This window comes from Octopus sinensis, linkage group LG4, assembly GCF_006345805.1.
Source record: "Octopus sinensis linkage group LG4, ASM634580v1, whole genome shotgun sequence".
Lineage (NCBI taxonomy): Eukaryota > Metazoa > Mollusca > Cephalopoda > Octopoda > Octopodidae > Octopus > Octopus sinensis.
In genome coordinates, this window is record NC_043000.1 from 14,984,901 (window position 1) to 15,053,613 (window position 68,713).

The 68,713-nt window shown below is 38.4% G+C and overlaps 2 protein-coding genes across 5 annotated transcripts; one reads left to right on the forward strand and one right to left on the reverse strand.

The window, feature by feature from the left end:
* The first annotated feature begins 4,126 nt into the window (after window positions 1-4,126).
* On the forward strand, window positions 4,127-37,724 carry LOC115211032 (putative uncharacterized protein DDB_G0277255). Of its 4 annotated transcripts, XM_036501789.1 has the most exons (14): window positions 4,127-4,278; window positions 8,863-9,025; window positions 12,219-12,326; window positions 13,167-13,392; window positions 13,501-14,714; window positions 18,191-18,917; window positions 21,476-21,807; window positions 24,290-24,394; window positions 26,295-26,366; window positions 28,071-28,178; window positions 30,848-30,906; window positions 33,322-33,420; window positions 36,642-36,691; window positions 36,787-37,724. In XM_036501789.1, exons 1-14 carry the CDS (start codon window positions 4,235-4,237, stop codon window positions 36,882-36,884), a joined length of 3,405 nt encoding a protein of 1,134 aa, XP_036357682.1. In that variant the 5' UTR covers window positions 4,127-4,234; the 3' UTR covers window positions 36,885-37,724. The 4 variants fall into 4 exon arrangements, with proteins under 4 accessions (XP_036357682.1, XP_029635748.1, XP_036357681.1 ...); XM_029779888.2 differs by having other exon boundaries at window positions 13,167-14,714; XM_036501788.1 differs by having other exon boundaries at window positions 12,219-12,320; window positions 13,167-14,714.
* A 7,446-nt stretch (window positions 37,725-45,170) lies between these two features.
* LOC115210866 (leucine-rich repeat-containing protein 40) lies at window positions 45,171-54,612 on the reverse strand. Its single transcript, XM_029779627.2, has 5 exons — window positions 54,445-54,612; window positions 51,463-51,606; window positions 49,869-50,036; window positions 47,646-47,845; window positions 45,171-46,175 (listed from the first exon to the last, which is right to left on the reverse strand). Exons 1-4 carry the CDS (start codon window positions 54,521-54,523, stop codon window positions 47,715-47,717), a joined length of 522 nt encoding a protein of 173 aa, XP_029635487.1. The 5' UTR covers window positions 54,524-54,612; the 3' UTR covers window positions 45,171-46,175; window positions 47,646-47,714.
* Between the last annotated feature and the right edge of the window lie 14,101 nt (window positions 54,613-68,713).

The following is a 68,713-nucleotide window of genomic DNA, read 5'->3' on the forward strand; positions in this document are numbered from 1 at the left end:
CTGACAGTGGTTAAAATGCAAACCAATCAAGTTTATGTATAAATGTTCTTTTTATATATTTGTTTCCTTTTACACAATATTAAAACAATGGCTAAGAATTTTCTGAAGCAGTACTCCCACTAATTTTATCTACGAGCTACCAATGCTTATATATGGAGTTAGACCTCCCCAATAATTAATTATAGTGACCTCATTATCAGAGCTAGTTTTTTTTTAATGACATGTTAGGTAACACCATCATTTTAAGGCGGCGAGCTGGCAGAAATGTTAGTGCGCCAGGCGAAATGCTTAGCGGTATTTCGTCTGCCGCTATGTTCTGAGTTCAAATTCCGCTGAGGTCGACTTTGCCTTTCATCCTTTCGGGGTCAATAAATTAAGTACCAGTTACGCACTGGGGTCGATCTAATCGACTTAATACCTATGTCTGTCCTTGTTTGTCCCCTCTATGTTTAGCCCCTTGTAGGTAATAAAGAAATAGGTATTTCGTCTGCCGCTATGTTCTGCGTTCAAATTCTGCTGAGGTCGACTTTGCCTTTCATCCTATTGGGGTCGATAAATTAAGTACCAGTTACGCACTGGGGTCGATGTAATCGACTTAATCCATTTGTCCTTGTTTAGCCCCTTGTGGGTAGTAAAGAAATAGGTAATCCCAGCATGGTTTCTCCTGCAAACATGGAGGCTATGGATATGGTGCAAGGAATGAAAAGAGGATAAAGGTTCTTTGAATTTTGTGATGTAAATGACACAAACATTTGCAACACTAACTTCAGGAAAGCAACTAGTGATCTGACCAGGCAAACATGCAAGCCAAATTGACTCACCAGGATACAGGATAAACAGATAATTGTGAATTAAGATTTTTTTTACTGGTGAAGAATCATCATCATCATCATTTAACGTCCGCTTTCCATGCTAGCATGGGTTAGACGATTTGACTGAGGTCTGGCGAAAAAGACTCCAATCTGATCTGGCAGAGTTTCTACAGCTGGATGCCCTTCCTAACACCAACCACTCCGAGAGTATAGTCAGTCTGAGAGTGTAGGACCACACTCAATTTAGACTATTGAATAAAACAAACAGCTGAACCCAGAGACACAAGACAATTCAGAGAAAGAAAATGTGAAAGTTAAAAAATCCCTTTCAAGTGATAAAACATTTCAAGAGTGAGAAAAGACACAAACCTATAACATAGAGGACAACTAGAAATTTATTATAGACCACTTGCTGTGAGCTGTAAACCAGATTTATGGTTGAAACAAGGTTCTAACCAAATCAAAAGAGATATGGTGTTGGAATGGTAGAGAAAACGGAGCTATTAAAGGCTAAAAGGCTTAGAATGACTGGAAGTGGGACATAGGAAACAATATTAAGTAGCAAGAAGTGAACTACATAAACATTGTAGCATAGAGAGAAGCTGAAAGTGAGAGGCTTGCCAAGATTCTGTTACAAGAGATTCAAAAGCATGAGTTGTTCTGGCGATCTTTCGTTTTAACTCGAAATAATGTAAACATTATTAAATCTCAGAATGAGATTGAAACAGTAATCACTCGATAATGTAAAGTATAGAAGCCATCTTATCATGGCTAACCACATTGGGGAGGGGGTGTTACTGTAGCTTTATAGCCCCAAGAGATCGTCGTCTCTAGCTGGCTTTAGACACAATATCAGTGCCCTTGGAGTATTTGCAAAGGGAGGCCATCCCTTCCTCGCAAGCCTGAGTGATACGCTCGAACTAGTTTCGGGATTTTTGTCCCTTGTCAACGGGCGGTAACCACCAGGTCGCGATGAAAGTGAAGGCTGCTTTGCAAATATATAAGTTTTTCTAGTGGCGTCTGCCACTGATTTCGAAAAACTGACAGTAAGCATAATTAAATCTCAGAATGAGATTGAAACAGTAATCGCTCGATAATGTAAAGTATAGAAGCCATCTTATCATGTAAACATTGAATTCGGTCATTTCCGTGACCACATGTTGTCTTGTCAGTTGGGAAGAGAAAGCTAACGGGTTGTGCATGCTTGTTACTCTGTGTGTGTGTGTGTGTGTGCTTATTTTTGTTTGTGTGCGTGCTTGTTCTTGTTTGTGCATGTGTGTGCCTGTTTGTTCCTGTGTGTTATTTCTACATTCCACAACATATAAATACAAAAAAAAACAGAACAGACACATATATACACAGAAGAACAAGCACGCACACACACACACACATATGCACGCACAAACAAGCACGTACACACGTACACAGGAACAAGCACGCACGCGCAACTGACAATTGACAAGACAACATGTGGTCACGGAAATGACCGATTCATTGTGGCTTTATTGAGAAAATTCTATAGTTTGTAAGATATTTGTTGTTGTTTTTTCTTCAATTTCTGCAATTTCAACCAATCAATGACGTCTATTGAGGTGAAAACATTCTGTGCCGTATGAATATGTCCCTCGTTTAAGAAACAGATTGGGATTATTTACATTTCTGAAGAAAAAAAGATACCCTTCCCCCCACCCCTAACCCTAACTCTAACCCTAACCCTATAATAGATTGAAATGCAATAGATCGATACTAGGGTCATAATTATGAGTGACAATTTCATATGACACCGCTAGAAAAAACTGCCGTTCAAACCGAAAAGATCCTAAAATGTTTGTATGCTAGTAAGAAAGTGAATTTTGTGAAATAATACAAAATGGTAAGAGCATCTTACCAATCTACAGTTATTGCATTCTGTCAACAAGATGGCATGATTTTTTTGTAAGAAAGTTTCACGTTTGTGAGAGTGAGTCATCCAGCTTCCCACCAGCCAAAAAAAATTTTTTTCAAATTTTGGTACAAAGCCAGCAATTTTAGGGAAGGGACAAGTTGATTGCATTGGTCCCAGTACTAGACTGGCAATTTATTTAGCGACCCCAAAAGGGTGAAAGGCAAAGTTGACCTCGGCAGTATTTGAAGTTATCATCATCGTTTAACATCCGCTTTCCATGCTAGCATGGGTTGGACGATTTGACCGAGGACTGGCAAACCAGATGGCTGTGCCAGGCCCCAGTCTGATCTGGCAGAGTATCTACAGCTGGATGCCCTTCCTAACGCCAACCACTCCGAGAGTGTAGTGGGTGCTTCTACATGCCACCGACACAAGGGCCAGTCTGGTGGTACTGGCAATGGTCACGCTCGAAATGGTGTTTTTTTCGTGCCACCTGCACAGGAGTCAGTCCAGCAGCACTGGCAACGACCTCGCTCGAATGTTTTGTTCACGTGCCACCAGCAGGGAAGCCAGACAGCTGCTCTGGCAGTGATCCCGCTCGAATGGAGTTGTTAGCGCTCCACTGGCATGGGTGCCAGTCATCGAATTTGGTTCAATTTCGATTTCACTTGCCCCAACAGGTCTTCGTAAGAAGAGTTTAGTGTCCAATGAAGGGAGGTTGGCATGGGTGCCAGTCGTTGAATTTGGTTCGATTTCGATTGCCTCAACAGGTCTTCGCAAGCAGAGTTTTGTGTCCAAAGAAGGAAAGGTATGCATCTGGATGGGGGGCAGCATTATGTCCGACGTGTTAAGAATTACACCTATTCGCCGCCTTAACCCCCAGATAATAAATACTATTTATTTATTTATGTTTATTCTGCTCGAGTCAGGCTTTATGAAACGTTAAAAGAATGATTTTGGTATTACACAAGTTTAAAAAAGAAAAAAATACGAAACTATAAAAGAAACACGTTTTGAATTTACAGAAAAAAAAAACTACGCTTGAGAAAAGTTAAGAAAGGAGTTTAATTAATTGAGAACCGGGTGAACCGATGAATCATTTGTAATATCTCTATGGCGCAACTTATCGTCTGTTGTTATCGAAGCAGACAAGTTTTTTTATATTTTATATATTTCTTTACTACCCACAAGGGGCTAAACACAGAGGGGACAGACAAAGGGATTAAGTCGACTACATCGACCCCAGTGCGTAACTGGTACTTAATTTATCGACCCCGAAAGGATGAAAGGTAAAGTCGGCCTCGGCGGAATTTGAACTCGGAACGTAACGACAGACGAAATACGGCTACGAAATAAAGAAATTTAGACGAAATACGGCTACGAATTTCGCCCGGCGTGCTAACGTTTCTACCAGCTCCCCGCCTTATATTTTATAACACATGTTTTCATTGGATAACACTGTAAACATTAGCATAGTGATGACCAATTATAGAAAGCATTTCAGCATAAATTCGGTGAATCTCCGGAATGTTTCAAAATGGCGCTTGCTGGACAACCTAACTTGACTGATGCAGAAGAAATGTTCGTTGAACCTTTGTTTAATTATCTTGTTTCCCTTTAAACTTCCTGTGATAACTAACACGAATAATACTCGTCTTAGTATAGTGAGATTTGTGTTAACGATTACTAATCCTCATGTAACTAAGTTGTTTTCGTTCGTTTAATCATATCCAAACATGTTTTTGTGTGTTTTTTTTTAAATAATTTATCCTTTCATTTACATGTTTTGTTTTTCTTTGTTGTAGTTTTGCTAAAGAGAGAAATTCTATTAGTATTTGTACTATATCTATTCCGTGGTTAGTCTGTAGAAACTTTTCTGTAGCTAAAAAGTTAAAATCTAGGACACTTCCCTTCTCGCGTGTATACTAAGGAGGGACCTTAGGAAGCTTCTTAGTATGAGAGTGGTAGTCCTAACTATTCATACCAAGGAAGCTTCTTAGTGTGAGAGTGATAGTTCTAACTATTCAGGCTTAGCAGTTTTTAAATCGCAAATTCCCAGGATGGCTCGAAACTTTACACTAACAGTTGCTGAGTCGACAAAATGTTCTGAATACAAATCGTAAAATTAGTGCAAAATAAAAAGGAAATAGTCAGAAATCGGTTAATATAGGGCGTAACAAATATCAGAAAATCAAAAAAAAATGTGTGTAATAGGTGTAAAACAACTTCCTATGAACGAATATGAAAAAAAAAATTCGCGCACGCGAAAGGGGGGTGGGGGAGAGGCCTCGGAAAATTCACATCGGGAAGTTCCGAAAGCGTCTGAGGGGCTGACCCGGGCACCAAAACAAAAAAAAAATATGTAATATGTGTAAAAACTTGCTCTAAACGAACTTGCTCTAACGAATATGACAAAAAAATGCGCTCTCGAGAAAGAGGGGTGGGGGAGAGGCCTCGGAATATTTATATCGGGAATTTCCGAAAGCGTCTGAACCGGGCACAAAAACAAAACAGCGTAATAGGTGTAAAACAACTTGCTCTAAACGACTATCATGAAAAAAATGCGCGCTCGCGAAAGGGGGGTGGGGGAGAGGCTTCGGAAATTTCACATCTTCAGTCCACGGCCTTTAAACTAAGAAAAAATATGTAATTGGTGTAAAACTACTTGTTCTAAACGAGTATCAAGAACACACACTCACACATGAATCATAAACTCCGTATTTCGCAAAAAAAAAATAAATAAAGAGAAGAAATTCTGGAAAAAGTGAAGAAATGTTGGATCTCCGCCATGTGAATCAAAATACGTGTCAGAAACATCTTGAAATACTACAGAAATTATGTTACGAAAATGATAATGTATACATACCTCTTTGAGTGGTCCATCGATAATGATGATAAAGAAATGAGTTGGATTTGAACTCAGAATATTGACTAACACAACTACATACTACAAGACTCAAAATATTCAGCCAAGTCACCACCCTTTAACTAGCAATAATAATAACATCAATAACATAACAGCCAAAAGATTTATTTGTTCTGAAAATAACAATCATAGTAAATAAATGTTCTTTAATATTCACATTCATGTGCACAGTTAAACACACTTACATACAAACAGTCATGCATGCATAATACAGAACGGACACATAAATGAAGGATGCATTACTAAGTATATATTACATCTAGAGAATTTTGATTAATAAGTCAAATATGCAAATTATAAAGATAATTAATTGCTTTACTAAACTGTTGTAAAGGTGAAAAAATAAATTTGGAAAAAAATACACGCCAAAACTAATTAATAAAGGATAATTAGGGAAGGATTGACACAAAATAATAATTTTTTCTGTCTCTTTTTTTCTGATAAATGCATCTTAATAAGTGAGAAGAATTGCATATATCTGAACTATTTCAAAGAAAAGCATAAATTTAATGTTTAAAATAGCTTTAACCAAGGAATGAGATCCAACATTTCTTCACTTTTTCCAGAATTTCTTCTCTTTATTTATTTTTTTTGCGAAATACGGAGTTTATGATTCATGTGTGAGTGTGTGTTCTTGATACTCGTTTAGAACAAGTAGTTTTACACCAATTACACTATTTTTTCTTAGTTTAAAGGCCGTGGACTGAAGATGTGAAATTTCCGAAGCCTCTCCCCCACCCCCCTTTCGCGAGCGCGCATTTTTTTTCATGATAGTCGTTTAGAGCAAGTTGTTTTACACCTATTACGCTGTTTTTGTTTTTGTGCCCGGTTCAGACGCTTTCGGAAATTCCCGATATAAATATTCCGAGGCCTCCCCCACCCCTCTTTCTCGAGAGCGCATTTTTTTTGTCATATTCGTTTAGAGCAAGTTGTTTTACACATATTACACTATTTTTTTTTTTGTTTTGGTGCCCGGGTCAGCTCCTCAGACGCTTTCGGAACTTCCCGATGTGAATTTTCCGAGGCCTCTCCCCCACCCCCCTTTCGCGTGCGCGAATTTTTTTTTTCATATTCGTTCATAGGAAGTTGTTTTACACCTATTACACACATTTTTTTTTTGATTTTCTGATATTTGTTACGCCCTATATTAACCGAAGAAATTACGTTCATTTAAACAAAAGCAAACAGTAACTGAAATTGTCCCAGTCCAATGTCTGAGAAAAAAAAAATTTTTTTCAGAACGACCAAGATACATTATATAAAACGAATGTTAGACTTTTTGTGTTTCATGGTATTTTTAGCAAAATTCACCTATGAATAACTCTTTCACTTTGCTGCTAATATAAAGAAATAATGATTTTAAACATAGGTATAAGGCCACAAATTTGAGGAGGATGCGCTGAAATTGTTATAGAAGTGGTGTAGTCAATCGAATTGACTTTAATAACTCGTTTTATAAATTTCTACCAATTTTCCATTCTGAATATTACCAGGAGTAGTGTTTTATGTGAAGTTTGGGAAGAGGAAAGATAGTGGAGTCCAAGTAAAGAGAATATGTAACTGCCTAGTTTAGAATGAGCTATTAGCTGTGCCAAAGTAGACAGTGGAAGACCTCTCTGGCTGAAGTTAGCAGCCAGCTTAAGTCTGAAATCTTCAATCCTCACAGAATTGAAATAGTATTTGAAATACATATATTGTATTGAATGCTGGCGGAGGGGGCCGTTAGCATCGCTTTCATATTATCATTTTTTCATTTTCATTTGCTCATAAATTTAATCATATTGTTCTATGTCCCCCATGTTTTGTAATGTCCGCCATTCTTCGTGGCCCCTGGTGGGTAATAAAGAAATAACATATATTGTATTGAAGGCTTAACTTAATGTTTCTCAACCATTTTTTTTTTCACTGTGGACCCCTTTAATTCCTATTTTATTTAAATGGACCCTCCTAGCCATTTTATGTTTAAAACGTCCTATTATATTTTTATGATTAACCCTTTCGTTACTGTATTTATTTTGAGATGCTCTGTTTCTTTCAATTACTTCAAATATAACAAAGAATTTAGTAAAATAACTTAGTTATCATTCAGCTAGTGTTAGGAACATAAATTGTGACTAAGGTTTGGTGGAAGATTTTTGCTGAAGCATGGAATAAACTGCCTGCGTCAGTTGTTGACTGCCATGACACTGCATCCTTTAAGGCCCTCATGCTTCCCGAAATCCGTCGAAACTACACCTGATTATATATACACTTTAGATGAGTTGTAGTGCACCTGAGCACTGTACACAATGTTTATTATTATTATTAATTCAAAACTTATGGAAACAAGACATTTGTACTACAGAGCCAGAGCCGGTTTCAGCCAGGTTGGTAACAAAAGGGTTAAATATTATTGCCAGTACCGGCTGACTGGTCCCATGCCAGTGGCACATAAGAAGCACCATTCTAGCATGGTCAATGCCAGTACCACCTGACTGGCCCTCGTGCTGGTAGCATGTAAAAAAAAGCACCCACTACACTCCCAGAGTGGTTGGCGTTAGGAAGGGCATCCAGCTGTAGAAACTTTGCCTGATCAGATTGGAGCCTGGTGCAGCCTCCTGGCTTTCCAAACCTCAGTCAAACCATCCAACCTATGCCAGCATGGAAAGCAGGCGTTCAACGATGATGATGATGATTATTAGGAATTGTATTTTTTAAAATTAAGATATTTTGTGACTTGTAGAAGTATAACAAATTTATTACACATAGATTTTAACTAAATCTTTTATGACCCCCCCCCACCCCAAGGGCCATATGGTTGAAAACCATTGGCTTAACTAATTCAAATCAGTATGGGACAAAAGACCAAAGTATGGCTACATTGACAATGGTGATGGGGATACAATCATCATCATTTAACGTCCGTTTTCCATGCTGGCATGGGTTGGACGGTTTGACTGAGGACTAGCCTACCAGGAGGCTGCATCAGACTCCAATTTGATCTGGCCAGTGTTTCTACAGCTGGATGCCCTTCCTAACGCCAACCACTCCAAGAGTGTAGTGGGTGCTTTTTACGTGTCACCGGCACGACCCACGCATGAATGGTGCTTATTGTGTGCCACCAGCACTGGTATCAGTCAGAACTACAATTTCAATATAAATTGAAATCTATTTTATCTACTCTTCTAACTTAATAGCACGTTACAAATTGTTCCCTTCTTTTATTTTAATCTCAATTCTCTTGTACTCTTATATTTCAGCCAAAATAGATATTCTGATTTACTCTCTCAAATACCCAAGCTACTGACCCAAATTGGAGAGCATGTTCTTTCTCCCACCAATCCAAGTGAAAATGTCAGTTCCAGTTCTAAGTGTTATGTTTCCTGTATAAAGATTAATGGTGTACCAATCTTACCTCCAATTGTAAGTACAAGAAACTTGAAATTATATTTATATACTAGCTGGCTCTGTGCCATCAAAAGTGACACTAACTGTAGTATTTTATATATAAATAAGGTACATAATCACAGATACAAACATTCACATACTTCCCTTGTACATGCACGCACATATATACTCACACAGATTTGAAACATTGTTTGATTTTTCGTTTCAGCATTGAATGTTTACCATCCCACTTCCATTGCACACGCACATACACATACACACAAACATTCACTTGACACCCTTTTATATACACACGTATATACTGAAGCAGAGTTGAAATTCTGTTTGATTTTTTTTTTTACCATAGAACTTCCATCATCCCACTACCAAGTTTGCCCTCACTCCCTTCCTTCTTTATTCATATATTGTGACAGAGAAATACACAAGAGTTATTATTATAGAAGATATGGATGGTAAATCAAATTAATACACTTGTCAGTGTTCACATACATTCACATACCTCCTTTGCACATGCATACAAATACATATACTCACACAGTTGAAATGCTGTTTGATTTTTTTTTCAGCATTGAACATTCACCATCCCATTTCCCTTGCACACACATTCACACACTTCCTTTTACATACACACACACATACTCACACAGTTGAAACGCTGATTTCTATTTTTTTTCACCCCTTCCTTTCTCATTCATATGTTGTGACAGAAAAACAGAAGATACACAACTTGCTCTTTTCCACTTCCTCTCTCTCATTGCTATTACTTTCTCTCACTCCCTTTCAGTCAGGGCTATTACTCTCACTACTTCTCCTTCACTGAATTACTATTTTCTCTTTCTCTTCATTTATACTACTCTGCATGATTTTGGACAAATATATATATATATATATATATATATTCAAATATATAAAAACACTACGCTCATTATATTAGATTTTCTTATGATGGTGAGGGTTACGCTAAATGCTATATAGCATCTAGTTTAATGCCTCACTTCTCTAAATTCTAGTCCTTCATCAGTTGGTTTTAGCCTTTTACCCTTCCTGGGTAAATGAAGTAGTGTCAGAAATAAATTGGAATCTTGTCAATTAACTATACCACTTTCCTTTATTCAAAAGCCTTGTATCTGTAAAATAAATCTTTAAATGTGTATGTTTGGGGATGTAAGTGTTTGCATTCCTGCTCAGCCGAACGCATTTGGTTTATATCTGCCTAACTCTTTGGTGTTTTCATTCTATTGCAAATATTTGAACCAGACATCCAGTTCTCTCCTTTCCCAAGTTTTTCTTGCTGATGCTCCACAAAAGGTATTCTTTTCTCCAAAGGCGGCGAGCTGGCAGAAACGTTAGCACGCCGGGCGAAATGCTTAGCGGTATTTCGTCTGCTGTTACGTTGTGAGTTCAAATTCCGCCGAGGTCGACTTTGCCTTTCATCCTTTCGGGGTCGATAAATTAAGTACCAGTTACGCACTGGGGTCGATGTAATCGATTTAATACCTATGTCTGTCCTTGTTTGTCCCCTCTGTGTTTAGCCCCTTGTGGGTAATAAAGAAATAGGTATTCTTTTCTCCTCTAGGCACAAGGCCCAAAATTTTTGGTGAGGGGGCCAGTCGGTTAGATCGACCCCAGTATGCAACTGGTACTTAATTTGCTTCACGAAAGGTATTACTTACACCATTCTCACCAGTCTGGAAGGGTCTGCGAGTGCCATTGTCACTTCTCCTCTATCCCTGATTGACTCTTTAATAAAATAAGTAGGGATTTTTGTCCATTCAAAGCTAAGGCTCTACTCAATCACCACTCAAAATCTCCTGTACTGCTAAAGGAACATATACACCTTACACTTACGTATTTTATGCATGTATGTATACACTCGTGTATGTATACAGACACACAATGTATTTACTCACTTACTTGCATACACATTTTCATACACAAAGTTAAATGATGATGATATGACTCACTGATGAAATAGTAGTTCTAGTGGAAGAGACAAAACCTGGAATATATGAAAAGTGATAAGATTAGATGGAGATGCAATGGCCCAGTGGTTAGGGCAGCGGACTCGCGGATCGCAGTTTCGATTCCCAGACTGGGCGTTGTGTGTGTTTATTGAGCGGAAACACCTAAAAATTCCACGAGGCTCCGGCAGGGGTGGTAGCGACCCCTGTTGTACTTTTTCATCACAACTTTCTCTCACTCTCTCTTCCTGTTTCTTGAGTAACGCTGCAATGGACTGGTGTCCCATCCAGCTGGGGGGAACACATACACCACAGAAACCGGGCCCATGAGTCTGGCTAGGCTTGAAGAGGGCGACGATAAGATTAGATCTGAAGATGCTGAACTTGATGGATGAAGTGACACAAGATCAACAAAAGTAGCAATACATCATAATGCATATCAGCCTGACCCATACAAATGAAAATCGTTTTCATATATTCACTTTTTATATATTCCATGTTTCGCCCTTTCTACTAGAACTCCTATTTCATCATTGAGTCATATCATCATCATTCAACATGTTTTTCATGCTGGCATGGGTTGGATGGTTTAACAGGATCTGGTGAGCTGCAGGGCTGCATCAAGCTCAAGTGTCAGCTTTGGCATATTTTCTACAGCTGGATGCCCTCAATGCCAGCCACTTTACAGTGAGTACTGGGTGCTTTAAGTATGCCCTAAAGTCCAACCCCTCCTCAAAGCAGTAGGGTGGTGTGAACGGGCAGTGTCAGGGCTATGCCTTCGGGAACTTCGGTTCCTGGTATGGCCACCCAAGACGGATTGGTCTGGCACTGAGTGGTATTAGGGCTGCAGCCTGGCCAACGGGGTTCTGGTGAAAATTCCAAGAGGCGTCTGATCGGCAACCAGCAGCTTCGAGGTTGTTCTGTCCCTGCGTCTGTGGAGACTCCGCAGCAAACAGGGCGTCCCATCACTTGGGATATGTGTGTGGGGTGTTGGGGACCGCTTGTGAATTCAATATTCCCACGAAACTTCTTCTTCATGATGCCATCAGGACCAGAGAAGAAGCCGGCTCTACCCGCCCTGGGTGAATGCCGTCACAAGTAAGTATGTATATGCTTTTGTATCTGCACATCTTGTTTTCAAATTGAGAGTACAAGTGTTTAAGATCATAACTACTAGAATAGCAAAATGAAGTTGGACTTGACTGTAAAGGTATTAGAATTCTAATTACATGATTTGTCTTTCAAAGCTTACTGAAGCTGAAAGAGAAGAAATGAGACGATACAGAGATGAAGCTGTCAGACGGATGCAGCAACGTAACCAAAGAAAAAGAACATTGACAGATACTTCTGCTTCTGTAAGTAAATTATTTTTAGTACTTATAACAGAATTTTCCTTGTTTTCAAATTTTTAATTCTTTGTTGGGATGGATAAAGCCTAAGATATTGCCTGAATCTCTATATTGTAAGTGTTTGGACTGGACATTATTCTCACCAGTCTATGAGAGTCCAAAAGAGTTGTGCACACTGCATTTCTTCTAGTTAACTTGTAAAAGAAAAATAGCCTGGTAGATTTATGCATATGGCTGGAGCAGCTAAATAACTGTTACCTCAAATTAGCTTCTGTAGTTGTCATCCAGTGAAGGCGCATGGCTCAATGGTTAGAGCATCAGGCTCACAATCATGAGGTAATGAGTTAAATTCCCAAACCAGGCTGTGGGTTGAGTTCTTGAGCAAGACACTTTATTTTCATGTTGCTCTAATTCACTCAGCTGTAGAAATGGGTAGTGATGTCACTGGTGCCAGCCTTTGCCTTTCCCTTGGATAGCATCAGTGGTGTGAAGAGAGGAGGCTTGTATGCACAGGCGACTGCTGGTCTTCCATAAACAACCTTGTCCAGACTTGTGCCTCGGAGGGGAACTTTCTAGGTTAATCCCATGGTTATTCATGACCAAAGGGAGTCTTGACTCTTTTAGTTATCATCCATATTTTCAGCTATTTTTCTCAACTAAGGCAAATAAATATATGTGATATGATTTAAGATGCTAATCATGGATTAACTATATTATTTTTAGATTATCACCATCTTATCCAGCCAGCACTCCAAATTTCTTTTGTTTTGTTATATAATCTATTATAACTCTGTATTATTTCTCATTGTAATTTATGAATTCATAAGCAAAATTATCACATTTCAGATTAACTCTTCTACTGTTGCTGAGAACATTTCAAATCCTCTTCTGGAACATGACAGAACTGCACTATTTCATGACAATATTACAATACCTGGGTGTGTACCTGAAGACAAATCTTCAGACAATCTTCAACAGTCTTCATTTCCAGAAGAACTTGTTCCCCAACTTTCACATGAACTAATCCCTCCAAAAGATGAAATCTCTTTTCAAGAGAATAGAGGACAGACAAATTTAAATTCACCTACAGAGAACAGAGCAGAGACAATTTTAAATTCACCTACAGAGAACAGAGCAGAGACAATTTTAAATTCACCTACAGAGAACAGAGAAGAAACAAATTTAAATTCACCTACAGAGAACAGAGAAGAGGCAAATTCAAGTTCACCTTCATCCAAATTAAGATATTGTGACAATTTACTGATTACCAGCTCTCTGTCTGACTTGGGCTCCTTAGAAGAAGGTTCATTACCCACCGAAATGAATGGTATACCTCTAACTTCCCGATATGAGCAACAAATTACTAAGGATCTTTCAACTCTTATTAAACATTTACCTGACAATTGTAGTTCTGACAATTCTGACTTTAGTGATTTTATTTCTGTTTCCAACTTTGATTTAATCTGTGAATCTTCTGAGCTTGATAAGGAAAATCCTCCTGTCACTAAATCATCTTCAGATGAACCAGTAATTTGTTCGTTTCTTTCCAATATGAAACCAAGTACAAGTGATTCCTCTCTCCATTTACCAAATGATGCATCCCAAAATGTTCTGAGGGCTCCTATATTTCTCACGGATGAAAATGGTTTGGAATTGCATGCATTGCCAGCTGAAAATCAAAGTTCAATGCAAACTAGTATTAATAAAGAGCAAGGATGGATCATGACCTCTCCTTTAATTGCTTATGTCACCAAGAAACGACCTGAAACAGTAGGCATGTCTTCCAATTCATCTCAAAAGCCCATTAAAATCCAACAGGCAGCAAACGCCACCTTTACAATTGACCCCGAAGACGACGGAGAAGAAGGTCAACTTGTCCGGCCTGTAATATCTAGCCATCAAGATTCTTTGGGTGCTGATGTTTGTCAAACAGACTATAGTAATAACTCCGTTTCTCCTAAAGCTAAACTAAACCAGTCATGTAATAATAATAATGTTAATAACAACAACTCTGTCCAGGTTCATTCTTCAAATCAAGAGCAAATCTTTACAAATCATCAGAATACAAATCCTGCTGTTTTGCCAGCAAATTTGAACATTTCTTGTAATTCAAGTAAAAGAGACAAGACTTTCATCGCTGCTAGTTCAAATGAATCTAAGTCAGAGGACGATGAACCCAAAATGCTGTTGTCATTTTTGTCTTCACCACATAATTTATCTCTCGAAGACCATTTCAGCGATGATTCTTTGGATGAACTTTTATTTGGGATTGACAAAATTGGATTTGTTCCACGGAAGGATGGTGATGGCAGTGACTTGAAGGATTTAAGCAATCCAGTCAAAACAGGTGCTATAAATAAAAAATGCAATTCTAAGCAGCCAGCTAAGGCACAAGTAAGTTTTTATATTATTTATTTATATCATCATCATCATCATCATTGTTTAACGTTCGCTTTCCATGCTGGCATGGGTTGGACAATTTGACTGAGGACTAGTGAACCAAATGGCTGCACCAGGCTCCAATCTGATCTGGCAGTTTCTACAGCTGGATGCCCTTCCTAATGCCAACCATTCTAAGAGTGTAGCGGGTGCTTTTACGTGCCACCGGCACGAGGGCCAGTCAGGCAGTACTAGCAACAGCCATGCTCAAATGGTATTTTTTACATGCCACCTGCACAGGAGCTAGTCCAGCGGCACTGGCGACAAGATAGATATATATATATAATGTATATTTTTCTTAAATCTTTTTGCTTGTTTCTGTCATTAGACTACAGCTATACTGGGGCCTCTGCCTTGAAGGGTTTAGTCAATTGAATCAATTCCAGTACTTACACTATTGGTCTCAATTTTGCTGAACCACTAAGTTAAGGAGGACCTAAACAAACCAACACAGGTTATTAAACTGCAGTGAAGGACACACACATGCACACATAATTGATGACGAGCTTTTTTCGCTTCCTGTCTATCAAATTCATTCACAGGTCACTGGCTGGTCTGGGAGCTATAGTAGATGCTTGCCCATAGTGCCACACAGTGTGACTCAACCTGGAACTGTGGTTGGGAAGTAATCTTTTTACCACACAGCCACACCTGCACCTATATATATACACACACACACATATACTTTTACACTTTTATTTGTTTCAGTCATTTGACTGTGGCCATGCTGGAGCACCACCTTTAGTCAAACAAATTGACCTCAGGACTTATTCTTTGTAAGCCTAGTACTTATTCCATCAGTTTCTTTTGCCAAACTGCTAAGTTATGAGGACGTAAACACACCAGCATCAGTTGTCAGACACGCAAACATACGCGCACACACATATATTTATATACAACAGGCTTTCAGTTTCCATCTACCAAATCCACTCACAAGGCTTTGGTCAGCCCAAGGCTATAGTAGAAGACACTTGCCCAAGGTGCCATGCAGTGGCACTGAATCCAGAGCCATGTCATTGGTAAGCAAGCTACTTACCACACAGTCACTTTTTTTAAAGTATAAAATTTAAAGCATTTACTCCTTACAACTACATTTCAAATTCTTTCCTTGAATATTTATTGCCTGAAAACTCACCTTGCTTAGGAACAGGTGAGGGTTAGCAACGGGGAGGGCATCCAGCCATAGAAAATCTGCCTCAGTTAATTTTGTCCCATCCATACAAGTATGGAAAAGTGGACATTAAATTATGACAATGTTAAACACTTGTTAGTGTCATTATTACTGATGCCAGCACTGCCTTGACTGGCTTCTGTGCCAGTGGCATGTAAAAAGCACCAACCGATCGTGGCCACTGCCAGCCTCCTCTGGCACCTGTGCCGGTGGCACGTAAAAAGCACCCACTACACTCACAGAGTGGTTGGCATTAGGAAGGGCATCCAGCTGTAGAAACACTGCCAGATCAGACTGGAACCTGGTGCAGCCTCCTGGCTTCCCAGACCCCGGTTGAACCGTCCAACCCGTGCTAGCACAGAAAACAGATGTTAAACGATGATGATAATGAGGAATTTATTGCTGGCATTACTGGTCATCTTCTTATTCTCTCCTCCACTACCCTCTTATAACTCTATTCCTCCCACCATGCATTTGCTTCTCTCACCGCTCTCTCTTCTGTTCTTCCACTTAGAGAATCTGAGCCTGTTGTTTTGTGAAGGACAAGTCAACATGAAGAGTACTGATACCATGATAAAATGCACTCAGTCCATGGTAAAGTGATTGAAAAATTGAGCCAAAGCAACATAGTCAAGAGGGCTCTTTAGTCTTATCAAGAGCATTACCACATTTTTGGTTCCACAAAATAAAAAAACACCTAGTACACCCAGTACTAGGTTGGTGTTAGAAATGGTATCCAGCTGAAGAAACCATGCCAAAACTTGAGACATGTGAACTAGGCATGAGCCTCTGACTTGTCTAGGAAGGCAGTAATTCCATATAAATTCTGACTTTGACTATGATACCCCATCTAATCCATGCCAGCTTGGCAGACAGGCACAGAGATAATGATTAGGAGGATGATTTGGTAGTATCATTATATTGATACAGGTAAAAAGCACCGACCAATCGTGGCCGTTTGCCAGCCTCATCTGGCACCTGTGCCGGTGACATGTAAAAAGCACCCACTACACTCATGGAGTGGTTGGCGTTAGGAAAGGCATCCAGCTGTAGAAACATTGCTAGATCAGACTAGGCCTGGTGCAGCCTTCTGGCTTCCCAGACCCCAGTTGAACCATCCAACCCATGCTAGCATGGAAAGCAGACGCTAAATGATGATGATGCAATTTTGGCTCAAGACCAGTGATTTTGAAGGGAGTGATCAGTTCATTTCTCCAACCCCAATACTCAACTGATACTTGTTTTGTTACCCAGAAAGGGTGAAAAGCAAAGTTGATCTTGGAGGCATTTGGACTCAGAACATAGAGGGCTTGAAGAACTGCTGCTAAGCATTTTGTCTGGTGTATGAATGATTCTGCCAGCTTGCCATCTGATATAATATTAATATATAAGGCCGCAAGCTGGACAAAAGGCTTGAGGGCATTTTATCTGTCTTCATGTTCTAAGTTCAAATTCCATTGAACGGTCAACTTTTCCTTTCCTTCTTTCACATCATCATCATCATCATCATTTAGCGTCCGCTCTCCATGCTAGCATGGGTTGGACGGTTCAACTGGGGTCTGGGAAGCCAGAAGGCTGCACCAGGCCCAGTCTGATCTGGCAATGTTTCTACGGCTGGATGCCCTTCCTAACGCCAACCACTCCGTGAGTGTAGTGGGTGCTTTGTGCATGCCACCGGCACTGGTATCACAGCTACAATTTCCATTGATGTTGATTGATTTTGATTTTGATCAGTCAATAAAATAAGTACTGGTCTTGTATTCTCTCTCTCTCTTTCCCCGTCTGTCTTGATAGACAATGGGTTTGGTCTTGTATTGGGATTGATAAAATCAATTAGCCCTCTCCCACAAAATTTCAGGCCTTGTGGAAAGGATTATTATATTAATATATCATTTAAGGTGGCAAGCTGGCAGTATTGTTAGCACGCTGGGCAAAATGCTTAGCAGTATTTCGTCTGCCGTTACGTTCTGGGTTCAAATTCTGCTGAGGTCAACTCTGCCTTTCATCCTTTCGGGGTCAATGAAATAAGTACCAGTTATGTACTGGGTCAATGTAATCAACTAACCCCCTCTCCTCAAATTTCAGGCCTTGTGCCTGTAGTAGAAAGGATATTAATATCATTCATTATATTAATATCACATTAATATTCATGTGAAAAATCTATTGTATATTTTTTATTTTAATCACTTTCTAGTAAGAGTTCTCTTTTGTTAAGGTGTAATAATATTCATACATTCATCTCTAAATTATTCTTTTCCAGACCATTCTCCCCACCAAATCAATTCCAACTAACTTCACTACGGTAACAACTCATTCTTCTCACAACTTGCCAGTTTCCACTGCTACTACAGCCATGGCTGATGTCCCTAATCCATCAGAGGTATGCAGTCTTGCAGAGATCTCTTATTTAGATTCCACAGCTAATTATTTAAATCCAGCAGAAAAGGAAATGACCAAAACTAGTCCAAGCCTAATTCCAAAATATTGTAATAATTCAATAATTCGCCAGGGCTCATATACCCTGGGAGAGCCATCAGTTGATTTAAGAAAATACCTTAACAGTTCAATCCACAATTCCCATGAAGATAAGGATGCCGACAATAACAGCAGTTTAGATTCTGACAAAATCCCTTCTTATGACGTTTTTCAATCTCAACTGCTGAAAAAAAATTCTGAAAATGTCAGCCCATCACTTATCAGTTTTGAAATAGACAGCTTTAAATCAGAACAGCAATCTGCAAGCGTAAATGAGGTTGAAATCACAAGTAATTCCAGCAAAAATTCTACCCCTGTTACAAAAGAGAAAATACCCAGAAACTCAATTTTGGAAAATATTCCATTATCAGCAGCTTCATGCCAAAGTGATTACAGCCCATTAAATACTTCAAGAAAAAAATCTCCAATCAAGAAAAAAGAAGATAAATGCAACATGAATACTTCTACATTATATCATACACAAAATGGTTTGGAAACTTCAGCTTTCAACGGTAACATTCACTTTAAGTTTTTAAAGAATTTTTTTTTACAATTGCAGATCTCCTTAATTTCAATGTTTTGCTTCTAAGTTAAGCCTTTGCCTGTGCAAAGCTTTTTCATAAGTTTGTTCTACTCATTTAATGCTTGCTTTCAGACTTTTTTTAGTTAGCTCTTGTTTCATAGATCCTGAGTAATATTAAGCTTTCCTTTCATAAGTCTCAAGTTACTCTGGTGGTCAAAAATATTGGAAGTATATATCATATATGGTGCATGGACATCAGGCAGATACATCCTGCACATCACATGTGATACACAGGACAGGCAGTGTTAAAAACCAGGCAGTTACATCCTTATCTTCTATCTTTTACTGGTTTTAGTCTTAAGCTGTGGCCATGCTTGAAGAATTTTAGCCTGGTACTTATTCTATTAGTCTCTTTTTGCCAAACCACAAAAGTTACAGGGATCTAAACATACCAACACCAGTTGTCAAATGGAGGTAGAGGATGAGCAAAAACACTAAGAAGCACACATCATCATCATCATCGTTTAACGTCCGTTTTCCATGCTAGCATGGGTTGGACGGTTTGACTGGAGTCTGGGAAGCCAGGAGGCTGCACCATGCTCCAGTCTGATCTGGCAGTGTTTCTATGGCTGGATGCCCTTCCTGATGCCAACCACTGTGAGTGTAGTGGGTGCTTTTTACATGCCACCGGCACAGGTGCCAGGGGAGGCTGGCAACAGCCACGATCGGTTGGTGCTTTTTACGTGCCACCGGCACGGAAGCCAGTCAAGGCAGCGCTGGCATCGGCCATGTACAGATGGTGCCTGTCATTTGTAATGCATTTTTCGTATCCTGGCTGAAAGAGTTTTGTTTTTACCTTACAAACTCTATCTGTAATTAAATAAAACCTATAAAATGATTAATAGCTTGTAAGGCATAGATATGTCCTAAAATTCAGTCTTTGGTGATATGGTAGTAGTACTACTACTAATAATAATAATCCTTTACATTATATAATTTTGTTGTATCTTGGTAGGGTCATTACACCAGTATTAAACACATACACTGGTTCTATTTCACTTCTTTATTTGTCAACCATTTAACCAATTAACTAATCAATTGTTTGATTATTTGGTCAGTCAGTCAATCTTATCACATGATTAACTAAATAATCAATTAGTTAACTTGTTAAGTGGTTAACTTGTTGTCTAATAAAAATAAAGAAGTGAAACAGAACCAGTTTGAGTATATTATTGATGTAATGACCCTCCCAAGATACAACAAAATGTTTCATCACATGGGTTCACATCAAGAATTTTACAAATCAAATATAAAAACAGTTTTATAATTTAAATTCTTTTTAAACATTTAGTATTTGCTGTGCTATTGTATAGATCTTTCATGATCTGACTTTAATTTATTCTATCAATTTTCATGCATCAATATTATATGCATGCAGATCAGTCCTGATTAAGAGCTGCCTTGAGATTCAAAGGCATTACAGTTGTGATAATCCTGTTTTATATCTTCATTTTTCAGATGTAGTCAATCTAGGCCTACAAATCCAGTGTGCTTTCCTTTTTTTTTTTTTTTTTTTTTTTTTTTTTTGAGATAGTTGGGTGTAATTTGAGTTAGATTTAGCTGCTATTGCTAGCAGTTCAATCAGCTGCATAGAGGCTCTGTTGTGTTGAGTTTCAAATATTATTTCTATGGAGAGGCACAGTAAACAATCCAACAGCATACCCCACTCTCCCTCACTCTTTTGTGAAGCTATACTCTTTTACTTGTTTCAGTCATGTGACTATGGCTATACTGGCGCACTGCCTTTAGTTGAGCAAATCGACCCCAGGACTTATTCTTTGTAAACCTAGTACTTATTTTATCGGTCTCTTTTGCCAAACTGCTAAGTTACGGGAACATAGACACACTAGCATCGGTTGTCAAGCGATGTTGGGGGGACAAACACACACACATATATATTCATGCCCCAACTGGCTTCTGTGCCGGTGGCACATAAAAAGCACCATCCGAACGTTGCCAGCGCTGCCTTGCCTGGCTTCCGTGCCGCTGGCACGTTAAAAGCTCCAACCGATTGTGGACGATGCCGGACCCCCCATCCTGGCACCTGTGCAAGTGGCATGTAAAAAGCACCCACTACACTCGCGGAGTGGTTGGCGTTAGGAAGGGCATCCAGCCGTAGAAACTCTGCCAGATCAGACTGGAGCCTGGAGCAGCCCCCTGGCTTCCCAGACCCCGGTCGAACCGTCCAACCTGTGCTAGTGCGGAATACGGACGTTAAACGATGATGATGATGATGATATATACGACGGGCTTCTTTCAGTTTTCGTCTACCAAATCCACTCACAAGGCTTTGGTCGGCCCGAGGCTATAGTAGATGACATTTGCCCAAGGTGCCACACAGTGGGATTGAACCCAGAACCATGTGGTTTGTAAGCAAGCTACTGAATTATTTCAGAACGATTTTTTTTTTTTTTATTTCTATAAAATGTGTTTTGAGAAATGTTATATCAAGCAAAAAAAAAAATTATTAAACTTGTATCGTTTCAGCTTCTAACTCGCCAGGCCAGTCTGCTGTTCTTGCAAGCAGTGAGCTGTTTGAAGATGAGTTGAGGTCATTTTTCAGTCATAAAAGACAATCATTTATGAAAATGCAGCAACAGTTTAGAGAATATGAAGAACAATTTGAAGAGGAGTACCAGAGAACTCTTGACAGCATGAAGAAATCTCAACGTTGGCCAAAAGAACTCGCACCTGAAACGAGTATTTTCATTTCTAAAACAGACATGCCTGCCAATCAAACTGGGGAGCAAGCATTGTTGAATCACCAACGCACTCCGGAATCTTCCACTTCACAACGAAAATCATATAAACTTGTTAAGGTATGTCTTTTAATTTTAATCAATCAATAATTTTATGTGTGGAGGCACATGGCCTTGTGGTTAGAACAGCAGACTCATGGCCAAGGAATCACAGGTTCGAATCTCAGGCCTGGTGATGTGTGTGTTTATGAGCGAAACACATAAGCTCCAGGCGGTTCCAGCAGAAGGTAATGGCAAACTTCTGTTGACTCTTTCGCCACAACTTTCTCTCACTCTTTCCTCTTGCATCTCACCTGTGTCGGATCGGCATCCCATCCAGGTGGGGAACCTATATGTCAATGAAACCAGGAAACCGGCCCTTATGGGCCAGGAACAAACAACAACAATAATTCTCGCAGATTTTATTGATTAATTTTTCAGAAATTTGTCCTTACCATTTTGCCTCAAAAATGTCACAAAAAATCAACCCAGGTCCTGTATATGCAAAGTAGGGCTTCCCATAAGCTTTAATGCACCTCTTTTAGGAAGAGATCTTTGTCTTGCAAGCTCACATGTGCTGGTGCCACATAAAAAAGCACCCATTTTGGTCTTACATATAAAGCACCCATGTCATGTGTAAAGCATCCATTCCAGTGTCACATAAAAAGCACCCAGTATATTCTGTAAAGTGGTTGGCATTAGGAAGGGCATCCAGCTATAGAAACTATGCCAAAACAGTCATTTGAAGCTTGGGCAGCTCAATGGCTTGCAGGCTGCTATCAGACTGTCCAACCCATATCAGATGGAAAATGGATGTTAAATTATGATGGTGCACTGCTGAAATTGGAGTGCATTTAATTCCCTGTGCATCTTTCATGCCATCAAATATGGTATTACAAATTGACAGTTAAAATTTTGATGTAAACTTGTGGAACTTGTAGAAATTCCACATTTTACAAATTTTCATGTTTCTGTTTTGATGCGAAGATTTTGATCATATCTTCCAATCCATTCCACAGTTAAGGTTGTTTGTATAGTAACACTCCTGTCAAATTGTCCAACCCATGCCATCATGGTAAACAGATGTTAAATGATGATGATTATCATCACCAGAGTTAATAGGTTATTCTTGACCACATGACATAGAATATTGTTAAATCTGCATACCAAAGATTTTTCGTTATGTCTAGAAAATACTTTAGTCCTGATCAATTTCTTTGGTGCTACAAAGTTCGAGTAAAACCCACAGTGGAATACTGCTCAGATATTTCAGATGGTATGGCAGCTTAGGGCCCAAGCATATCCAAGGGAAGACCATCAAGCAAATTGGTAAAGACTCATAATTAAACTACAATTACAAATGTGTCACATATCACCTCTTATTTATATTTTGATCTTGTTTCATTGTGCTAAGGATTTTGATTATATTTTTCACTTCATTCCATAGTTAAGGTTGTTTATAGAGTAACATGCCTCTTAAGCTGTCCAACCCATGTCAGCATGAAAAACATGTTGAATGGTATCAATGACCATGATTATTATCATCTCTAGAGTAAACGTTGGCAGAGTTCTCACGACCACCTCACATATAGAACATTAAATCTACATACCAAAGATTAAGCTGTTCTTTACATCTAGAAAATACTTTAGCCCCAATCAGTTTCTTTCCCTCTACAAAGTTCAAGTAAAATCCACAATGGAATATTGCCCATATATTTCAGATGGTACTATTGCTTAGGACCCAAACCTTCTTGCCTATATCCAAAAGAAAACCATCAAGCAGATTGGTAAATACTCACAATTAAACTACAATCACAGATGTGTCACATCTCACCTCGTACATGAAGCCTCTTTTTCTACTCCTTCTACTCTTCCTCTGACCCTTCACCAAACATGTCACTCAACTGTTTCACCTAAGAACTGCAACCTTTTGGGATTCCTTTCCAGTTCACATTTTTCTGCAGACACTGACAAACAGATGTTCAACTGAACGTCAATTATATCATCTTACAAGACCCTACAGGTACCAGGGTTTCTGACCAACTTCCTCCAGCTAATTACTAAAATAAACTCATAACTTTATGTTCTGGTTTCGAATCAAAGGGCTAACTTTGGCTTTAACCTTCCTAGGGTTGATGAAGTACCTGTACAGTATTGGGAATCACCCTGATTGTGAGTATACCCTTTTTCCTATGAATTCCAGGGCTTGTGCTAATGTGAGAAATCATCATTATTATTGTGGTGGTGGTAGAATCATTAATACAGTGGACAACATACTTGGCAGCATCTCTTCTGACTCATTCAAATTCTGCCAAGGTTCACTTTGCCTTTCATCCTTTCAGGGCCAGTAAAATAGGTAACAGTTGAGTCTGGGACCAATGTAATCAACTCTCCTCCCCTAACAATTTGCTGTCTATGCGCCAAACTATTACTATTATCAAAAGAATGATGCATTGGTAAAGTATATTTTCGTCGCTCTGGAGTCACTAAAATAAATATGAGTCATGTGCCTATGTAAGAAATTACTATTAATATCATTATTTTTTAACCTTTTTTTATGTAGACTGACCAAGATCCTGCCAGTGTAATCTGTGCTGCTATAAAGGGCTTTCTCACAAGAAAGCTTTTGTCCTGTCCTAAAGTGGAAGCTTTGAGGAAAACTATAGATGTGAGTGAAATTTTGACTTACTTCACCAAAGTATCCCTCCTACATCTAACTACAATATGTTACCCTGTGAGCTGTTAGTCATTGCATTGTGAGATGAACATTTCATGATCACTGGTATCCATCAATGAATGATGGATCAGCAGTATCCGATCATCAATGAATAAAACTTTTGAGACTTGACAAGTGATGGAGACTTTTGGCAATTTGCTGTGCTTGAATAGACATGTCAAGCTCAGTGAAATCGTAGACATGTCCAGTGCCAGTGACATGTGAAAGACACCTGTGCTGGTAATATACACAAGGTAATCATATTGGTGATAGGTATGAGGCACCTGTGCCAGTAACGGGCATGAGGCACCTGTGCCAGTAACGGGCATGAGGCACATGTGCCAGTAACGGGCATGAGGCGCCCGTGCTGGTAACACACGTGGGGCACCCGTGTCAGTGATACATGTGAGGCACCCATGCTGATGACATGTAAAAGATGCTCACTACACCCTATGGAATGGTTGGTGTTAGGAAGGGTATCCAGCCATAGAAACCAAGCTAAAACAGATTGAAGCCTGGTGCAGGTCTCCTGCTTAACAATTCCAGTCAAACCGTCTAACCCATGCCAGCATGTAAAACAGATGCTAAATATAATGATGATGAATCCAGCTTCTGTTTTTGTTGTTGCATCCATGATGCGAGTTGTACTCAACACCACATACTAACAAACCACATATCAACTTTACACTGCTACTTCTGTTCACAGTTCTGTGGTACACACCTTGAGCATTTGCTCTGGGACCCCCATTGCTACCAGCTTTACCCTCTTCCCAGTTATCCCCAATGACACTTATATTATGTTGGATAGCCTTGTATCTCCTCTTTAGCAAGACACTTGTATTTGTCCTTCTATCATACTTTAGTCTCTCAATATCTGGGATAAAACTACGTCCCTCTCTCAAATACTCCTCTCCACCTAGTTGAGTGGGGTGGCTTTTTTTTCTTTTCCTGTCTTGTAAATTACTTGGCAATGGCAACCTCACTAATGCTAGTGGCATGAAAGAGTATATGGTAAAGTTGTTGGCATTAAGGACATCCAACTTGTGAAACCATGCCAAAGCTGACACTGGAGCTCAGCACAGCCCTGCAGCTTGCCAGATCCTGTCAAACCATCCAACCCATGCCAGTATGGAATACAGACATTACATGATGATAGTGGTGGTGGTGGTGAAGGTGGATTGGTCTATTTGAGAATTAGTTGCTTTGGTTACAGGTACAATGTAATGCTGATCTCACCTCTCGGCTGATTATTCAGTGCTTGCAACACCACCAAACCTTGTATAAACACTCAGACATATAAACAGTACAGTAGTATATGTATGTGTGTATGTGAATAAATATATATATATATATATATATTAGCAGTATTGCCCGGCGTTGCTCGGGTTTGTAAGGGAAATAACTATATAAGCATTTTTAGAGTTATAGCCAAAAGATAGCAAAAAAATGCATTAAAAATATTAAAAAAATGATGGTAAATTTTTTTTTTTTTAAATCGTTGACTTATCGTAGACATTTTTAGAGTTACTTCCCTTATATAATAGCGAAAAAATGCATTAAAATGGAAAAAAATTATGGTAATTTTTTTTTTTTAATCGTAGACTCATGAAGGGCTCGATATGAATCACAACTATAAGATACCCGGTTTTGGTTAAACTGCACCGCAAAATGTGGGAGTAGTTAGGAATCTAAATTGTAGGAGACAGACACACAACTTCTCTTTTATATATATAAAGATATATGCACACACACACGCACACACACACGCACACACACACACAAACATTGTGTTGTGTTGAGTGTTTTTAACACAAACAGATGTCGCATCATTATTGATTCTGTGTTTGTTTAGGAATGTTTAAAGCTACTCAGTGAAACCCACGGCTCTTCCAATTTGAACTTGATAACAAGATTAAATAACCAAGTAAGTTCATTCTTTCTTTTTTACTTCTCATCTCTATTTACTACTATTTTTGCTTCTTCTGCTCCTCTTCTTCCTCCTCCTCCTCCCCTTTCACAACTACTGCCTCTAGTTTGTTTTCCCCCTCCTGCCATTGTTTGTTTTCTTTGACTCTGTCCTCTCCCTTCTCCTAAAACTACTACCTTTTTTTTGTCCTTGTCTATGACTCCAAGGCAAGGAGACGGTATAATATGGTTGTTCAATCTGCTTGAAATAGCTGTCAAAACTCCCTCTAATCATACCATCGAAGCTATATCGGACAGTATATCCAAGGCACATGAAAAGATGGGGGATAGTCATGGCTGAGAGAGCTTTGATCATGAGTCTGCTTGATCAAGCTGACTTGCAACTAAACACCAAGAACAGTCATATTACTTAGATGGAAATAGGGAATGAGGTAAAATTGTAGATTAAGAATAAGGTAAAACTAGATTAAGGGAATGGGGTAAAATTGTAAATTAAGAATAAGGTAAAACTGGATTAAGGGAATGGGGTAAAATTGTAGATTAAGAATAAGGTAAAACTGGATTAAGGGAATGGGGTAAAATTGTAGATTAAGAATAAGGTAAAACTGGATTAAGGGAATGGGGTAAAATTGTAGATTAAGAATAAGGTAAAACTGGATTAAGGGAATGGGATAAAATTATAGATTAAGAATAAGGTAAAACTGGATTAAGGGAATGGGGTAAAATTGTAGATTAAGAATAAGATAAAACTGGATTAAGGGAATGAGGTAAAATTGTAGATTAAGGATAAGGTAAAACTGGATTAAGGAAAAGAGTTGAATTGTGGATTAGAAATTATGTAAAATTGTGAAAGAAAAATTATGTAAAACTGAATTAACTCTTTCATAAGTGCCAAGTTACTCTGGTAGTTGACAAAAAGATGAGGAATGTGTACAGGTACCAAGGAAATATCACCTGTGTACCATATAGACTAAGGGATACAGATAGAATAGGTACTACTAGTGAACAGTGGTCCTGGTGCGCGCACTCGTGCATCCACGCTAGCTAGTCATAAGTAGTCGATCTTACGACTTGTGCGTATGTTTGTATTTCAAGACTGAATACATATCAAAGATAATTAAATAATATTTTTTGAGCAAAGTAAATAATTTTTTAAACTAAGTAAATAAATTATTTTTATAAACAAACAAAGGTTAGGGTTAAAAAATTATGGTTAGGGTTATAAAGTCGTAGGATCGACTACTTGCAGCTAGCTAGTGCGAATGCGTGCACCAGGACCACTGTTTGCTAGTAGTACCAATAGAATAAAAACTGGATGAGGGAGAGGATAAAATAGTTATATTTCATTCACTGTGACATTCAGTTTGGAACATATCTCAAGCACAAAATCATCATCATTTAACATCCATTTTCATGCTGACATGGAATGATAGTTTGACAGGAGCTGCTCAGGCTCCAGCTGGTCAACTCCTGTCAAATTGTCAAACCCATGCCAGTGCCACTTTAAATGAACATCATCCAGTAGTAGAAAATCTGCTTCACTGAATCACGTTGACCCATGCAAGCATGGGAAAATTGATATTAAAATGAAGATGTAAGGTTTGTAACAGTTTGAATTCCAGCTGGTTTTATATAGATGTATGTATGTTTTGTTATTTTCCATTCAATCCAAATACCAAAATCTATCTCTTTTCTATCTCAGCTGGATGCTGCACGTCTAGATATATATGACATTTTCTTTGAGATGACTACTCAAGAGAGAATGAACATCATTCACCAATCTCGGATACTTGCAGCGAGGAAACTTCAGGTAAAAGCAATCACCACAAAAGTTGTTTATTTAATTCAATTGTTTTGCATTTTAATGATATGGCAGCGAGATTTGTTTGTGTCTTGACTTAACACTTCAGCATTTAAACCAGTTAAATCCAGCACAAATATTCTACCTATCTTATGTTCAAACTGGCTAGATCCAGCCTCTTACACCTGCCTTACAATGTCATTTTAAAAATAAACATTAACGTCATTGAAATCTCAAAGCTACAAGATGATGCATGATTAATTCTTAACAATGTGAAGAAACAGGCATTACATTTGACAGTAATCTCTATATCTATAAACAGCAAAATGTTTGTGTGTCCTTTATACAAATCCAGTTTTTTACGTAAAAGGCTCGCATTTTCTATGGGCTTTCAAAACTGTCTGAGGGTGGTCGTGAAAATATTTTCATTTCCCCAGTCACCCCAGATAGCCATTAAAAAAATCGATAAACCGACCCCTTATGCCAATAAGTTATGGGCATATCCATTCAAAATCGCTAAAACAGAAATTTGTACAGTGCGTGCGTACAGCTAGATACACCAATAGACTGCCAGCTGTTTTTTGATTAGACAGAGATAATTTTACCCTTGACACTTGAATGCATGTGCGCATTTGCAGACAGTCTGTATAACTCAGCGCATTTTTGTGTTTTGGCTTTCAGACGTGCACGCTTTTTTGATTTGGGAAATGCAGGGAATAATTAACGAGTTAGACTAAGTGAATGACAAGAGAGCGGGATTTTCATGAAAGATCAAATATGCTTGACTAGCACTAGACCTGGCAACGCCGGGTCATAGTGCTAGTCTGAAGCTAAAAGGTTAAACTCTTTTAAATATCAATCCTACATTTTTTTTCCCCGTTAGTTTGATCTGCTGGAAGGGGCTCTGCTCATCCTCACCCCACAATTCATATGTCACATGACCTGCACAACTGATAGATGTGATCTCTCATTGGGACCTTTCTTATTTATGCTGCAATTGTAACATTTATACAGCCTATTGAAGAGAAATTCATACACACACACACATACACACACACACACACATACATACACGCATACACGCACGCACGCACGCACACGCACACGCATGCATGCATGCATGCACACACGCACGCACATACATGCACACAGGCTTCTTTCAGTTTCCGTCTGCCAAATACACTCACATGGCTTTGGTCAGCCTGAGGCTATTGTAGAAGACACTTGCCCAAGGTGACACACAGTGGAACTGAACCTGGAACCATATGGTTGGGAAGTAAGTTTCTTACCATAGAGCCATACCTGCACCTATATAAAAATAGCAGATCAGCAAGAGTCTGCTTTATGAAAAGTTAGTAATAGTTCAGGCGCAGGAGTGGCTGTGTGGTAAGTAGCTTGCTAACCAACCACATGGTTCCGGGTTCAGTCCCACTGCGTGGCACCTTGGGCAAGTGTCTTCTACTATAGCCTCGGGCCAACCAAAGCCTTGTGAGTGGATTTGGTAGATGGAAACTGAAAGAAGCCCGTCGTATATATATGTATGTGCGTGTATGTTTGTGTGTCTGTGTTTGTCCCCCTAGCATTGCTTGACAACTGATGCTGGTGTGTTTATGTCCCCGTCACTTAGCGGTTCGGCAAAAGAGACCGATAGAATAAGTACTGGGCTTACAAAGAATAAGTCCCGGGGTCGAGTTGCTCGATTAAAGGCGGTGCTCCAGCATGGCTGCAGTCAAAATGACTGAAACAAGTAAAAGGAAAAAGAATGTGGATAGGCATACTCCATTATGAGGTAGAAAGGAAATCCATAATGTTGATGTGACTTAGACAAGTAGATCAATGGTGTCACAAGTGAAAAAACTTGGAATTGATTGAAAAGATGTGCATAGGTTATTTCATTGTCCTAATTAATAACGAAATTATATTAAAGCTATGGTGGCGAGCTGGCAGAAACGTTAGCACGGCGGGCGAAATGCGTAGCCATATTTCATCCGCCGTTACGTTCTGAGTTCAAATTCCGCCGAGGTTGACTTTGCCTTTCATCCTTTCGGGGTCGATAAATTAAGTACCAGTTACGCACTGGGGTCGATCTAATCAACTTAATCCCTTTGTCTGTCCTTGTTTGCTCCCTCTATGTTTAGCCCCTTGTGGGCAGTAAAGAAATATATATTAAAGCTATGGAAAATAGAGGTATCAGCTAATATGACAGTCTAAAAAAAATATCACTTGATTGTTGTATCCTCTGTGTGAAAAGTCTGGCTGCATACATGTTAGCATATGTCAGGTGCATACAATTGACAACACAGTTAATTAAGATTTATTCAGTGAGTTCCATTCAACACATGTTTACACGTGGAATTATCAGAATCATTATTAACTTTAGATGGCATTTTAAAAGTTTTGGCTGATAAAGTTGAACTGAAAAACCCTACAATGAGGCATGAATTGCACGAAGCCGTCTTGCAGTCTTGGGAAGAGCTAACTGAGCAGAATATTCGTGGATGTATTTAACATCAAACTCGTGTTTGGCGTCAAATAGTTGACTGTCGTGGTGGTAACAGATTCGTGTAATAAATTTTTTGCTTATTTTTGTTTCATAATATATATTTTTTCGGATGCAGCCAGACTTTTCATACATTCATTTGTCTAATTAAATCTTTATATTTTTTCATGTTTTAAAGGCCAGGCCACAACAAATATCTTCAGCAACTCGGAAGTATCTGATGCGGAAAAACCAAATGTATCCTTTTTTATTCTGCTGTTGTTTAAACTCTAAAAAGTCAGCTTCAGTCAAACAGACTGGAAAATACAGGCATTCCAGCTGTGACCATTTTAACTTTTTCTTTAGACATAGCTTCATGTTTCTAACAAGTTTAGGCGCAGGAGTGGCTGTGTGGTAAGTAGCTTGCTTACCAACCACATGGTTCCGGGTTCAGTCCCACTGTGTGGCATCTTGGGCAAGTGTCTTCTACTATAGCCTCGGGCTGACCAAAGCCTTGTGAATGGATTTGGTAGACGGAAACTGAAAGAAGCCCGTAGTATATATGTATATATATATATATATGTGTGTGTGTGTGTGTGTCTGTGTTTGTCCCTCCAACATCGCTCGACAACCGATGCTGGTGTGTTTACGTCCCCGTAACTTAGCGGTTCGGCAAAAGAGACCGATAGAATAAGTACTAGGCTTACAAAGAATAAGTCCTGGGGTCGATTTGCTCAACTAAAGGCGGTGCTCCAGCATGGCCGCAGTCAAATGACTGAAACAAGTAAAAGACTAAGTTTTATAAGATAGTAGATTTGGCTGCTATTACTAAGATTTTAAGCAATCATGCAAAATATAGCTTTGTGTTACAAATTAAGAGAACGTTCTTTGGTCATACTGTGCCTCTACAGCCTAAGTAAGCTACACTTCCACATGATACCTATTTACAGGTACTGAGAATTAAGTGAATTAAGCCATTGTTGATTGTTATCCTGTGTTCTAATGTAACTATAATATTTGTGTAGTTCAACGAACTATATCTAAAAATTCAACCAAATGGACCTTCCATTTTCTAAAAAAAGCATCGCTTATGAAATATTTAGATAATAATGAAAGAAATACTCTTTACTTGTTTCAGTCATTTGACTGCGGCCATGCTGGAGCACCACCTTTAGTCAAGCAACTCGACCCCGAGACTTTATTCTTCGTAAGCCCAGTACTTATTCTATCGGTCTCTTTTGCTGAACCGCCAAGTGATGGGGACGTAAACACACCAGCATCGGTTGTCAAGCAATGCTAGGGGGACAAACACACACACAAACATACACATATATATATATACATATATACGACGGGCTTCTTTCAGTTTCCATCTACCAAATCCACTCACAAGGCTTTGGTCGGCCCAACGCTATAGTAGAAGACACTTGCCTAAGGTGCCACGCAGTGGGACTGAACCCGGAACCATGTGGTTGGTTAGCAAGCTACTTACCACACAGCCACTCCATATTTATATTTGTCATACAATTTTAAGAATAAAGATGGTTTACAAAATAATTGTTGCTCAAGGTATTAGTCTGAAAAGAATCAGTGTTATTTTTGTCAAATAAATGCTAGCATTGCATTGAAACACATGTTATAACACTGTTGCTTTAAGAGAGGAAACTGATGTGGTGTGATGAAATTCTGTGCAGACAAGCACAGTTATTAGGTATTGTATATTCTGGATGACTGAGTGGTTTGGTAAACAACTTGATAGCATTGTACCTAGTTTGTTGAGAGATCATCATCATTGTCTTAATATCCACTTTTCTATGCTAGCATGGGTCAGATGTGGTTTATTGAAGAAATTTTCTGCAAGCAGATGCCTTTTCTGTTTGCCAACCTTCACCTATTACTAAACAAGGTAATATTTTCCCATTTGCCATTTATTATTATAGATATTTTCGGAGCCTTAACTAACCACACAAATTTAGTTGTATGATTGCAACCTCAACTATGAATATTAATTAATTAAAATGAAACAGATTTAGAAGTCTATCATACCTGTATTCAGGCCAATGAAACCAATGGCCTGCATGTTTTTTCGAAATATTGGAAATGAATGGTCACACACATACAGACAACAAGGTTCTTTCAATTTCTATCTACCAAGTTCACTGTCAAGGCTTTGGTCAGTAGGAGATACTTGACTAAGGTATCATGCAATGGGACTGAACTATCATAATTGGAAAGCAATCACATGGATTGATGGAAACTGAAAGAATCCCATTTTGTGTGTGTGTGTGTGTCTCATGATATCACAGGATAACTGTAAATGTGTGTCACTGCCATACACAGTGTCACTTATTTCCAATATCTTGCAAAATATGTCTGCTCAGGGAAAAATATTACCTTGCTTAGAAACAGGTGTTGATTGGTGGCAGAAGGGACATCTGGCCATATTAAATTTTCCTCAAACTCCATTCGATCCATGCAAGGATGGAAAAGTGAACATCAGAACAATAATGCTGATTATTAGTTATATTTTCGTTGTTCCAATTTTTCTCCAGAAAATGATGAAATATATAGGATGAGTTATTGTTTCTATAACTTAATTCAAAAGAAACCTTTTTATAGTTTAAATCTGTGAATTTCTATACTTCTAAAACTGTTACCTTAATGCAAACTCAGAAACCAGAGTCAAAGTGTCTCATCATCTTTATCTGACAAACCAAATACCAGGAACAATTCCAAGCTTTATCCAATACCTTCTCTAGTTCAACCAACAAGGTAAGTATTGTCTAGGCGTGGAGGCGCAATGGCCTAGAGGTTAGGGCAGCAGACTCACGGTCATAGGATCGCAGTTTCGATTCCCAGACCAGGCGTTGAGAGTTTATTGAGCGAAAACACCTAAAAGCTCCACGAGGCTCCGGCAGGGGATGGTGGTGATCCCTGCTGTACTCTTTCACCACAACTTTCTCTCACTCTTACTTCCTGTTTCTGTTGTACCTGTATTTCAAAGGGCTGGCCTTGTCACTCTCTGTGTCACGCTGAATATCCCCGAGAACTACGTTAAGGGTACACGTGTCTGTGGAGTGCTCAGCCACTTACACGTTAATTTCATGAGCAGGCTGTTCCGTTGATTTGGATCAACCGGAACCCTCGTCATCGTAACCGACGGAGTGCTTCCATCCATTGTCTAGGTGGCTAACATACCTCATATATGTTTTTCCTTGTAGATGAGATTATATTATCAGCAATGTTAAAGACTACTGAGTCTCAATAGTTAATTTACTCTGTCAGTTTCTGGATTTACACATCAGACTTGCTTATATTGATTTGTGAGCTTCCGTGCCAGAGGCACTTAAAAGGCACCATTCAAGTGTGATCGTTACCAGCATTGCCTTACTGGCAGTTGAGCCCTGTGCTAGTAGGGTGTTAAGAGCACCATTCGAGCGTCACCATTACCAGCATCGCCTTACTGGCACCTGTGCTGGTGACATGTGTAAAAGATTCAAGTGAGGTCGTTGCCAGTACCGCCTGACTGGCCCCCGTGCTGGTGGCACATAAAAGCACCCACTACACTCTCGGAATGAATGGCATTAGGAAGGGCATCCAGCTGTAGAAACTCTGTCAGATCAAGATCGAAGCCTGGTGCAGCCACCTGGTTTGCCAGCCCTCAGCCAAATCGTCCAACTCATGCTAGCATGCAAAGCAGGCATTAAACGACGATGATGATGGGTCTGTTAACAAAGAGACTTTAACCCTTTAGTGTTTAAACCGGCCATATCAGGCCAAAATTGTCTTCCTGTTATATGCTTAAACCAGCCAGCTCTAACCTCTCACACCTACCCTACAGTCATTCTAAAAATAAACAGGGACATCATCAAAATCTCAGAGTTACAAGATGCTGTACAATTAATTTAAAACAATGTGATTAAACAGGCTTTACATTTGACAGAGTAACCTGAATGCTAAAGGGTTAAACATGCTAGTAACGAAAGAAAAGCAAACAATATTGATAATTCAGATATAAAAAGCAAGATCACTTTGAGCAACGGCAATTCTTGATTTTATCATCTAAGCCATGTTTAAGAATAAAGTCATCTGATGAAAATATCTGAATGTTTACATTTAGTTATAGCTACAACTAAAAGCAAAGCACTTGATATTTTTGTCCCATTTTGCTATTAAACCTTTTTATAATAATTATGTAGTCAACAATTCTGAACTATTTACCTTTAAATTTTAAATGTTCTGGCGTACCTGACATACAGATATTATAACTGAGAAGTATTCTTCAAAAGGATTGTATCTTTTATAAATAATGCATAAAATTTTGTACATTTTCATATGGACATTCTCATATATATAATTCTCATATATATAATTCTCATATATATAATTCTCATATATATAATTCTCATATATATAATTCTCATATATATAATTCTCATATATATAATTCTCATATATATAATTCTCATATATATAATTCTCATATATATAATTCTCATATATATAATTCTCATATATAAAATGATCAAAATTTATTTTCTTTGTTACATTTTATTCTTACATGTTTCATTGATAGAAATGACAGGTAAACTACCGACAAATTGCTGATCCAAAAGCACCATTTGGTTAGCTATCACTTGTTTGTCATTTGACTGCAGCCATGCTGAGGTAGCACTAAGTTACAGGAACATAAATACACCAACACCAGTTGTCAAGCAGTGGTGAGGGAACAAAGACACACACACACACACACACACACACACACACACACACACATATATATATATATATATATATATCAATAATAAAAGGGTAAAATTAATTATTAATTAATTTTACCAATTAGTGTTCAGACATTACGTTATATAATTAGGGTTCAGTAAAATAATTTACTTTACCACACACTGAACTTTTAGAAATAGCAGCCAAAAAATCTTAGCTATTTCTTCTACAATAAGAAGAATCTCCCAGACAATGCATACTCAAAAATAATTCACACAGGTATAGAGGGGAAAATAACGAAAGATCACACGTACATAAGATTACCTGAGATCGGCCGTTTCTGGATTAGTTGAATATAAAGATCAACATTTCCTTCATCAGCTCAAAGATTTCTTTTGATTTGGATTTGAGAGCACTAAAAATCGAACATACCCGTCTGATATGAGGAAATGTTGATCTTTATATTCAACTAATCCAGAAACGGCCGTTCTCAAGTAATCTTATGTACGTGTGATCTTTCGTTATTTTCCCCTCTATACCTGTGTGAATTATTTTTGAGTATGCATTGTCTGGGAGATTCTTCTTATAGTAGAAGAAATAGCTAAGATTTTTGGGCTGCTATTTCTAAAAGTTCGGTGTGTGGTAAAGTAAATTATTTTACTGAACCCTAATTATATAACGTAATGTCTGAACACTAATTGGTAAAATTAATTAATAATTAATTTTACCCTTTTATTATATATATATATATATATATATTAGGGAGAGTTTATGAAAAGACAAAGACAGGTGGTGTACAAAACAAACAGATGTATTTGTATAATGCTCAGGAATAGATAGTCTTTTACGTTTCGAGCCTACGCTCTTCTACAGAGAGGGACACAGAAAAAAAACAAGGAGAGAAAAAAATGTGTGTAGTGGCTAACGATCTATATATATATTGTTGTCTTTGTTTAACATCCGTTTCAGTGAGGACTGGCGAGCCAGAAGGCTGCACCAGGCTCCAATCTGATCTGGCAGTGTTTCTACAGTTGGATGCCCTTCCTAACTCCAACCACTCAGTGTAGTGGGTGCTTTTACATGCCACTGGCATGGGGGCCAGTCAGGTGATACTGGCAACGACCACACTCAAAAGGTGTTTTTTCACATGCCACCTGCACAGGAGCCAGTCTGGCGGCACTGGCAACGATATATTTATTAATTTGTTATTGCCAAGGCAATGTTTGATAACATTGATTTTTTTTTGTTTTTTTCTTTCTTATCTTTTCAAGATCAACAACTCGAAAAATATCAAGCCAGCCGATTCCAAAAAATAGAATTGGTAAGTTGATTTACCACTGTTTTGATTTTATTAAAGATTTTTTTTTCTACATTTTGAGGATAAGACATTTATGGGTGCAATTTTTCTCTTTGTAGTGTCTGTTGCTGGGAAAATGGCTGCCACACGATTTGTTTCAACGAAAGTGAAAGATGTGCCTTCAGTGAAAATTGCCTCAAGCAAGCCATGGCATTGATTAGATAATTTTCATGTGTATCATCTAAGTCATATTTCAAATTTTATCTGTGATAACAAGAAAACTAATGAATCTTATTTATATTTGTTGGACACATTAAATGCCATGCTATAGTATTCACTGATAGCAGTAACAGGTGTTGTGTCGGGGAGAACATGTACATTTTGTTGTTTGTTAAAATGATTTCTTCTTGCCAAGTTTTATTTGGTAAATGACTCTTCTAGTATATGAATATTATATTTTCATAGTATTAGAACAGTTTATGAGACAGATTATATCTTCACTATAAATCTTTGTTAATCAGATGTTATCCCATTTTGCTATTAAACCTTTTTAGAATAATCATGTTGTCAACAATTCCGAGCCATTAACTTTAAATTCTAAATACTCTGACCTAAAATATCTGACACATGGATACCAAAACTGGGAAATCTATTTGAAGAGGATTGTATTTATTGTAAATAATTCACAAAATTTTTGTATATTTTTCATTTGGTCATTTTCATATACCTACATATATAAACTAGGAAATAAACCAAATTTATATTCTTTCTGTTACTTATTGCATTTCTACATTTGTTTCATTGCATTTTATCCCTTGTGTAGCAAATATTTCATTGATGTAGATGACAGGTACACTACCTGCAAGCTGCTAATCTCTACACATTAAAATAACAAACCTTTATTTTTATATATATTGAGTGTTTATCATATTTCCCTTTTAAAAAGTTTATAACAATAAAAAAAGCAATGAAGATTGTTTAGTATCTCCAAGCTTCTGATACATTGTTTTATATTTACAATTTGTAAACTTTACATCTAATAAACCCTCTCAACATATTTTAAAGTGTTTGGAATATTTTACTTCTTTTGTATTCATTGAATATTTCAATTCTTAAAAGCCACCTTACCAGCTGAAGAATAACATTTGTCCAGTGCTGTGTGATCATATCAGCAACTGTAAGACGTGTCTGACTTATTTAGAATAGACTTAGCTGTAAATAGGGGAGACACAGCTCACTATTGAAAGCAGGAACATAGCACACTGTGTAACATTTGCTATAATAATAATAATGAAATTATTGTATACAGTGCTCAGGTGCACCACAACTTGTCAGAAAGTGCATATAAAGCATATGCAGTAATGTAGAAATGTCTGGAAAGCGAACAATGTATGAGTCAGATACATGCCTGTGTGTGTATGGAGGGGAGAAAATCAAGTGTAGTGTTGGCGAATCTCAGGAAGCATGGAAGTTTTGAAGGATGCAGTGCTCCGACAACTAACAACTGATGCCGGCAGTTTGTTCCATGCTTCAGCAACTCTCAGCGTGAAAAAATGTTTCCTGAAGTCATGGGAGCTGTGTTGTTTTCTGACTTTGTAAATATGTCCACAGGTGTTAGATGGGTGGAGTTTGAAAGAAATGGCCATCGGAAACCTAACAAAAGGGCGAGGTTTCCCATCATCATTTAACATCCATTTTCCATACTGACATGGGTTGGACAGCTAGACAGGAGCTGGCAAGGCCAGGAGCCACACCGGGTTCTAAGGTCTGTTTTACCTTGGTTTCTATAGCAGGATGCTCTTTCTAACACCAACTACTTTGCAGAGATACTGAGTGTTTTTTAGCATAGCACCAATACCTAGCAATTTAAAAGTTTACTGATTTTATAGTTATTCTACCTATAAGGTAATTATTGAAGAGTGGGTATATCTAGAATGCTGATATTGGGTGTGGATATAACTAAAAATCAGCTGTATGCACATCATCATCGTTTAACGTCAACTTTCCATGCTAGCTTGGGTTGGACGATTTGACTGAGGACTGGCAAACCAGATGGCTGCACCAGGCTCTAATCTTGATCTGGCAGAGTTTCTACAGCTGGATGCTCTTCCTAACGCCAACCACTCTGAGTGTTGTGGGTGCTTTTATGTGCCAGTCAGGCGGTACTGGCAACGGTCACAGAAAATCATGTTTTTTTTTTTTTTTTTGTGTCACCTGCACACCAGCACAAGTGCCAGTAAGGCGACGCTAGTTGTGGTATCTTAAGCTGAGTGAGGCCATTTGGTGCACTTAGCTCAAAAACTGTGTACACAAAGCTTGATGTTGAAGCAGCCGATGTGTAGTGCCATGCAAAAGGTGAGATGATGCATATAACCAGATGAAATGAAAGATGACTTGAGTGTATGTTCCAAATGAACAGTGGCTTATTCAAAGAGATGAACAAGAAGTAACAGGTTTGAAACCAAATAAAAGTTTGTTGCAATGAGGTAGTGTGCATGTATGGTGCTTCAGACTTTTCTGCTTCTTTCCAATTATTTCTCTGAATTACGTGCCGGTGGCACGTAAAAGCACCATCCGTTTGTGTCCGTTGCCAACCTCGCCAGGCCCCCGTGCCGGTGGCATGTAAAAGTACCATCCGTTCGTGGCCGTTGCCAGCACCGCCCCGACTGGCCTCCGTGCTGGTGGCACGTAAAAGCACCATCCGTTCGTGTCCGTTGCCAGCCTCGCCTTGCCCCCGTGCCGGTGGCACGTAAAAGCACCATCTGTTCATGGCCGTTTCGCACCTGTGCGGGTGGCACGAAAAAGCACCCACTACACTCACGGAGTGGTTGGTGTTAGGAAGGGCATCCAGCCGTAGAAACACTGCCAGATCAGACTGGGCCTGATGCAGCCTTCTGGCTTCACAGACTCCAGTTGAACCATCCAACCCATGCTAGCATGGAAAACGGACGCTAAATGATGATGATGATGAAATGTTTTATCATTTTTTACCCAATGTTTTAAGACCTAGTTTTAGAACATAAAGCGTATAATAAAGACAGAATTGCCATAGCTAGTACATTATTCAAGAGATTCTCCAGGAAGTTAAGTTTGTACCAAAATTCTATTAAATCAAATCTTACCAGGGGCTACTCAGTATTATTATTGCTAATCTACAACAGGATGACACAGAACTAAAGAATTTTATAGTAACTCACAACATTCAATTACCAATAATTCAAGAAACATTCTTTCTATCTGAACACAGAACTCCCAGCAGTCAAAATCATACTAGACAGACTTTTCCAAAATGAAGGCAATCTGATTGAATGTATAAAAACACCTCAGAAAGATATACATGTGTGAAAAATAACTATTAAAAATATATAGATAAATAAATGTAAATATGTATAAAAATATATGTAAATATATATAAGTATAAATATATAATGTATATGATAGTTTAAAAGTTTTCAATTATTTAAAGCATCTTACGATCATTATAGGGACAACTCTTCTCTGAAACAATTGTAAGATGCTTTAAATAATTAATTCAAATCTTTTAAACTTTCATATACATTATATATTTATACTTATACATATATTTTTATACATATTTATATTTATTTATATATTTTTAAAACAATTATTTGTCACACGTGTATATCTTTCTGAGGAGTTTTGATATTGATTTCCTAATATTGATAATAATATATTATTAAAAAATATTAGAGACCGAGACCTATGGAAGTATGCTGTGTGTGAGAAGACCCGGCAAGACTAGTGAGAACATAACCTGTGGCCTACATACCTTTCCGTCTTGGGACACAAAACTCCACTTGTGAAGACCCGTTGAGGCAAGTGAAAATCAAACCAAATCATATCAGAAAGCAGAACCAAAATCGAAGTCGATCAACATCAATGGAAATTGCAGCTGTGATACCAGTGCCGGTGACAAGTAAGCAAACCATCCGATCGTGGCCGTTGCCAGCACCTCCGTGCCGGTGGAACGTAAAAGCACCATCCGTTCGTGGCCATTGCCAGCCTCGCCTGGCCCCCGTGCCGGTGGCACGTAGCACCATCCGTTTGTGGCCGTTGCCAGCCTCGACTAGCCCCCATGCCGGTGGCATGTAAAAAGCACCATCCGATCGTGGCCATTGCCAGCCTCGCCTGGCCCCCATGCCGGTGGCACGTAAAAAGCACCATCCGCCCGTGGCCGTTTGCCAGCTCCGTCTGGCACCTGTGCGGGTGGCACATAAAAAGCACCCACTACACTCGCGGAGTGGTTGGCGTCAGGAAGGGCATCCAGCCATAGAAACACTGCAAGATCAGACTGGGCCTGATGCAGCCTTCTGGCTTCACAGACACCAGTTGAACCGTCCAACCCATGCTAGCATGGAAAGCGGACACTAAATGATGATGATGATGATGATATATAATCACTCGTATTAAATACATAAATACTTTAATAGTATTAATACTTTGATACAATAGAGCACTCAATATAAATTCCGTGTATAATATTCTCATTGAATATATTTAACTAAAGATTTATGTATAAAAACATGCAGAAACAAATGGGAAACAACACAACACTAGAAATACAAACATGCAAAATAAAAATCAGTAACAAGAAGCACAGTCTTATAGTGCACTTCTCTATATAAGTGCCTCGATACTGATAAAGATTTTGATGAAATGCAGTTAGTCCAGTATGAAAAAAAGCATTGCAGAAATTTGGATAAATTTGCTGATACATGATTGTTAGTGTACATTGTAAACGTCTATTGTTGTTGATTTTTACGTGTCAAATCTTTTCAGTTACCAATGTAAGTTGAATACAGTTAATTATGTGTTTTCATATATATTATTTACAAGATACTGCATTCTAGACATCTATTTCCAGATTAAATCATTAATAAATAATATCACCAAAATTCTAACTCATTGATTGGGATATTTAATTTACTGCTGTCATATTCAAAATCAGAAGAAATTAATAATCCACAGAAAATTTCTTAATAAAATGCAAAATGACTTTATTTCTCACAGAGAACAGTGTTTTGTTCCAGTTTTTGACCTGCAATTAGCAACACTATTTGAACTGTAGTTTCATGCTGTTTAGAATTTGGTAATATTGTAGGTATAGAATTTAAAATGATGATGGAAGCACTCCGTCGGTTACGACGATGAGGGTTCCGGTTGATCCGATCAACGCAACAGCCTGCTCGTGAAATTAACATGTAAGTGGCTGAGCACTCCACAGACACGTGCACCCTTAACGTAGTTCTCAGGGATATTCAGCATGACACAGAGAGTGACAAGGCCGGCCCTTTGAAATACAGGTACAACAGAAACAGGAAGTAAGAGTGAGAGAAAGTTGTGGTGAAAGAGTACAGCAGGGATCATCACCATCCCCTGCCAGAGCCTCGTGGAGCTTTAGGTGTTTTCGCTCAATAAACACTCACAACACTCAGTCTGGGAATCGAAACCGCGATCCTCCGACCGCAAGTCCGCTGCCCTAACCACTGGGCCATTGCGCCTCCACAGTTAATAAAATAAGCTCATACACACACAAAGTAAAAAAAATTCACCTTTGACCAAGACTCCATTTTTAACCGCTTTCTTGCCAAACACCTTGAACCATTAGAATCGAACAAGTGGGAAAGTTGTTTTAGATGAGGTCATCACGAAATTTCTGCACTGGTTTTGTAATCAGTGTAGTGGTCTTTGCGAAGACCTGTTGAGGCAAGTGAAATCGAAAAACGAAATCAAATTCGATGACTGGCATCTGTGCTAGTGGAGCGCTAAGAGCACCATCCGAGCATGATTGTTGCCAGAGTACATAAAAAGCACCATTTGAGTGTGATCGTTACCAGTGTCGCCTTACTGGCATGTGTGAAAATTTTCGAGCGAGGTCGTTGCCAGTGCTGCTGGACTGGCTCCTGTGCAGGTTGCATGTAAAAAACACCATTTGAGCCTGACCGTTTCTAGTACCGCCTGACTGGCCCTCATGCTGGTGGCACATAAAAGCAGCCACTACACTCTTGGAATGGTTGGCATTAGAAAGGGCATCTAGCTGTAGAAAGTCTGCCAGATCAAGATTGGAGCCTGGTGCAGCCATCTGGTTTGCCAGTTCTCAGTCATATTGTCCAACCCATGCTAGCATGGAAAGCGGACGTTAAACGATGATGATGATGATGAGAGAGGAATGTATAGGTTAGCAATGTCAAAAGTTTGCCTTTTCAAAAATTGTTGAAGGTGTACATAAGATGGTGATAGATCTGAATAATGTTACTTCACTTGAGTTTTTGTTATGTGACAGTTGAGAAGGCCAGCTATTGGATATGGCTGAAAAGGAATGTCAAAACCTAGCTGGAAAGGTGATGATCCCAAAACGGACTTGTAATCAAATACTAGTCAGCCAAAACAGGAGTTGAAACCTCACATTGGGGTACACATTCTCTCCTGATCACTCCTGACACCTTCTGGCAGCTTGTATGAAGAATTTTCAACTGACTGCACTTGCACAGGCAAACTACTTCCAAATCTCTAATTTTCTCTGGGAATTTGACAGTGCTGATATGAGTGGTTACTTTTTTTTTCTTTTTCCTGAGACATCATTCACCTGGGGTGGGTTGAGCTGGCTTCATTCATCCTCAATGCTGCATCTCTCACAAACACCGACCAGGCCTGGCGATTTGAGGCAAATGACCGCAATGTTGGTAATTGTATTAATTCCATCATGTTCAAGGCATTTTAGGTTATGTTTCTGATTTTGTCTTGGAGGTTTTAAATTTGTCTATTGCTTTTACCAACACCATTCTATAACTTAACCTTCAAGATATCTGACAATATTATCAATGAGTTTCAAAAATAAAATCAAGTCACTAAGCAACAAGAATACAATACAATGCATTCTGTACACTGGTCTAAATCTTTGAACTATGGACAAAAAAGTTGTATGGTTGAGGCTAAAAATATATATTTTACAGCAAAAGCAAATAATCTTAAACCCTTATTAAGATGTACTCCTAAAGGGTTTCATAAAATATGTACTTAATCCTTTTATTACCATATTCCTGTTGATGTACACTGCATTTATTTCAAATAATTTAGAAAATAATGAAGAATTTAGTAAAATAACTGTTATCATGATGATGTTTGGAGCAAAAAGTTAACACAAAATTTTGATAGGTTTTAATTTACGTCACTTTAAAGTAAGAAGTTTATACAGTTCTATATTTAAGAGATGAAGAATTATGTACATTATTTACATTTGACAGATATTTGTCCTCATCTTGTTTGTTGTTAACATAACCTTTCAGCTAATATATCCTCCAGCCTTCATCAGGTGTCTTGGGGAAATTTCGAACCTGGGTTCTCATTCCTAAGGTATTTTTTGATGATGATTATTATTATTATTATTAGTTTATATCATAGAACCAGGGCAGTTACAATCAGGTTGGTATCAAAAGGGTTAAATCTACATTTTGATTGCCATAAAATACAAAGCTTCATTAGTTTCTCGTTACATGTTCTGAAGAGAAAATATGTCTGACTCAGCACACAACCATAATCTGTTGCATCTTGGATGTAGTAAGTTGAATTAAGGGTATTCATTTTTTTTTTAAATTAAATCTTTGATGAGTAATACTTAATACTGGTTTCAGAATATTGAATTTAAATAGAATTCCATTGCAGTTTGAGCTAGTGACTTTATGTACCATTATCATTTAACAGTCAGACTACCATGCCAACATCTCTATTATGCAGCATGTCACCACTGCTCTCTTTTATGAAGACCAACATCAGGAGATATGACCCCCAACCAATTCTTCCCATGTTTTCTCCTTCCATAAGTACCTTCCACTGTTAGCATACAATACATGTTCATTTAATCATCCATTACTGCAACAACAGTTATCTCTGCTATATACATCAACTAATACCTTAATCTTTTAGCAGTATATATATATATATATATATATATATATATATATATATATATATATACTAGCTGAGGTACCCAGTAAAAAATTACGATTAATAAGATGTCTGTTTATAGCCATGAAACATTTTTCATCAAATTTCAACATTTTACAAAAATTTAAAATCTATATTAATGGGTAAAAAAAACTAGCAGAATCTGGTAATGAACCCATGTGGTCGTCATTTTTGTGCATGTGTGTAAAATGTCAAAATTTTACACTTTGGGGCAGATTTTGTCAAATTGATGTCACAACGGCTAGTGCGCAAAATACCTAAATTTTGCTTGAAAAATAAAATGGTCTTACCTAATCAAAACCTGAAATGCCGGGGAATTAAAACAACAAATTGAAATAATTAGTTTTAGCAAATCAAAACAATTCACATTGAAATGAAGAATTAGCAAATGCTAAATAGATTACCATTAATAAACTGTCTGTTTATTCCCATGACACATTTTCCGTCAAATTGATGTCATGATGGTTAGTGCAAAAAATGCCAAAATTTTACAATTTTTGAAAAATTGATGCTGATTAAAAATCGATTTTTTAAAAAAATTCCAAGTGCGTAAGTGACCACATGGGCATAAGCCCCATACACATGTCAAGTTTCATCAAGGTCTGTTGGATAGTCTCAGAGGAGTTAAAGTAACAAATTCATAAACACACAAACTTGCCATTTATTATTATAGATATTTTCGGAGCCTTAACTAACCACACAAATTTAGTAGTATGATTGCAACCTCAACTATGAATATTAATTAATTAAAAAGTTAAAGAAGTGATTTTAAATTCTCAAATGCAGGATAATGCTAATAATATTAGCCTGAACAGGATAAGCTACACCTATTTTGAAGAAAAAAGTGTTGGTGGCCATATCATAGCCGGCCGCCAAAGAATAAGTTCTGGGGTCAATCTCTTTGACTAAAACAATTTAAGACATTTCAACGCTTCTAAAGCAAACTTTGTTTGTTTACGTTCATCGTAATTTGAATATTAATTAATTAAAATGGAACAGATTTAGAAGTCTATCATACCTGTATTCAAACCAATGAAACCAAGGGCCTGCATTAGTACATGCATTAAAATTAAACTTTCATAACTACAATCCATCAAAAATGTGTCGTTTATTTTCAGTTTATCTCAGAAACAGAATAAAAAACTGTTTTAGAAAATCCAAAATTTATAAATATGATATAAAATTTATATTTTAAAAAATAAATAACATGCGTATGTTTTTCATTTTAAAATATCACAGTGAAAACAGGGAAAAACAGTGAAATTCTCGTTCAGATCACAAAATATATTTCGGTGCTTTAAATCGGCAAACAGTTCCACTTGTTCTGTGCTCAATATGCCAAAGCAATATCAAAATGGGGAGATTTTAGTAAAAATTTAAGTACAAATCACATCATATAATTTAAGCTGTTTTAATGGGAAGGGGTTAACAATATAAATAAAATGGCTTTAATTTCGGTAGGAAGGCAGGGATCAACAAATTAATTAAAATATCTTCAGTTGAGTCATCGAACATCTTTGATCTGAAAATATAACATATTCATACATTAGTATATTCTCAATACATACATTGATATATGGGAGAGAAGGGGAAAAAGACGAGAGAGAGAGAGAGTGTGTATGTGTGTTTTGAATGTCATATTGGTTTCAAATTTTGGCACAAGGCCAGCAAATTCAGGGGAAGGGTTAAGTTGATTACATCGACCCAAATGCTCAAGTGGTACTTATTTTATCTTCCTCAAAAGAGATGAAAGGCAAAGTCAACCTTGGCAGAATTTGAACTCAAAACATAATGACAGACAAAATGCTGCCAAGTATTTTGCCTGGCATGCTAACAATTCTGCCAGCTTGCCACCTTTGAATGCCATATTATTAACCCTTTCGTTACCAACCCCGCTGAAACCAGCTCTGGCTCTGAGTACAAATGTCATGTTTTCATAAGTTTTGAATTAAAATCTTCCACCAAACCTTAGTCACAATTTACGTTCCTAACACTAGCTGAATGATAACTAAGTTATTTTACTAAATTCTTTGTTATCATCATCATCATCGTTTAACGTCCGTTTTCCATGCTAGCATGGGTTGGACGGTTCGACCGGGGTCTGGGAAGCCAGAAGGCTGCACCAGGCTCCAGTCTGATCTGGCAGTGTTTCTACGGCTGGATGCCCTTCATAACGCCAACCACTCCATGAGTGTAGTGGATGCTTTTTACGTGCCAGGCAAGGCTGGCAACGGCCACGATCGGTTGGTGCTTTTTACGTGCCACCAGCACGGAAGCCAGTCAAGGTGGCACTGGCATCGGTCATGTTTGGATGGTTATATTTAAAGTAATTGAAAAAAACACAGAGCATCTCAACAGAAATACAGTAACGAAAGGGTTAAAAAAAAAACAATAACTACACTAATTGTTCTTTGTTTCTTTTCCCTCAAATGTTGAGACAGGCAACAACCAATAGTGGCTTTTATCATGTGATCAACCAGACTATTGGATGTTATTATACATTGCTGGTCCCAATGCATTTTGCACTGTTTTAGCTTTTCAATGATTCCACCCTGCTGAAGGCTAATCCATCACAGGGTTACCCATTTACAGCTGAGTGGACTGGAGTGTTTTGCTCAAGAACACAATGTGTTACTCAGCCTAGGAATTGAACCCATGATCTACCAATCGTGAATGCAACACTCCAACCACAGTGTGTTTAGAAGCACTAATAATATAATTATTATTATTATTCATTTATATATCCCTGTAGCGTTGATACATAGCATAAAGATGAGATATTTTTTCAATTAGCTTGTGCCACATTCTAGCAAATAACAACTGTTAATTCTTTCCACATTCTTTGGCATCAGCACTCAAGACCAATAGAATTACAAGTTACATTTCTTTTCTTTCTTCCTTGAGGAAATATGAAGTAGACACAGCAAGTAACAGGGATGAACTGTCAAAACAAACCATAATAAATCATGAAATAAATGTCAGGTGACCTTACCATTTTGCCAAAAATCATTGTCTTTCTCCTATTTAAGATTCCAAGAAAAGATATCAGATAAAACTTTTATCAGCTTCCGACTAAGACATGAATCTCTGCAATATCCTGCAAGGCTCTCTGCTGGTCTGCTGGTATAGGATTGTTACACAGATTCACTTCTTCTATAGAAGCCATACCTTCGAGTTTCTCCTGGTCTACATCTGGTGAAATAATTAAAAAAGAAAAAGAAAGCATTTAGTATCTTTTATATTTTCCTTTGGCTGTGTGGTAAGAAGCTTGCTTCCCAACCATATAGTTCCGGGTTCAGTCTCACTGCATAGCACCTTGGGCAAGTGTCTTCTACTGTAGCTTTAGGCCAACCAAAGCCTTGTGAGTGGATTTGGTAGACAAACTGAAAGAAACCTGTCATATATGTATATATTTGTGTGTGTGTGTGTGTGTGTCATCCTGCCATCACTTGACAACTGATGCTGGTGTGTTTATGTCCTAATAACTTAACTTAGCAGTCTAGCAAAAGAAACCGATAGAATAAGTACTAGGCTTACAAAGAATAAGTTCTGGGGTCAATCTCTTTGACTAAAACAATTTAAGGCAGTGCTCCAGCATGGCTGCAATCAAATGACTGAAACAAGTAAAAGAATAAGAATACAAGTCGACAGAGTATATAGTGAAGACATGTAAATATCTAAGCTTCATCATCTTTACAAATCCTGCAGCATTTCACATGAAACTTTTGGTCCGCCAAAGTCATCTTGGTGTATAAGTTATCCTATCATTTTTGGCTCTAAATTTTGGTCTAAAAAATTTGACTGTATGCCAAAAAGTAGAGTATATAGAAAAATCATAAAAGAAACAGGCCAACACAGAATCCACAATGTAGTCACTGAAACTGCTAAATATCATCATCATCATTTAACGTCCGCTTTCCATGCTAGCATGGGTTGGATGATTTGACTGAGGACTGGCGAACCAGATGGCTGTGCCAGGCTCCAATCTGATCTGGCAGAGTTTCTACAGCTGGATGCCCTTCCTAACGCCAACCACTCTGGGAATGTGGTGGGTGCTTTTAAAGTGCCACTGGCATGAGGGCCAGTCTGGCGGTACTGGCAACGGCCACGCTCGAAAATGGTGTTTTTTACGTGCCACCTGCACAGGAGTCAGTCCAGCAGCACTGGCAACAACTTCACGCGAATGTTTTGTTCACGTGCCACTGGCACAAGTGCCAGTGAGGCAATGCTGACAGCGATCACGCTCAAATGGTGCTCTTTATGTGCCAGCCAGCTGCTCTGGCAGTGATCTCGCTTGGATGGAGCTGTTAGCGCTCCACTGGCATGGGTGCCAGTCATCGAATTTGGTTCAATTTCGATTTCACTTGATTTGGTTCAATTTCAATATATCAACCAAATTAACAATAGTGTCTATATCAGTGAATGTTGACCATGCCTCTACACATGCCTAACCATGCGAGGACAGGAATTTTTGAGAAAAACTAGAAGTTGTTTCTGCATGTCTTGTTCCAGTAATATTTATCCAAGGAAAGGCTACTGACTTGACTCAGTACAGCTTGGCATCAGTATTTGTTGTAGACATTGCTGTCAGAACACAGTGCCAACATGGATACTACAAGGTGTTTCACCCAACCTTCAAATAGTTCCACCTGTCAACCAGTCTGGTAGGTCAGTACTTTTTTAGTCGCCTCAAAAGAATGAGAAGTACCATTGACCTAAGCGGGACTTGAACTCAGAGTTCAGACAGTTGGAACAAACAGCATCAGGCATTCTCTTCAGCACTAACAATTCCGCCAATATGTTGCTTATCATCTTAAATAAAGGAAGGACACATTGGATAATGTAGTCCTAGATATACCATGCAGGACAAACAAAGCTGGTATGGTCAGTGGGATGACTTTGATCAATAATGACCAAAAATAAATACATCATCATCATCATCACCATCACCACTATCTCCACCACCACCATCATCATCATTCTACATTCATTTGCCTGTACCTGAATAGGTTGGATGGTCATTCTCTAGAACAGCCAATTGTGCAGGTTTTTGTCGTCTCCCACATTAGGTTCAACTTTCACAACTTCTCACATTTTCCTGGGTCTTCTGTTTCACTGGTTCATTCTATTTAGAGCACTTGGCACTTGCCTATGCAACTGTCATCCTTCAAACACATCAAACACAAAAGGAAAAAAAGTTGTTAGTGTTACTTACCAGTTATTGAATTGTTTTCTGCATTCAGGTTTACTAGCTTTGGTAATCTGTAGACAGCATTTGGTATACACGTGAAGCTATTGAAGGATATATCTAGAGACTGGAGATTTGTTAAGTCTTGTAGCTCATCTGGAAGACTACTGAATTTGTTTTTCTTGAGACATAATTCTGTTGAGGAAAGGAATTTTTTTTTTTTAATCAGAAAATATTTCTTTCTTCATTAAACAAAAATGGTTCATGGGAAAGTGAATAAGATTCTGAAATCCCAACCACCACCTAACTGATCAGAGCTTTGCCAGTTCTATGTTGATTACTTCCAGCAACAAATGTGTTTCACAACTGATCCATCTGGAAGAGCTAACCAAGTAGCTAAAATCATCCTCACGGTCGTGTAACTTCATACCACTCTCAGAATCAAAATCCTTAACCCTCAAATCCCCTAAGCAGCTGTCCCATAACAATTAAATACTATCTTTAACACCTTAAGGAAGTCACCCACTACCACAACTCAGAGGCTTTTATCCATTACTGCAATACATGCAAGAAAATTAACATAAAAAAAAAAGCAAGATGATATGGCCTTCAAGCTCTCCTGCCTCCCAAATTAAAGCAACCCTATGGAATCCTCTTACTCACTGCTTTTCAACTAAAATGGCTCTGTTAGCTACACTCCTACTGAAATGGTAACATTTTTTAAGAATTACTGCCATCACATTGAGTCCTCTATTGTACATACTAGTATAGTTTCCTTAGTGGAGTCGCAATGGCCCAGTGGTTAGGGCAGCGGACTCGCGGTCATAGGATCGCGGTTTTGATTCCCAGACCGGGCGTTGTGAGTGTTTATTGAGCGAAAACACCTAAAGCTCCACGAGGCTCCGGCAGGGGATGGTGATCCCTGCTGTACTCTTTCACCACAACTTTCTCTCACTCTTACTTCCTGTTTCTGTTGTACCTGTATTTCAAGGGGCCGGCCTTGTCACTCTCTGTGTCACGCTGAATATCCCCGAGAACTACGTTAAGGGTGCACGTGTCTGTGGAGTGCTCAGCCACTTACATGTTAATTTCATGAGCAGGCTGTTCCGTTGATTTGGATCAACCGGAACCCTCGTCGTCATAACCGACGGAGTGCTTCCTCCTATAGTTTCCTTAAATTCAGATCTACAGGAGACTTGCCTGCTTATGTCATTCCCCAACGTTACCCTCGCTATTGATAAAAGCATGAGAACCACCTACAGTTTCCATCAATAACTCATTTCGTTGATGGGAAGTTTTTTAACACAGTTCCAAAGATTCTTCAGAGAAATCTCATTTTGGGGTCAATACAAATATTAAGCTTCACAGTCTCTGATGACCTCTCAATCCAACACCCACATAAATACTGCCGAACTTGCATCCCAAAGAATAAAATTCTTAATTAGGGTCAGAAAATATTTCGACTATAATCAAAGTCTGCAGAAAGAAAAACAAGGTGGGGTCTAGTTCAAATTTTTGCAAGAGGACCCCAAGAACCAAGAGTTAAAATAGTTGTATTAAAGTTCAATAGTAATGTTAAGGTGTATACTTTCGCTGATTATAGAAAAGATTTGGAATGTACCTGAGATTCCTGGAAACACCACTCCAAATTTCTTTGGTAGACGTGGAATTTGATTATTAGAGAGAACTAGACTCTCAACACAAACATTCTTCATTAAAAAATATACTGCTTCAGGTATTTGGATTAATTTACAACCAGACAGATCTGGAAATAAAATAAAATACAATTAATAAGCTTAAAGTCAAATTTGATATGAAAATAAATCTAGGTTCTAAAGAAACTAGCAATGGTTGACACCAGTAAACACACGGCGAGCTAGTAGAATCGTTAGCACGTCGGGCGAAATGCTTAGCGGTATTTCGGCTGCCGTTACGTTGTGAGTTCAAATTCCGCCGAGGTCGACTTTGCCTTTCATCCTTTCAGGGTCGATAAATTAAGTACCAGTTAAGCACTGGGGTCGATATAATCGACTTAATACCTATGTCTGTCCATGTTTGTCCCCTCTATGTTTAGCCCCTTGTGTGTAATAAAGAAATAGGTTAATAAAATTCCTTATATAAGACAAACCAATGAGCAAAGCCTCTGTTTCATTGCTTAATCTGTTAGAAATAGCAACATTTGGACCTGTTGGATGCAAAATGTGATAAGCTGGTGATGTTGATGTGGTTGGAATTCCAGAAGGTTGCAAAGGAAAAATTCCGCAAGGTGTTTAGAATGGATCTGAGTGTTGAGACATTGTATGTGCAGTTAAAGGAGGAGAAGATTAGGTAGTACACTGCTAGCAAATTGAAAGGGGCAGAGGCTATTGTAGTAGTGATTAGAAAAGACTCTCTCACAAACACAGTACAACTACTAACCCAAACATAAGCTGATTTTTATGGCTCTATTTCCTCTAATGCTATCACAACAGTATCTGCTTCTCTAAACAACCAAGCTGTATATTATCTCTGTTCAAGCCCAATGCACTTACTTCTTCTTTCAGCATTCTTAATGTGTCTCACCCTCCAGGCTCTACACTGTAAATATTTCGTTCAACCATTTCTTGCAGAACTTCAATTCTCTGGAATGTTCTCCTTGACTACATTTTGCCTATGGGTACCAACCAACAGACATTCAAGCTGAATATCAACCACATCAATCCCATCATTTGGAGAGGGCCTGGAAACCTCAAAAGAGATACTCTTTTTACTCTTTTACTCTTTTATTTGTTTCAGTCATTTGACTGCGGCCATGCTGGAGCACCGCCTTTAGTCGAGCAAATCGACCCTGGGACTTATTCTTTGTAAGCCCAGTACTTATTCTATCGGTCTCTTTTGCCGAACCGCTAAGTGATGGGGACGTAAACACACCAGCATTGGTTGTCAAGCAATGTTAAGGGGACAAACACAGACACACAAACACATACACACACACATATATATATATATACATATATACGATAGGCTTCTTTCAGTTTCCGTCTACCAAATCCACTCACAAGGCATTAGTCGGCCTGGGGCTATAGCAGAAGACACTTGCCCAAGATGTTACGCAGTGGGACTGAACCCGGAACCATGTGGTTGGTTAGCAAGCTACTTACCACACAGCCACTCCTGTAACATTTTTACACCAAGAAACTGAAGCTTTCTTCAGGAGTTAAGGGACATTTACATTAGGTTCAGTACTCTGCTATTTGGGCTATCTCCACCAACCATACAAAAAAGATGTTTTGGGTTTGTTTGTTTTTTTAAATTACTAACAGATCAAGTATTTTGATATTGAGCAGCCTTCTTTTGATAGTAATTTGTATTAATAATGACTCAAATGATTTCTTGGTAAAAGAAAAAATTCCTGCTACATTGTAGATGTTTAAGCATCAAATCAGTCCTAATCGAGCAAAAGCTTCTGGTGATGCCCACCCCGTTTCAAAAGCTTCTAATGATGTTTGTCCCGTTTTATTAAGAAAATCTAGGTCTACATTATTCGATATGCCCTACCTTAAGATGATAAGGGTGTTATTTAAGAGACATTTGGTCGCTATTTCTAGCACGTGAAGCAACAACTTTGAAGCTCTCTCCTTAACTCGTTTCTACTATATACCGTGGCGACATGATTTCTTGTAATCTTATTGTTTACATAGCAGACGTAAACGTCTGCCAATGAAATTCGTTCTAGAATTAATACTAAATAAATTAAACATTTCAAACTTTCACTTTGACTAGGCATATAATTTTTATTTATTTCGATTGATAGAATTAGCCGCCAGAAGGTCGACTCGACGAGAATCGAACACAACCTGCGAGACTGAAGAAATAAAACATTCAAACGGTTTTCCTTTACCAGCTATAGCCACCAAGGCACAACTCAACATAATATACAACATAAGGAAAGGACAAATGAATTAAAATTCAAAAGTAAAATAACTTCTCAAATTTGAAACTTTGGCAGACTGCTTACGTTAACCAAGGCCTCTTTTGTGGCTCGTCTACTATAATCTATTCTGAAAAGCACCAAATTATTTTATTTTTACTTTTTAATAGTTTAGTCAGAGTAAGGGCATATTCTGTGACCTTTTTCGTGGTTTCCGAGACTGGAAGGAAGAAGGGAGGAAGTTATCCTCATTCCCGGCAGATCGAAATGCTTGCAAAACAGTGGACTTCGCTAAAGGTGATAAAGGGTGACGATAGACTAAATTTATAACCTAAAAAATTGAATAGCCCCTCTGATAGACTTCCACTGCTTTTGTCTCTCGAATTTTATTTACAAAGCTTTCATCGATCCGTAACTAAGTTAGAATACACTAGCCCACAGTGACACGCAAATTGAACCCGAAACCATTTAATTGCGGAACGAATTTCTTTACATATGCAACAACGATAAACTGTTTTAGGATAGAATCTCGACCAGATCACTTGAAATAGATAATCTTTAGAAGAATTGATACAATAAGTATCAACCCTATTAAATTCATATAAGACGATCATAACGATGTCTAAAAACAGAGGCATCCACTTTCATCTTCCAAGCTAAAATCCTATTAGATTTAAACTTATCAAAACTTACCCAACTTCTTATCCTGTTTTGCCGAATTACAACGATTAACAACGTTAGCGACATCAGCTCCTGCTTGTGAATGAGCCATAATCGAATTATTTTATTAATTTACAGAGAAGGTATCTTATTATCTAATTAATTAATTATATAGCGACTTTCCCAAAAGTTGAATGGAGACAAAATTTAGAGGAAGGCGGTGTAAATCTACGCTAGTTTGGTCTTGCAAATAATTCCATGTGAAGAATGTAGTTTATTTAATACTGTGCAATGTTGCGCACTTCAAAGTTGAAATCAAATTTATTCTTTTATGATTTGTATGTACTATAGTCGTTTTGTTTTATTTCATTTTGTTTTTCCAAATCCGACAATATTCACCCACTAAATAAAACAAATATATCAAGACAATAACAGTTGGCTAATGATGTTGTATTACGTTTATTTACTTAGTCTTTTTATCTTCGGCAAGTACGATGAAGTTTATACTTTGCTGATGAGGTCAGATTAAGATCAAAACATAATTCGAGTTGTCTCTCGTGCTTGCTGGAAAAATATGAAAATATATTGAATTCTGATAGATAGAAAGACACAATATATGACTGGTACTTTATTTTATTCACCTTGTAACAATAAATAGCACTGTCTACCTACAAAAGAATTTAATGGAGCTCTGGAAACAGTGAAAGCTGAACTCAGATTAGAAAGGAACATTTTTCAAATCCTCACATCATTTTGTTGCTCTCTAGCAATTCTACCAATATATTACCCGATGAAAATAAAATTATTCATTAAGTGAAACCTTTTTGTATACATATTTATTAATTTCAAAACACTAACTTACATACTGTTTTTCACATGGATGGATGTAAAGTGGTTGGTATTAGGACGCGCATCCAGCACTAAAATCAATGCCAAACAGACCTTGCTGGTGATGGTGCCAAATAATAATAATGAAATTATTGTATACAGTACTCCAGTGCACCACAACTAGTCAAAAGTGCATATAAAGCATATGCAGCAATGTACAAATGTCTGGAAAGTGAACAGTGTATGAGTCAGATACATGCTTGCGTGTGTATGGAGGGGAGAAAATCAGGTGTAGCATTGGCGAATCTCAGGAAGCATGGAAGTTTTGAAGGATGCAGTGCTCCGACAACTAACAACTGATGCCAGCAGTTTGTTCCATACTTCAGCAACTCTTAGCATGAAAAAATGTTTCCAAAAGTCATGGAAGACTTTATAAACATGTCCATGGGTGTTAGACAGGTGGAGTTTGAAAAGGTGCTCAGAAAAGCATCTAGTACGCTCTGTAAAGTAGTTGGCATTAGGAAAGGCATGAAAACCATGCCAAAACACAGTGGAATGTGGTGCAGTCCTCTGGCTTGCCAGCAACTGTCAAATCATCCAACCCATGCCAGCATGAAAGATGGACATTAAATGAAGACAACGGTGATGATAATGATGGATGATGGCATCTTTAAATTATTTCATTTCTCAACAGTTCTAGTTTCCCATGTCAAGAAATGCACAATGTTTAGAAAAGCTATATTTTGCATATGAGGTTATATAATAAGTTTGATGATTTTTTTTTTTTTTAATTATTTCAGTCATTTGACTGCGGCCATGCTGATGATAATCTTTAAATTATTTGATTTCTAAACAATTCTATTTCTCCTCTCCACTTGAACACCACTATCTCTCTCTCTGCCTGATCTAAGGCAGTAACTCTTTTCACTTTTCCCTCTCCTGTTCTAGCCTCTCCTCATTCATTTTCGCAGTACTTATCTTTCATTCTACCCCCACTCCCCTTATCAACCCTTGTACTAATATTTCATCACAGCCATGTGTTGAGAGGGATTTGAGGGAATTTGAATAAATGTAACAAAAGCAAAGTTTGAAGGAAATCGTCATCATCATCATTATCATCGTTGTTTTCCATGCTGGCATGGGTTGAACGGTTTGTTAGGGGCTGGCTAGGCAGAAGACTGCACCAGGCTTCACCGTTTCTTTTGGCAGGGTTTTTATGGCTAGAAGACCTTCCTAACAATGGCCACTTTACAGAGTGGACTGAAATATTAGCCATTTTTCATACTTTCTAGGGGTAAGCAAATAGGAAATAACAGTTGCTACCCAGGGACAAAAATTGTATTAAAGTGTTATTCGTCTGCCTTCCTCACACAAGAACACTTGATCATGCTGCCTTGGATGATCAGAGAGACTGCAAGGCCAAGCAAATTCATTGGTCCTTTTAAGGACAGACAACCTCCATAAAATGCATCGACTAAATTCTTATTTCTTTATTGCTCACAAGGGGCTAAACATAGAGGGGACAAACAAGACAGACAAACGGATTAAATTGATTACATTGACCTCAGTGCGTAACTGGTACTTAATTTATCGACACCAAAAGGATGAAAGGCAAAGTCGACCTCGGCAGAATTTGAACTCAGAACGTAACAGCAAATGAACTACCTATTTCTTAACTACCCACAAGGCGCTAAACACAGAGGGGACAAACAAGGACAGACACATGGATTAAGTCAATTACATCGACCTCAGTGCATAACTGGTACTTAATTTATCGACCCCGAAAGGATGAAAGGCAAAGTCGACCTTGGCGGAATTTGAACTCAGAACGTAACGGCAGACAAAATACTGTTAAGCATTTCGCCTGGCATGCTAACGTTTCTGCCAGCTTGCCGCCTTAAATCGACTAAATTCTGTTAAGTGGTTGGAAATAGGAATGGCATCTAAATATAGAAACTATGCCATTAAAACATATAAGTGAAAAGTGGTCTTTTATCCCATCTAGGAGCATAGTGACCCCAAGTAATGACTCAAATTGTGACAACTCATCCAGTTTATGCTAGTATAAAAGGAGAACAGATGATGAGGATGATGAAGGTGATAGAGGAGGTGGTGCAGCCAGGGACTATTGATTAAGAACCTCTCCTCAAAATTGCCATCCTTGTGCCAAAATTTGAAATCATTATTACAGCTTCTCTTGAAAATGGACAAAATTTGGCATTGTGGTGTTATCAAGTACCTGCAAAAAAAGGGTTTAGCCCCCAAGGACAGTCATGCTGACAAAGTTGTAACATTAGGACTTTATCAACAGTGCAAAAGTAGGCAACTGATTTCAGGAAGGGAAAGGAGAGTCTTGAAGGTGACCCAAGGTCTGGATGTCCTACAACTGCCACCATTGAGGAAAACAGTGACTATGTTCACCACATGGTAATGGATAACAGGCATGCACAATGAACTTGGCATAATGAAGTTTTCTGCTTGGCAGGTGCCACATCTTCAGACACCTGAGCAAAAAAGTGTACCAGGTTGATCACATCACCAGAAAATTCGACATTGTAGCAGATCCAGCTGGTTTCCTCGACTGTTTCCCAACCCAGGATGAGTGTTGGCTTCATCACTTTGAGACCGAGACAAAGAGACAATCCATGCGGTGGAAACACCCCGCCTCACCTGCTTCAAAGAAGGCCAAGATCTTTTCATTTGCAGGGTATGTGATGGCTTCAGCTTTTGGGGATGCAAAAGGCATTGTGTTTATTGACTATCTTCAAAAAGGGCAACATCAATAGGAATTATGATGCTAACTCGCTAAGGCAGTTATGAAAGGCTATCAAGACCAAACACCCAGGAAACTGACAAAAGAGATCTTGTTTCATTAGAACAATGCTCCAGTGTCTTGGTCAGTCTATGAGCATTATAGCTGACCCATGTATAGGAGAAAGGATTATTGACATCAATTACATCACAGTTGCTCAACCTACCAGTTACAGGAAGCAAAATCACAACCAGCTGTCTTAACTGAAAGAAAGACACACTGTGTAATATAACTCTCATGAAACTCGCTATGTGAATAAAACACAGGATTATCCAGAACAGCTGTGACAAGTGTAATTTCATGTCATTCTAATCAATAAAATTATGTCGTTTGTTTTCAAAAAACTGAACATGGAGAGCTTTTAAAATGTTACTAACATCAGTGTTAGCTATTTTATACAATAGGATCTTTTCTTATTTTTAATTGGTTCTGCTCCTGCAGTGCATAAATATCACTTTGTGCTAAACAGAAAATATCCTGGTTTCTATTTTTAGTTTAAAATTCAAAACAAAACTAATAAACTTATTGTCGAATGTATACACATATAATATTAAAATTGTGTATATGTATGTGCACGTATACCCACACAGACACACATTTATATAGAAAAGAAAAAGAACATTGTTGTAAAGATCATTAGGGAAACAAAAATCCCTCTTCAGCAGCAAATAAAAGTCTCTTCTATTTTCCAATTGCTCCTACTACTACTACTACTATGGCAATCCCTCAAGGTCGAGGATGATGATCTTCGCGCAAATTTATTGGTGAGTCCGCAGGTGACTGATAAGACCAATTCTTGCTCGAAAAGATCGGTCACAGTGCGGACATCTAGTGCCGGAAGGGAGAGTTGCACATGGTTGTTGTTGGCGCTCCTTCCGTCGTCGTCTTTTCTCCTCCAGCTCTGCAGACCTTTTCGACTTGAAATTCACCATTCCCTCATGGATGGTGGTTTTCCAGAGTGGTCTGTTTTTTGCCGTTTTTCCCAATTGCTCCAGTCAAATCACATCTCAGACAGTATTTAACAATCTTCTGTCTTTGTTATTATCTTCCGTCTTACCTTTTACTTGTTTCAGTCACTGGACTGCAGCAATGGTGGGGCACTACATTAAAGCGTTTCAGTCAAATAAATTTCTTTTTTTTACCAAACTGATAAGTTATGGCGATGTAAACAAACCAACACCTGTTGCCAAGCAAGGGAGGGGGACAACAAAATGCACACACATGTATAGATATGTGTGTGTGTGTGTGCGTCATTATCATCATCGTTTAACGTCCGCTTTCCATGCTGGCATGGGTTGGATGGTTTGACTGAGGATTGGCAAACCAGATGGCTGCCCTTCGTAACACCAACCACTCCAAGAATGTAGTGGGTGCTTTTTACATGCCACCGTCACGAGGGCCAGTCAGATGGTACAGGCGATGGCCACACTCAAATGGTGTTTTTTATGTGCCACCTGCATAGGAGCCAGTCCAGCGGCACTGGCAACGACCTCAATCGAAAATGTTAACTTTGGTAATTAACGAATAATGGATTAACAGACTGACGCCCAGCTGTGTGTGTATATATATATATATATATATATATATATGTGTGTGTGTGTGTATGTATGTATATATATATACATACATATATATAATATATATATATTCACAGCTGGGTGTAAGTCCGTTAATCCATTAATCGTTAATTAACGAAGTTAACATTTTCGTTAAAGATTTAACTTTTAAGTTAATTTTGAAAATCATTATGGGCTGTTTCCTGCGCATAGCTCCCTGCCCATTCAAAGTACCCTGGATCCCGAAACGTCTCGCTGTGCTTGAGGAGACCTGTTGAGTCAAGTACATGAACATGAACATCGAAATAAATATCAATGGAAATAGTAGTTGTGATACCTGTGCTGATGGCACATAAAAAGTACCATCTGTACGTGGCCATTGCCAGCGCCGCCTCGACTGGCTTCTGTGCCGGTGGCACATAAAAAGCACCATCCGAACGTGGCTGTTGCCAGCGCCGCCCTGGCTGGCTTCTGTGCCGGTGGCACGTTAAAAGCTCCAACCAATCGTGGCCGATGCCGGACACCCCTGGCACCTGTGCAGGTGGCACGTAAAAAGCACCCACTACACTCGCAGAGTGGTTGGCGTTAGGAAGGGCATCCAGCTGTAGAAACTCTGCCAGATCAGACTGGAGCCTGGTGCAGCCCCTGGCTTCCCAGACCCCGGTCGAACCGTCCAACCCATGCTAGCGCGGAAAACGGACGTTAAACGATGATGATGATGATGATGATGATTATCAGACTAATTAACTTCTGTTACATTTAGGTTCCATTAACTCAAGTCTGTTAACCCCAAAATATCCTAAAAACCAGTAAACGTTTAAAAGCTTCTATTGTTTTCAGATTGTCTTGGCATATTGTACGCTTCATTCATTCAACTCCGATATAACACCACCTATTATTATAAATAACTTGTAGGACCTCATTTGGCCCTGCCTGGATTTGAAACGAAATCCACCCACTTGTTGCTTGAAACAACATTGGGAAATTTCTTTGTCCTGTCAAAAGGGAACATTGATTGATATAATTCTATTTGACCTATGCAATGCTAGGGGGACAAACATATACATATACACACAAATGCATATATATATATATATATATATATATATATATATATATATATATATATATATACGACAGGCTTCTTTCAATTTTCGTCTACCAAATCCACTCACAAGGCATTGGTCGGCCCGGGGCTATAGCAGAAGACACCTGCCCAAGATGCCACGCAGTGGGACTGAACCCGGAACCATGTGGTTGGTAAGCACATGGTATGCTGAGGTGGATGTCCATGGAGAAAATATTGACTTCCAAAATGTGGAAAAAATAAATGAAAGGGAAAAAGTTGGTAAATATTTCAGTGTGAATGCAAATAGCTGTTATGTGGTAGCAGAGCATGCTAGAAATAGCAGCCAAATCTTCCCTTTTCTGAAATAAGGAGCCATTTACACATTCGTTAAAAGCATGCAAAATAACCTGGAAAAGAAAAAAAAGACCCACTTTTCCATACTTGAATGGGTCAACTGTAATTTCTGTGCAAGAAAATTACACGTAGATCACACCTCTAATATTTTGCTCCACACCTGCATCTTTTCCCTATTTCTTCTATGAACATTATAATGGAAAATTCTGAGCTTATCTTACCTTGTACTCAAAATCTGAGGTGTAGCCAGGTTCTAAAGTTTGGAAGAGTGAACATATAAAGAAAAGGCACCCAGACAGATACCAAACAATTTTTCACTCATTTCTCTCTTATATCATGCAAAACATTTAATTAGTTATAATATATGTAATTATATCCTACATACGTTAATTTCAGCTTTCAGTAATGTCGTTATGCATGAAACTTACAACTACTGATAAAGATGTGACATGAAAAAGATGAAACTCCACAGGGTCGTCTAGTGTTGAGAGTTTATGACGTCAGGGTTTGTTTTGGCTCTTCAGATGTCAACGACCACCAGCAGGATATTGAGCAGACAGCTGAAAAACAAAGGGGGTTGAGGTTGGGTCAAATAAAAAAAATGACTTCATAAAGTTCTTCCAAGGCCATGCAATTAATAAAAAAAAAAATGAGACTCAGCTTTTAACACACGAGTGGCTGTGAGGTAAGTAGCTTGCTTACCAACCACATGGTTCCGGGTTCAGTCCCACTGCATGGCATCTTGGGCAAGTGTCTTCTGCTATAGCCCCGGGCCGACCAATACCTTTTGAGTGATTTGGTAGATGGAAATTGAAAGAAGCCTGTCGTATATATGTATATATATATATATATATATATATATATATATATATATATATATATATATATATATATATATATATGTATGTGTGTATATGTTTGTGTGTCTGTGTTTGTCCCCCTAGCATTGCTTGACAACCGATGCTGGTGTGTTACATCCCCGTCACTTAGCGGTTCGGCAAAAGAGACCGATAGAATAAGTACTGGGCTTACAAAAAATAAATCCCAGGGTCGATTTGCTCGACTGAAGGCAGTGCTCCAGCATGGCCGCAGCCAAATGACTGAAACAAGTAAAAGAGTAAAAGAGTAAGTGAACCAAAGAATTTTAAAAATTGTTGAAAAGGCATGTTTTGAAAAATGTGCTCCAGGGGAGTTGTGGTTCCCTATGCTCTCCTATTAACTATGCCACTACCTACTTCACTGTTATTTCTCAGATGTTTTACTCATTCACCCGCCTGCAGTTTTTAGCTCTTCATCTCTCATACATACTGTCACACAAATACTCCAAACACTTTCACTCACTCTTCTTACTTTTCTAATCTGAAAGATATCTCCAGAGGCAACATCTGTTACCCTCCAATTCAGAATTTCCTGTTAATGAAATCATCATCATTATTATGGGCACAAGTGTGACTGTGTGATAAGAAACTTGCTTCCCAACCCCATGGTTCCAGGTTCAGTCTCACTGTGAGGTACCTTGGACAAGTGTCTTCTACTATAGCCTTGGGATAACCAAAGCCTTGTGAGTGGATTTGATAGAAGGAAACTGAAAGATACCTGCTTTCCATAGAATATCAGAAATGAATGATTCATATACAACAATCCCCATGACATCAAGTGAAGGAGACACAATCACACACACATGCACGCACACCCAAAGCTTTTGTTGGCCCAGAGCTATAATAGAAGACGCTTGACCAAGATGCCACAGTGTTGAACCGAACTTGAAATCATGTGGTTGGGGAACAAACTACATAACCACATAGCCACATCTGCTTGCTAAAAATCATACACAAAGTGATAAAGAAGAAAATAATATTTCACACGATAAAACTCTTTACTTTGGCTGCTTAACAGTTTGGGATGGTAACATCTGTAGAGCTTGATCGCTTACCTTTGTTGAACATTTTCATTAATACAGTTTCTTTACTAGCCCACAACCACCAGCACAACCATCACCACAACCACCACCACCATCACCAACACCATTAACCATCATTGCTTAGTCTTAGTCTTTTAGAACGTGATTGCCTATTACACCTCATAACTATATTTAAAGGGCTCTTCCTCTGTCTTCTCTCATTGCAAACTACCACATCCTTTGCTAACTCATCTATAGTATACAGCAGAGAAATAGATAGGAAGCTTTACAATCATAGCTACTAGTGTAGCTAGTGGAAAGCAGTAGGGGCTGTCTGCGACCAGGTGGCACTTTTAAAGGAAAGGCAATACAGCAAAGTTTACACATCATCTTATAAATAATTGCTTTAACAATATTCAAAATACAAAGACTAGTAGTAGTAGTAGAAGCAGTGGTAGTGGTGGTGGTGGTGGCGGCTAGGAGTGGCTGTGTGGTAAGTAGCTTGCTTACAAACTACATGGTTCCGGGCTCAGTCCCACTGCGTGACACCTTGGGCAAGTGTCTTGACCAAATCAACCCCAGGACTTATTCTTTGTAAGCCTAGTACTTATTCTATTAGTCTCTTTTGCTGAACCGCTAAGTTACAGGGACGTAAACACATCAGCATCGGTTGTCAAGCGATGTTGGTGGGGACAAACACAGACACACAAACATATACACACACATACACATATATATAGATATATATACACATATATACGACAGGCTTCTTTCAGTTTCCGTCTACCAAATCCACTCACAAGGCTTTGGCCGGCCCGAGGCTATAGTAGAAGACACTCGTCTAAGGTGCCATGCAGTGGGACTGAACCCAGAACCATGTGGTTGGTAAGCAAGCTACTTACCACATAGCCACTCCTATGCCTATGGTTAAGTGTCTATTGCACTTGACATCAGTAAAATATTTGACCATGTCTAGTACAAAAATCTTCAGGCTAAACTGCTCACATACAGGCTTTATGTGATGATTGTCTTGGATAAGATGTTTCCTGTGACAACACACCATCATAGCTTGAACAGATGGTGGATCTTTCTGATTTACACTCTATCAGCTCTGTTTTCCCTCCTCACCCCTACACTCATCACTATACCTAATCCTTTCACTTTAGAAGGTTAACCCACAAGGATTTCCTTCCTAGCTACACATTTCATACTGACATTGAATTGCAGCTGTTTAAGCAAAACATCAACAGCATCAATCTGACTAGTTTAATCTCTGAATATATTATCCTGTATATTTTCATTCAGAGATCATCATCATCATCATCATCATCATCGTTTAACATCCGTTCTCCATGCTAGCATGGGTTGGACGGTTCGACCGGGGATCTGGGAAGCCAGAAGGCTGCACCAGGCTCCAGTCTTATCTGGCAAAGTTTCTACAGCTGAATGCTCTTCCTAACGCCAACCACTCTGTGAGTGTAGTGGGTGCTTTTTACGTGCCACCTGCACTGGTGCCAGGCGAGGCTGGCATCGGCCACGGTCAGATTGGTGCATTTTACGTGCCACCGGCACCGAAGCCAGTCGAGGCGGCACTGGCTTCGGCCACGATTCGGATGGTGCTTTTTACGTGCCACCGACACGGAAGCCAGTCAGAGATGTCTTGTAAATATGTATTTACATTCACGTTACCCTTAGGTATTTTAACCCAAAATACTTCGTTCTTGATGTTATTCCCATTTTCTATCATTAACTATCAGTAACCATCATTTCTATTAGTAATTTCAGAATAAATTATAACTGATCCAAAATAATTTATGTAATTATTCTTCCATATATACAGATTCAAAATAAATAATTAAAAAAATGTGTATGTTAAGAGATTAAGAGGGCTGACACATGCTATAAGTACAATCCTTTTCTCTTGATTAACTCAGCCTGGGCAAAGTTCAGAGAGCTCTTACTTCTGCTGGTGACAAAAGGGCCTCTCACTCAGAGTAAAAGGTAGACTGTATGATGCATGTGTACAAACAGACATGCTACATGGCAGTGAAACATGGGTCGTGACTGCTGAGGACATGTGTAAGCTTGCAAGGAATGAAGCCAGTATGCTCCGCTGGATGTGTAATGTCAGTGTGCATATTCGACAGAGTGTAAGTACCTTGAGAGAAAAGTTGGACCTAAGAAACATCAGATGTGGTGTGCAAGAGAGACGACTGTGCTGGTATGGTCATGTGGTGAGAATAGCTGTGTGAAAAAGTGCCGCTGGATTGGCTCTTGTACAGGTGGCACATAAAAAGCACCATTTGAGCATGGCCGTTGCCAGTACCACCCGACTGGCCCTCGTGCTGGTGGCACGTAAAAGCACCCACTACACTCTCAGAGTGGTTGGTGTTAGGAAGGGCATCCAGCTGTAGAAACTCTGCCAAATCAAGATTGGAGCCTGGTGCAGCCATCTGGTTTACCAATCCTCAGTCAAATCGTCCAACCCATGCCAGCATGGAAAGCAGACGTTAAATGATGATGATGATGATGAAATACAAAAAAAACTGTAGAATTTATTTATGCATGATTGTCAGCTGTGCGTGTGTGTGTTTGTGCATGCAAGCATGTATTATATTTTCCACTATCATATTGGAATAAAGCGTGTGTGTGTGTGAATTTGTCATATGTAAAGTAAACAGTATTACATGTGACTTTGTTTACTTTAGATATGACAAACATATATCAGACTACATGTTACTTCTAACACAAGTACTTTTAAATTTCCACATCCAAAAATAAACAATTTATAAACAGAATACATTGTTGTCTTTACACAAAATTCACCAGTTTTTCAAAACTATACATGAAACATTCGTTAGCATAACCAACTGCCTCTGAAATTATAGTTACAAATGAATATCCATAATCATGTGGTAAATACTTTTCAAAATGTATTAGCAGTATATAATTTGGGATTATATTTCATTTTTAGGATTGGTAAAATTTATAAATCAAAATATTGCATGCTGTGAAATTTGTGAGATGTGACATTTCATACAAGCTTTACTTTTAAAGAAAACTGGGATCTTTTCAGTTTGAACGGCAGTTTTTAACATAATTTCTAGGTAACTAAAAAATTTTAAACTTCGTATACTGGTAGAATGTGTTTATAAAACATCTTTTTCTCTTGGCGTTATTGAGAAAATTCTATAGTTTGTAAGATATTTGTTGTTTTTTTCTTCAATTTCTGCAATTTCAACCAATCAATGACGTCTATTTGAGGTGAAAACATTCTGTGCCGTATGTATATGTCCCTCATTTAAGAAACAGATTGGGTTTATTTACATTTCTGAAGAAAAAAAGATATCCTTCCCCCACCCCTAAAACAGATTGAAATGCAATAGATCGATACTAGGGTCATAATTATGGGTGACAATTTCATATGACACCGCTAGAAAAAAACTGCCGTTCAAACCGCAAAGATCCGAAAATTGCAAAATTGACCTTTTCTTCTAGCATAAAAAATTACATTGATTTACAAATTTTATCAAGCTTCTTCAAATTCTAGTGGTTGCTATTGAATCAAAGATCAGACTAGAGTCACTAGACATATGGCCAAAATAGTTCCAGCTGTCCATATTGTCATTTTGACAAGCATAGTGTATAACTAGGTCTACATTATCCAATTTCTTCCTTGTCTTTTTCTCCATTTTTTTAATTAACTCTATACACCCACACAGTAGGATATCTATTTACAAGCATTGAAAGTTAAATATCTTGGAATACAGACAACACAGTCTTTATCAAAAGAAAATCTTAACATGTCCGTTCAGATTCTGAAATATACAGAAATAAATCACTTACATGTCACTTAACTTGTTAGAAATAACACTCAAATATCCCTCAACTCACATTTTGATATTTTACCATCTTGAAAAAAAAAAGGAGAAAAAGAAGTACACTTTGGATAATGTAGTTATTTGGTCATAGGTGTTTGAGCTGGGCTGACTTGAAGCTGATCTAGTCACACACACACACAAACACATATGCACACTCACACATGATACTGAATATAGAATAATGTTTATAAGTATAAGGGAACATTATTATGTAACCAATTTCGAAAATTTGAGGGTATTATATTAGAGTAGCCATCTACAGTGTATTTTAAAATTAGCTTGAAAGTGGAACTCTCTATATATATATCAATATATATAAAGGCATTTCAAGTTTCACATACTACATTACAAAATTTGCTAGTCTAGATACCAAGGGAAGAGTGAGTACTTTTGTTGGAATTTAATACGTTGGGTAGTATAGAACTCAATACACAGGTTAGAGTGGATATATATTCATTATATCAAAGTTGACAGTTTTCACTGAGATTCCCTCGTAGCTAGGCTTTTCACAACTGTTCCCAATCAGGAACAGCCGAGCTGAAGGTGAAACTCAGAGAAGACTATCAACTTTGATATAATATATAGGTTTGGTGATACAAACGGGAAAATAAAACTAAAAACGCAACTATATTACTCTTTACTCTTTTACTTGTTTCAGTCATTTGACTGCGGCCATGCTGGAGCACCGCCTTTAGTCGAGCAACTCGACCCCGGGACTTATTCTTTTTGTAAGCTCAGTACTTATTCTATCGGTCTCTTTTTGCTGAACCGCTAAGTGACGGGGACATAAACACACGAGCATCGGTTGTCAAGCAATGCTAGGGAAACAAACACAGACACAAACACACACACATACATATATACGACAGGCTTCTTTCAGTTTCCGTCTACCAAATCCACTCACAAGGCATTGGTTGGCCCGGGGCTATAGCAGAAGACACTTGCCCAAGTTGCCACGCAGTGGGACTGAACCCAGAACCATGTGGTTGGTTAGCAAGCTACTTACCACACAGCCACTCCTGCGCCTATATATATATATAGTCGCTATGCTTGGTCGCTAAATCCACAAGTTTTTTTTTTCTCTCTCTCTCTGTTTATTTTCTCTTATTCCTTTCTGTTGAAGAGCGTAGACTTGAAACGTAAAAGACTTTCTCACTTTCCCGAGTGTCAAACTAATACAACTACTTGTTGTTCATACAGTTGTCTTCATCTTTTAGATCCTAAATTTCAACTATATATATATATATATTGTGAGAATTTACAAAAAAAAATGTCCCGGAGTCGATTTGTTCGACTAAAGGTGGTGCTCCAGAATGGCCGCAGTCAAATGACTGACACAAATAAAAGAAAGGAATATATATATATATATATATATATATATATATATATATATATATATATATATATATATATATATATATATCTATATATATATATATATATATATATATATATTCAGTAGTGGCTGTGTGGTAAGTAGCTTGTTTACCAACCACATGGTTCTGGGTTCAATCCCACTGCGTGACATCTTGGGCAAGTGTCTTCTGCTAAAACCCCGGGTCGACCAATGCCTTGTAAGTGGATTTGGTAGACAGAAAACTGAAAGAAGACTGTCGTATATATATATATATATATATATATGTATGTGTGTGTATATGTTTGTGTGTCTGTGTTTGTCCTCCTAGCATTGTTTGACAACCGATGCTGGTGTGTTTACGTCCCCGTAACTTAGCGGTTCGGCAAAAGAGACCGATAGAATAAGTACTGGGCTTACAAAAGAATAAGTCCCGGCTAAAGGCGGTGCTCCAGCATGGCCGCAGTCAAATGACTGAAACAAGTAAAAGAGTATATCTTTTATTATTAATCGATGATAGTTACAGAGTGACTCAATGTCCGAGAGTT

Bases quoted from the DNA above. Each gene is read 5' to 3' on its own strand.
- LOC115211032 (XM_029779888.2), top strand. From the start codon at position 4,235: ATGGCGCTTGCTGGACAACCTAACTTGACTGATGCAGAAGAAAT. The intron at 12,327-13,166 runs GTAAGTAAATTA...ATCACATTTCAG, and splicing joins TGACAGATACTTCTGCTTCT to ATTAACTCTTCTACTGTTGC. The intron at 36,692-36,786 runs GTAAGTTGATTT...TTCTCTTTGTAG, and splicing joins GATTCCAAAAAATAGAATTG to TGTCTGTTGCTGGGAAAATG.
- LOC115210866 (XM_029779627.2), bottom strand. From the start codon at position 54,523: ATGGCTCATTCACAAGCAGGAGCTGATGTCGCTAACGTTGTTAATCGT. The intron at 51,607-54,444 runs GTAAGTTTTGAT...TTTTATTTCCAG, and splicing joins AAAACAGGATAAGAAGTTGG to ATCTGTCTGGTTGTAAATTA. The intron at 50,037-51,462 runs GTACATTCCAAA...TTTCCTCAACAG, and splicing joins GGTGTTTCCAGGAATCTCAG to AATTATGTCTCAAGAAAAAC.